The following is a 72,089-nucleotide window of genomic DNA, read 5'->3' on the forward strand; positions in this document are numbered from 1 at the left end:
TTTATTTAGTAAGTAGGGAAGAGTACTTAGTGTATGTGTTGAATTTTTCATGGTTGTAATAGAAATCTTGAAAAAGCAACTCAAAGTAAGATGAATCTATCTGTATTTATCATGTCTTAAGCAGTATAAATCCATGGTGAACATGATCTATAGTTTCTCAGCCATGGTGGGGCAAAACATCCTGGTAGAAGGGCATGAAAAAGTGAACTGCTCACCCAATGAATGCAAGGGAACAAATACAGAAAAGGGAGAGAGGACATAATAAGTATTTCATGTTACATAATAAGTGATCTCCTTTCTCTTATTAAGCTGCAGTATAAACAATCCTCCAAGTCTAAATAATCCCATCATATTATTACTCCATCCCTGGAATTCATCCACTATGAAGTTCTGAGTCCTGAGAAACCAGCCAATTTCCAAAAACCTATCAGATGAAAAAAATATAAACAAACAAAAATAACTGGCTTCCAAATTATGTTTACATAGCAAAATGGAAAGACCAAAGTGATGTTATGACACAGAACGTTCTACATTAAATAAACTTTGTGGGAGAAACAAGCAGACTGCACTGATTATAAACCTATAGGGTAAGTTGTCTTTAAATTGGTGATTATTTTGAACAAACAAGCGAAAGACCAAAGAGATGGTCACATCATGTATTCAGCAGAGTCACTAGCACTTCCTCTGCCTAAAGAAGCAGTTGTTCTTTCAGTCCCCATTTCAGTCAGACAGCATGTTCCCCAAGGCCAGGAACAAAGCCAGCCTGACACCTGAAGTGAAGATCATTAGCAACACCACAGCATCCATCCCAAGTTCTCCATATAGCACCTGTGAATGCTTCAGCAGTGGTGACATTATGTGCTTCCAAGGTGTACAGTGTGCATTCCAAGTGGACATGGGGATACACACCTGTCAAGGTTCTAAGGCCCTTGAGAAAAACTTATTTCCTCAAAGTAGGGCATAGTTATGATATGCACATGGCAGTGACTGGATCAAAGGAAGAGCTCCCCTGTCCTATGCGGGTGACATTTAGTATCAGATGAAACTTGTCTTTTGTGAATGCTGATTTGATCCTCCAGGCTTTGGAGATATTTAACATTTGAAAAGAAAAAAAATCCATTTCAACATGATTCCTATGTTTAAATGAACTTGCTATTATTACAAGACATCTCTTTAATTTTTTATTTTAATTAATTAATCAATGAAATCAATTTTGGGGTTTAAATGCACTTCCTATTAGAGGAATTATTACAAGATGGAATCTGTAGTACAAGAAACAGTCTTCCTTAGTGTTAGGAAAGGTGGAACAAAGTATTTCCATCAGCATCTGGTGACCCATTCTTGACACTAGCAGACATTGTGGCCTTTCACGTCTCAGTATTGTCATTTGTACATCTCCTGATCTCAACTCTTCAACTTATTCTCTTCTTTCTCAAACCTCTACTAGAATTTGTCATTTTCTCTCTGTCTCTGTCCTTCTTTCCCTCCCGCCACACCTATTCTTTATAACCACATGGCCATATTACAAACAAAACTTCAAAATTTCAAAGCTGTTATGTTTGTTCAAAAATTGGAATGCTGAATTCACTTTGTCCCACAATTTACTGAAATCTTTGGAATCAGGATGTCATGAGATTAGCTACTAGAGTAAGACTCCAGAAATTATTCTTTGGATTCCAAAGTCATAATGGAATAAGCATACATAATGTTTTTTAAAAGAGTTTATCTTGACGATTGACTATAAGAGCAACATAAGGAGGCAATGGTGTCATTTACTGTTATGTGCCTGTCAGAGCACTCCACAATGCTCTTGTTAATTTTTGAAACTTGTAAAGTTGGTTATGGAAATAGTAAGATTAATGAGGAAGATGACACATGAGAAATGTTGCCATGCTATATTTGTGAGAACAAACAAAACAATTCCAAACAAAAATCTTCACTTTAGAAATACAGCAAAATATCTAGGCAAAGGAGGAAGTTTTGTCAAGATCCATTTTGTTCTGCTTGTACACAATAAGGTAACACTAGAGATATTTGTGGCTTTATATCTCTAAAGTTTAAAGAGTTGAGATTCTAATATCTTGGATGCAGATGAATGTTCTCACATTATTTCATCTCTTGAAAGTAAGTCATTAACTGCTTCCATCTCAGGGCCAAGTCAAATCATAAATTCTGTTTAGTATAAATGTAAGTTAGATTATTGATTTTTATTCTAACATAATAGCATGGAAAGAGAATAGCATTCTATATTTTTAGCATATGTACCAAGGTAATAGACTTTATCTATTCTTGCCTTGCCTATGAGTTAGCCTTATGATTTACTTTGAATGCGGTAGATATGATTTGCTTGGCTTTCAAGGATAAATCTCACAGTTTCTATGTTTTCTCTTCATGACCATTGTTTTATGAATATGATAAAGACAAAAGACCATGGAGAAACAAGGACTCTGTAATCTCTACCATTCTGACTACGCCAGTTGTCTTCAATTTATCAGGATATAGAGTTTCTGGTAGTTTTGACACACTTAATATTGATATGATGTGGTGATATTGTGTTCCCCAATATATCGCACACCTTAATAAACTTATCTGGGATCAGAGAACAGAAGAGCCACTAGATATAGAGGCCAGAAAATGGTGGCACACACACCTTTAATCCTAACATTCCGAAGGCAGAGATCCATCTGGATCTCTGAGTTCAAAGCCACACTGGAAACAGACAGGCATGCTGACACATGCCTTTAATCCCAGGAAGTGATGGCAGGAAGCAGAAAGATATATAAGGTGTGAGGACCAGGAACTAGAACCTGTGAAGCTTTTAGACTTTTGAGAAGCATTTCAGCTGAGATCCATTCAGATGAGGACTCAGAGGCTTCCAGGTTGAGGAAACAAGATCAGCTGAGGAGTTGGCAGGGTGAGGCTGTAGCTGGTTCTGTTTTTCTGATCTTTCAAAATTCACCCTAAATACCTGTCTCTGGGTTTTTTTTTTTATTAATAAAATAAAATAATAAGATTTGTGCTATAATATGGGTTTAACACAGTAAGGGGGAGTAAAAATGATCTTCAAAATTAGTATAATTAATAAACAAAACATCTTAAAACTTGGGCAAGGTTGATAGGAGGTGTAAAAGGCAAGTTGAAGATGAAAATGTTTTTGCTTCCTGATTTTATGAGTCTCTTCTCTAGCAGTTAGAGAAGAAATAAGGTGCATACTGCTGAATGAAAGTTGGGACAGGATTTTGACAGAAAGGCTTTCATTAAAAAGTAAATGTACAATTACATGGAGCATGCATATTCATTTTCTTGCCATACCATAAATGTATATAGATAGTTATGTTCTAACTATATAAATATAGGGTGTTTTGACAGATGTGACACTTATATATACATATATATCTATTCCTATGAGTATTTTAAACACTGGCATGATATCTACCTATTGGTTGCATTTCATTATATTTTAGTCATACCTTACCCTAAGAACAAATGTGTCTCATTTTTAAAATAAGCAAACCAGTTTGCTTTCTTGTTAACCTCTGACAGTGCAAAGTAAAATTATTCATTCAGTATACACTCTATGATTATTTATGAGATGCTAAGTAGATGTGTGATGTGCTAATTATTAAGAAAATGTACATTTGGAACATTTCCAGGTGTCTCTTTAATTCCCTTTCCCCCCAGGTGTAGTTGTTCTCCCTCTGAAAGAACTTCAGTATACTGCATCTGCACTGGACTAAAAGAAATTAGAGGGTAAAACTTACGACCAAAGTGGCTGATCAGTTCTATAAATCCAGAATTCAGACAGAAGAACTGATGTACATTCAAGACCAACTTTATCACATGGTCAGATTTTTTCCTTAAAAACTAACAATTATCACAGATTTCAACTGAGAAAATACTTATTACAAATAAAGTAATAAGAATAAAAGAATGTCATAATTTTTAATGTCACATCACAGAAATGTCCAACATTATTTTAAGGAAGAAAGTAATTTACAACCTAGTGTGAACTGTGAATACCACCTAGTTTAAACTGAAAAAAGTTTGATAAAAATATTGGAAGAAATCAGAAGAGAAAGTTCAGCAAATGAAGAAAATGATACATCAAAATAGTAATCTGAGCACAGCAAATAATTTCCTATTTTTTTCTGTTTTTGATATATCTCAAAAAATTATATTAAAGGGATTAAATCATTCTACCAAACTTTTGCACAAAATCATGCGTTCTATTATTTTTGACACTAGCCACAGTGTACACATAGCAGCAAACATGGGCAATGCTCCTGATATGTGGCTCACCATGCATTATCCACTATGCTTTCTGAATCCAACCAGTGTAGTGCATTATTTCAACAGCCTGAGTTCATCTATACCCATCCCTGATTGCCAATCATTTTAAGACTTTGGTTAATTTTTTTTTCCAAAACAGTGTTCTAATTACGTCACTCTCTGTTTCCTTAAAATACTTGCATCCTTTGTCATTAGTTTCCATTGGCATTAGTCTCAGAATCAAGGCAAAACAGTTTAAAGGTGTTCCCTGAGAACTGATTTTGGTTTGGCTTGTGCACAGCTCCAAAACTACTTATTACATTGTCTTTTTCTCCTCCTGACAAGAATATTGAATTTTTTCATGTCCCACCAGACTGCTCAATATTCCAGTGTGCCGTGGTATGGTTGCATTTATTTCTATCAGCCTAGAATTTTCTTTTTTAAATTAGCGCCTATTCATATATCTAATCTCAGATAAATAATTCCTTTCCCAATGAATCTATTTTGATTGTCATGACTTTCTGAAATTTTTGTTAGCTACTCTTTCCAGGACTCTACAATTTCATTTGCAATTGTTTTTTTAGAGAAGACTCATTTTCTTTCAGAGCAAATTTGAAGAGTTGATGAAACCTGTCCTGTGGCTATTGATAGATATACCCACAGTGACATAACACCATGACATCTCTGCTGCCAACATTGTCTGCTGTTTACGTTAGCATAGACACATAGGTGCTATGCAGTCTATGAACTTGGAAAACCTTGTATGGATAAGCTTCTAACATTAACATATTATATAGACAGTTGTTACACATGAAATGATTTGTTTCTTCCAATGACCAAATACTTTGTAACCACACATTGTTTTGTGCTGTTAGTATAGTTTCCTTTTTGAGACTGTCATACCTGAAACCACACAGCATGTAGAATCTTTTCAGTTTGGTGTCCTTGTCTTAATATACATTTAAAATGTATATTAAATTCTTGTTTCCTCATGCCTTATATACCTTTCTCTGCCCTACCATATTACTTCATAGGATTAAAGGTGTGTGCGCTTCTCAAGCAAAGGCATTAGATCTCAAGTGCTGGGATTAAAGGTATGTGCCACCACTCCCTGGCTCTGTTTCTAATCTAGTGGCTAGCTCTTTCCTCTGATCCTAAGGCAAGTTTTTTTAGGGTACACAACACATCACCATATTTCTTTCCCCTTTTTTGTCTAAAATGAGAAAAGAAGGTTATATCTAATATAAAAAAACTATAAAATATGTACAGTAAGTATATATAATATATACAGTTAAGAATTACATTAACAATATCCAGTCTATAAACATTTGAGAAAATCACAGAAAACACTCCATTATCTATCCTATTTTGGTGAGTCCAAAATGTTGTACCTAATTCACTTTCTATCCTAACTTATATTATCAACTGAAAATTAACTTTTGATGTCTTTCGAATTTATACACTTTATACTACTTTAGTGAGTTTTTTTTGCTGAATTTGTTAACACAGAAAACTATAATTATAACTATCTATCTTTTTCTAGACTTCAAAGTTGCTGTTAGGCATGGTCATGGTTCACTGCAGGAAATCTTTTTCGTGGGTCATTTCTTCTGAATGATATGTCCTTTTTCATCGGATGTCTCATTTGTCCAGTGTTCTTCAAATTCTTTAGCCTTCATTCTCCTGAAAGAAAAATACAAAACCCTTCCCCAACTCCAACTTCTGGGAGTTTCCAAATCTAATCTTTATCAAATTTGATTTGTGGTTTCTCCTTAATTTTTTGTTCTCTTTTTATAGCTGTTCTATCATTCAGAATAGTATGTTTTTTTACAATAGCCACTAGGTTCTTTAATTGCCCTGGAAAGGGATTTCTTCTGTCATGGCAAGAAAGGAATGTACTGAATTTGTTTGGGGGCCTTTGAGAGGCCCCTCAGGGATTTTCCTGATGGCAAAGTCAAAGGATTATCTTGTCTGCCCCTTGTTGATCTACATTCCTTAGTCCAAGTGTTTGCCTTTGGCGTTCCTTCTGCATAATTCAGAAGGGAGGGGCATTCTTTTGCCATTAGTCCTTAAAAAAAAAAAAAACAAAAAACATTGTTTCTAGAAATGTCTTGTTTATAGTCCCTTTTATGGATGACTTTGTTTACCATAATTAAAGTCGCTGACATTATTTTTTGTCAGACCTCTGGAAATCACCTCTCCTATCCAAGTATCATCATTGTCATGAGATTCAATATTAATTGTATCTTGGATCCATTCCTCCAAGGGTGCTGATCTTGCCTTTATCAGCCTAATTATTATTTTGCATTGTGCATTAGCGTTTTGAAAAGCCAGAGATTCAGTTATTATCTGACTAGCTTCTGAATTTGGTATCATTCTATTTATACTAAAGACAGCCTTTGTAAGAGATCAGTGAAGATTTCTTTTAGGCCTTGTATAACTTTTGTAAATGACTTAATTTTTTTGCTTCTTCTTCAATTCTGTACCAAGCATTCACAGTTGCCATTCAGCATAAAGGAAGGGTGTGGTCATCATATAAATATTGCCTTTCTATGTTAGCATAATCTCCTTCTCCAAGAAGTTGATCTTAGGAGATTTCCATACCTCTAGCCCTACTTTGTTGTTCAATGGTCTTAGCCTCATCCTCCACCAGGTTCTCCATTGTAATTGGGGACCAGTTTCTAAGACAGTGATAACCAAATCTCTCTCTTCTTGAGGGATAATTCTATTATAAGTTAATCATGAGTTTAATGTCTGCTTCACAAATAGGGAATGCATACCATATGACATTATTGCTTCATTGAATCTCCTCAAATCCAACATTTCCACAAGAGTCCAGCCAACTCTTTCATAGCCTTGAGCATTTGGTATTTCCTGTATGGTTACTGGATAGATTAAGGCTGGTTGTTTGACAGCCTCAGGCTGTTTTTCTGTAACTGTATAATGCAGTCCTAAGATTGGTTCACCTTTAAATTCCTCTGTCTGGGTCTGAATTTCTCTATGATCTGTTTTAACACATTTTTCTAAAACTTTTATTTTGGCACTCACATTAACTAACTTTTAAAATAATAAAACAGAAATGATCAAATAAATAATATTTATAATTGACATTACATAAATCCCATCTACATTAATTATTCTCTCAATTAATTGTTCCATTTTCACACTGTCAACTGTACTATGAAACAGGGACCAAATTCCCTCCATTGTGAAAATGTTTCCCATTTTTTAATGTGGGAAACACATTCTCTTTTAAATAATTTCTCCCTTTAAAAATCCCAAATGTCTCATTAAATCTGCCAAAAATGACAATTCAGATGTGAGGCTGACTGTTTCTGTGTAGAACAGAAGAAACCTAAGCAGGTTTTAGGCAGCTCCCTAGTGTGGTAGTTGCCCAGGAATTAGACCCAGGAAGATCCCACAACCCACCAGGAGAGAAGAAGCCAAAGAACCAGTTATCTGCATGAGGGAACACAAGAAAGTGGCTAACTCTTAGGGGATTTTGGAGCCCAAAAAACCTACAGAGTTTGCTGCAGAGAGGGTGCAGAAAAAAACTTAGTAAGTAGGTTAGGGATTCTGGCCCATGTGTGGTGGAGATTCTGGCCATTTGTAGAGCAGTCCTGAGCTGGGGCCTGGAAGGTCACAGGCAAGCAGTTTTTTCATTAATTTGTGCCGCACAAGTTGAATGCCAGATGTTGTCTGAATCTTAGATGGTCTTTTAATAAAAAACACAGAACCAGGTATAGGGGAGGGGGAAGCAGAAAGATCAAAGAAGAGAATAGCCAGCCACTAGTTCTTACCTCTATGAAATCCTTAGTCTAAAAAGAATGAGTTCTGCTTCCTCATACCTTATATACCTTTCTCTACCCTGCCATATTACTTCATGGGATTAAAGGCATGTGTGCTTCCCAAGCAAAGGCATGAAATCTCAAGCGCTGGGATTAAAGGTATGTGCCACCACTGCCTGGCTCTGTTTCTATTATAGTGGCTGGCTCTGTCCTCTGATCCTCAGGCAAGTTTATTAGGGTACATAGTATATCACCACACATTCTTATGTTCTATAGCATCAGACCACTAACTATATTGAGACTGTCTCTGTTTACTTAAAATATGGCTAAATGTGAAGCCAAAAATGTATCATATATATTTTTTTTAATTTTGCATGTGCTATAGCCAGTAAAAATTGCAAAGAGATAAAGTTTGCCTTCAGACAGACCATATGCTCTTACTGATATTGCCTGAATGTAGCATATTATCCAATTTAGCAAGAACAAACTACTATTTAACATTGCACTTGTTTCAACAAAAGCCCTGGAGATTTGCTTCTCTAAGAGCATGCTGGATGACAATTAGGAGGTGAAAAAGTGTCTTTTATATTTATGATAACAAATGGTTTTGTTTGCATCTGTATTTCTAGCATCTTGAGAAATAGCCAGCCAGTAAAATTTGTACAAAACAATTTGCCTTTCAAATCATTGAATGAATGCTGTGTTCTATCTCTCATGTTTACAGATTCCATAGGATATTCAAAGACAACAACAACATGAGATTTCATTTTACCCTCACTAAGTGTTGCTGTAAGAAGGGGATTTACTGAATGCCTTACTTCAGCCTTTTTTTTTTCCCATGTTTTTAGAAGCACAGATGGTTATGTGAAATACATTCAAGATTTCTGTCTCCATACTTCTGGCATGATAACTGGAGAATCATAGAAATAAAGAGACTCAGTATCTGTTTAATTTATTTTATCAAATAGGTTGAATTTCTGATGACTTGGGGCAATGGGAAGACTTCTCTAATTTTTCTTCTGCATTTAGTTTTAGTTTCTAAGCAAAACATGAACATGAGAATTTGAAAGGAAAAGGGTTACCTAACATGAATTAGTTTTTATCAAGTTTAACACTAATCTGTAGTTTGTTAAAGAAACTTATAAGAAAGATGGTTCTAATTCCATTGTAATGAGAAGGAAAATTAAGCTGAGAGATATTAGGTGGTTGCTCATGATTAGGTAGTTATGAAAATAGTGGATTAAATAGAAAGAGCAAAGGTATTAAAGATCTCTTTCTCTCACCTTTATTTTGAATAGTATTAGTAAACACATTACCTAACTAGACATGGATATCCATAAACATAAGTAGATGAAATAAAAATTTTTTTTTTCAAATTAAAAATTTTGCAACATCCTCTTTGGCAATATTCTATGCTAGAGATAATTATTTAAAAATTGGCAAAATTATTCATAAGCATCACCAGAGGCTAGTATTCTGTTAAGAAGAACAAATAGGAAAATTAATAAAATGTATTTAAACAAAAATGTATTTAATTAAATGAATGGGAAGGATAAATCTAAAAAACAACCATACTTTTATAATAAACTAAACAGCAGGGAAGAGGTAGAAACTTAATTCAAAGAAAACTCCCTGGAATCTAGGATGGTGATCCTAGGGAAGAACTCTAGCAATGGAGATACAAAGCCTGAACAAGCCATCTTCTGTTACCAGGCAAGGCTTCTAGTGGAGGGATTGGGACATCACCCCAGCCATAAAATCTTAGACCTACAATTTGCAGTGCTTGCAAGATATGCTGGGGTAGTCATGGTGCAATACATATGGAAGTGGCCAAGAGATGACTGGTCCAACTTGAAACCTATGCCAGAGGAGAGAGCCCACTTCTGACACTGTCTGCTGGATTAGAAACCTGCTAAAGGATATCAGAGACCTAAGAGAACCAAACATGACTGGCAAAAATGGTCTATGAAATTATTTCTAAGGATATTCTGATTTACTTGTATAGTGAAGCCTAGTATAATCGTCATCAGAAAGCCTTCATCCAGCAAGTGATAGGAGCAGATGAAAGGCCCAGAGTCAAATAAAAGATGGAGTTTAGGGAGTCCTGCAGAACAAGAGGAAGAAGAATTGAAGAGCCAGAGAGCTCAAGGACACCATGAGTTCACGGCCCACAGAATCAACAAACCAGGGCTCACAGAGACTAAGTCAGCAATCAGGGAGCCTGTGTAAGTCTAACTAGGTCCTATTCATATACATTATGGTAGTGTAACTTGGTGCTATTGGGGACTTCGAAAGTGGAAGTGGGGGCTGTCTCTAATTCTTTTGCCTGCTTTGTGACCCTTTTCCTCCCACTGGGTTGCCTCATCCTTTTTGATATGAGGGTATGTCTTATTATAATTTCTTTAATAAGGGAAAGGGGAGAGAGTAGGTGGGAGAGGAATTGTGTGTGTGTGTATGTGGGGGGTGCCTGCAAGGAGAAGAGGAAGGGAAAACTGTGGTCAGGATGTAATATATGAGAGAAAAATAAATAAAAAAGGGAAAAAGAGGCAGAAATAAAACAGGAAGTTTTAGATGAAATAAGTGGGAAATAAGAAATCAAATGTCATGATGTTCTGTGTAAACTATGCACAATTATACATATAATTAATTGTGTATAGCAAATAATTCTGAATTGAATAATTATTAGAAAAATCAATGATCATAAGGTACATAATAAAGAATATATATGGAACTCAGCACAAAGAGATAAAAAATATATTTTTAGAATATAAACTTTAGAGCAATAGAAGACTAGAGAAAAATTTCATATTGATTTCTCAGATAATTTAGACATTAAAAATGGAAGGAAAGATGTAGAACCAAGATTTAAATTTGTAATTTAATGAATGAGGGAATGTATTGGTTTTAAGCTCAGAGTTTTAGTGATTAGCATGAATAATAAATACAAACTAATTCCAGCTTGCATTTCTTTTAGCACACACACACACACACACACACACACACACACACACACACACACACATATGTTATGGAATGGCCCAAAGGTAAGCTACATTCATTTTTGATATGTAATGTTATTTTAACCTGTGTAAAGTGTATTACATTTGTATCTGCTCCATTTGTTTAATGATGTAACGGTGTTACGTTTATTTGTGCTGCATTTGTTTAATTATGAAAAGATATGTTGTTGCTTCACCATGCCTGCCTAAGGCGCTTGATTTATCTAAGAAAAAGCTGAATGGTCAATAGCTCTCCTAGCCATGCATGAGAGAGATAGGTGGGACTGTAAGGTGGAGGGAACAAGAGGAAGAGAAGACAGAATGAGGAGAAGAAAAGAAGAAAGGAGAGAATGAGGGAGATAAAGGGAGACACCCAGGGCCAGCCAGGCAGCCACCATCCTGCAAGCAGACACAGAGTAAGACTGACAGAAAAAAAGAAAGTAAAAAGCCTCAGGGCAAATGTAGATGAAGAGAAACAGGGAAACAGTTAATTAAAGAAAAAAGGGTAGCCGCGGTGGTCGTGCACGCCTTTAACCCCAGCACTTGGGAGACAGAGCCAGGTGGATCTCTGAGAGTTTGAGGCCAGCCTGGGCTACCAAATGAGTTCCAGGAAAAGGTGCAAAGCTACACAGAGAAACCCTGTCTCGAAAAACCAAAATATATATAAAATTAAAATTAAAAAGGTAGCCAGAAATGAGCATGAACTAAAGCCAATAGTTAAAAACTAATAATAAGTTTCTCTGTCATGATTTGGGAGCTGGTTGGTGGCCTAAAAGAAAGTTTGATACACACACACACACACACACACACACACACACACACACACATACATTTGAATTTATATTTGAAATTTATATATATATATATATATTTGAAAATATTTTTCATACAGTAAATTCTGATCATGGATTCCATCCTACAGATTTTCCCAGATTCTCAGGTCCTACAATTACCCACATACCCAACTTTATGCTCTTATTTTCTCTCTCTTTAGAAATGACACAGGCAAACCAGAATAAAAAGGAAAAAATCATAAAAAACACACATACGAAAAAAAATCCCCAAAAATATATTATACAAGTAAAACAATAGTAAGGCCAAAAATGCCCCAACAAAACAATATGGAACAAAAAGACTATAGAATTACAATTGAGTTTATTTTGTGTCGGCTATCCACTTGTGGGCATGGGGATTACCTTCAAATGGTCAAAACCCTAAGAGTAGGTAGGTAGGTCATGGCCCTACAGGAAAATCAGGTTGCATTGTTTTGCTACTAAAGAAAGATAACAGATTGGCATGTAATGGCATTCTTCTGTAACCAAAGATCAATGATTTGCTCAGCTGTCATCAAAGAAACTTCCTCTTTCTGAGATGAGAATGACACAGAGACCCATATTTGGACAATATGCAGAAAATGAGATTTTTGAACACTTACCCCTAAATGTGATGTCTTCATTAAGTGTCTCCCCTTAGGGTTCATAAAACTATATAGGAGAACAGGCTAATATATTGTAAAAGCCAAAGGGAATAGATGACTTAAAGCTTACATAATTGTTATTGAAAATAGAAATTAGAAGAAAAATGTTAAAATTTACCACCCCCCCAAAAAAAGGTATAGTCTCTTCAGAAGGAAAATAAATTCACTGATAACAGACTTCTCATCCTCAATATTGCAGAAGAAAATGGTAATCCTTTAGAGAGCTGAAAAAGGAGACACATTAACTAACTAGCTTGTTTTGTCTTTCACTGGGAAAATTAAATTTCATTTTTTGAAGTATCTAGAAGAGATCCATTTAGAAATTCTGAATAATATAAATTCTGTTAAAATATATAATGGAATAATGAATTAATAGAAATTCAATAGAAATTAGGAGGAGATAAGAGAAAAATAAAAATAAACATAGCTGAATGGAGTAACAGCTTCTTTATGAGATTACTTTTTTCATTATTGGGCTCACAAAACTGGGAAGATACTCCTTAAAAAAGGAAGGACTTATGTTGGCTTACTGTTCAAGGGAAAACAGTTCACCTTGGCAGAATAGTTTGACTGCAGAATCCTGGCTGTTCACATACACAGCAATCAGGAAAGCATAAAGTATACAGAAAGTAGGTAATGGCTATAAATCTAAAAGCCTAATCCCTGACTCTTAGTGGCATACTTCCTTAAGTAAGACTTGATCTTGTAGACCTTCTACAACATTCTGGTTCTACCTGATGGGACCAAATGTATATACACAACAGATATGGGGAACATTTCACATCAAACTACAATTTTATAGTTAAAAAAGATAAAACCTCAGGGGGAAAAAACCATAGTAACTTCCCAATAAAGAAAAATAGGCTAAAATGTCTGTCTTGTATCAGGCAGAATCAGAAATTACAAATGACTAGATTCATGGGATGGCTTAATATTTAGTGTATTATCCTAAAATGTGATATTTCACTGAAGGATAACAATTTAAGCCAGATGTAGTAGTGTACAATTATAATCTAAGTTTTTGGGAGGTTGAGACAAGAGTATCCCAGTGAATTGGGGGACAGTAGGTGCTGCAGAGTATGTCAGTGTCTCAGAGAATAAAAAAGAAAATTTCACAAAGAAGTATAGATGTAAATTCAAATAATTAAAACTATGAAACAATATAAGACTAACTAGAAAGAGTTAAGGTGAAACAGAACCTGACAATGCCATTGTGTTTTAAGTTCAAATATACAAGCAACTATGTAGCAGAATAGTACCACTACAGTTAGAATAATAGACTGGAAAATCACTAATAAAAGCCAAAAATTGTCTGATTGGAGTTTTAAAATACAGATACAATGCCTATGAGGAGGCATTTTGAAAATTATACAGGAGGATTAAAATGAGAAGTTACAAACAATGGTCATTTTAAACCTTAATAAACTACAGAGTCAATACTAAAAGTGTAAGAGCTAAAATTTAGAAAAAAAAACTCAACAGAGAAAGTATATGTGAAATTTCCATGTTAACTAATAATAGTAGAGAAAGAATTGAGTGTTTGGACTTACATGCTATAAGTACTGCAACTTCATCAGAAGAAATAAAATTCAACCACATAATACATTACCATATATCAAGAAAAGAACGAAATGTTTGCTGCAGTATATTATCAACTTAAAAAGTACCCCCAAACACCTGTAGTACACATATACACAGTTGACAATTGTCAACTCAAATCTAGCAGTGTTACCCTGAATATAGGACCCATAATAACAATTTTACTACAGAATCTTAGAAACGAATAAACAAAAGTAAAGTGATAAAGTGAAATAGTTATAGTGGTAAAATTCATTCCCAGATCAAGCACTTCATTCTGTGTGTGCAGGTATGTTTTCATGTGTGCATATGTGTGTTTGTGAGTCAGTGTGCAGGTCTACATGTATCTGTATCTGTATTTGTATCTATGTGTCTATTGTGTAAATTCATGTGTGCTGGATGAAGTAGGGAAGAATTTCTGAGTGAATCTTCAGTATCCCTTGAGACCAGGACACATCCCATAATTAGTAATACAAACTAGTGTTCTGAAAAGTGAGAAAATCAATATGCTAAACTGCTTTCCGTATTTTCGTTTGAAAGCTTTGCATCAGAGACAGAGACTTGACCTTGTTCCACCCTTTGCTCTTCTTCCTTCTGCTCAGATTATTCTCAGCAGCCCAGTTCAACCAAGCCCTCTGCTCATGAAGTATTGACAGTCACACGAACCCAGTTTGCATCTGCTGAGCTCTGCTTGAAAAATTCTGAATTCATGCGAATACTGTGTACCAGCCTTTAAAAAACAGAGAGAGACTCTGATTTAACAGAAGGGCAAATGGAGATCCTAGCCTAATTTTTTTTCCACATTTCTGGAGAAAGTGAGTTAGTCTTTTTCTCTCACATCCAAAATCTCTTGTCTTTTTTCCCCCATTTTTACATTGATATTTGACTAATACTTCCTCACTTGATTTATGTATTCTGATGATACTATCGGTAGAAATATGATGGTGTGTTAGAAATTGCTCAGATTTTGCAATCCATCAAATCTTAAATCTGAGGTGAGGTGTTTGTACTTGCATGGTTGGTGAACCATTTATTTCACAGGAGACAGTATTTTCCTGTCATAGGGGTCCTACCTGAGTCTGAGTGGTCAGCCATCTAGATGTTTCTTGTCCCATGACCCCCTCTCAGTTTCTGTATTTCTGCTCCATTACTTCATATTTATTTCCATGGTGCTTCATGCCACAGCACTTCACAAACTATTCACAACCTGTTATGACTTTCATTTCCATTTCTAACATTCTATTACCTCATAATTTCTGCACTTCGTTGAGATTGTGTTGTCTTAGTAATACCTTTTCTTCTTTCCTTCCTTCCTTCCTTCCCTCCCTCCTTCCTTCCTTCCCTTCCTTCCTTCCTTCCTTCCTTCCTTCCTTCCTTCCTTCCTCCCTCCCTCCCTCCCTGCCTCCCTCTCTCCCTCCCTCCCTCCCTTTCTTCATTCTTCCTTCCTTCTTTTCTTTCTTTCTTTTTCTTTCTTTCTTTCTTTCTTTCTTTCTTTCTTTCTTTCTTTCTTTCTTTCTTTCTTTCTTTCTTTCTTTCTATTTTTCTCTCATATAGTACATATAACATTCCTCCCACAGTTTCCCCTCCATCCTCTCCTCCTCCCAGTTCCTCCTCCCAGTCCCTCCTCCCTCCTTACTCTCTCCCTCATATCCACTCCTTCTCCTTTTCAAAAAAAGAAAAAAAAAGAGCAAGTCTTTCAGCAATATCCACTTACATGACCTATCAAGATCAAATTACAATAAGACTAGGCACAACCCCTCATCTCAAAGCTGAATGAATCTACTTACCAGGAGGTAAAGGGTCCCAAGTGCAGGCAAAAGAGTCAGAGACACACCCCACTCCCATTGTTGGCAGTCACACAAGAACACCAAAATATACAACCATAAGGACTTAGCTCAGACCCATACAAGGTCTGTGCTTGAGCAGACATTGTTTGTAATGAAGTACATTCCTGTGTAATTTCAAAGCAACATATCCATTGAGGAGCTTTTAACGCTGCTTTTATTTTATTGAGGTCTGCCTAACAAATAACTATATAAAACTTGAAATGACAGACCATGCTTCTTTTGTGGTTGTATTACTTGACTATATGCTAGAACTTTGCACAAAATTGCACAGTTATTCAAAACCAAAAGGTGCTATCTGACTTACACTATCTGAATAAATGGAAATTCATTTGCATAAATGATATTTATCTTTCTTCATATTGGTATGAACTCATGGAAATTGATTCCAGTGGAAAAATCTGGTTCATTTGCACTCCAGATCTTAAAAATACTAACTGGAATATCTACATGCATAGATGTAACTGTCTTGTTAAATAAGAAACACAGAGCCAATTGCAGAGTTAATAGCCAAGAGGTCAGAGCAATAGCTGAGAGCTGAAAACCTTACCCTTCACTGCTGTTCTGTCTTTCTTCTCCACAAGAGCTACTTCTTATGTCCTGTCTTTTATATAGACTTTCTGTTCTGCCTTCTCATTGGTTGTAAACCCAGCCACATGACCTCCTCGTCACTGCCTATCTGTACAGACCTCTAGGTCTTCTAGGGATGGTATTGAGATTAAAGGCGTGTGTCAGCATGCTGGATGTATCCTTGAACACACAGAGATTCTGCCTAGCTCTGCCTCCCAAGTGCTGGGATTAAAGGCGTGCACCACCACCACCCAGCTTCTGCTATGGCTTGCTCTGACCCCAAGGCAACTTTATTAATATACAAATAAAATCACATTTCAGTACAAATAAAATATAACTATATTTCCCCTTTTCTATTCTAATAAAAAGAAAAAAAGGAAAAAAAGTTATAACTAATATAAGAAAAACAATATACAAAAGTACAATAACTATATACCATATATACAAGCAATAAATACCTAAACAATGTCTAGTCCATTTGCATTTGACAAATTCAGAGAAAATAATTCCATTATCTATCCTATTTTGGCAAGTCCAAAATGTACCTGATTCACTTTCTATCCTAACTTATATTACTAACAGAACTGTCTTATAATGTCTTTCAAATTTATACACTTACACCTCTTAACATTCCAATTAACATCCTGGTTGGCAGTTGTCATACACATCATTGGTGCTCAAAATAACTTTGCAGCATGTTGAAATTTATTTAGCTATACTGACCTGATCTCATAAGGTTTTATAATCTTTTCTGCATTTTGAGGAAGAGAGTTTATCATCTCTTTTTGTCTTCTTTATTTTTTTCTGTTATTGCAAAGTGAATTGTCCCCAAATTTAGTAACAAACCATCCACTCATGAAACTTGTTTGTTAAGATTCTGTTTCTCATTGACTAGAAATATTCATCAGTGGTTAAAGGCACTTGTTGCTCAGAGGACACATGGCAGCTGGCAATCCCATCTGTAACCCCAGTTCTAGGATATCATAGACCGTTCTCTGACCTCTGTAAATTCTACACATACATGGTGCACCTGCAAGTATGCAACCCACTCATATACATAATATAAAATAAGTAAGAAAAATTCTGTGTACCAAGAAGGTACAAGATAGAGAATTATATTCTAGTTCTCTAAAAATACATCAGAAGAAGCTTCAAATGTATAGTGACTAAGTCCATGTCTAGTCTACAGTTCGGAATTTCCGAATTATTATTGAACAATTTGTCTAGTAATGCACATTGCCTATTGTCTAAGAACTAAGCAAAATATGCCATACTGATTAGGTACATAAAGCCTCTTCATATAAGATTGTTTATAAAACTGACAAACATGAAGGGAGAGATAGAAGAAGGGATAGATGAAGAGATAGAGACAAAGTAAGACAGACACAGAGAAAGTAGCCTACATTTTTTTAGGTAGATCATCTCCCAAAGTGTCTACAACTTCCCCCAGAATGGTACCACCAACTGCAAATGAAGTTTTCAAAGCACAAGACTGCAGGAGACATTTTATATTCCAATCCTAAGGGACTCTAAATACTAACTTCCTGTTAAACAACCAGGCACTGGACCTAATCATCCTTCTTTCAAAAACCTATTCTTTTATTTCATTTTATATTTCACTGGAGCTTTTAGAATGTTTAATATTTAAGGACATCATTACAACAAAACAAACAAACGAACATATAAATAAATAAATATTGCTAAGTTTCTTTTACTTTCATTAAAAATAATTGGGAAACTTTCATTTTGTTTCTGTAGTAGTTTCTAACTGGAGATATGCCACCAGCAAATGGGAAAAATTATACAGCTGATCAGAGAAGCACAGAAAAGGAGAAATACTAGAAAAGAACAAGGACAACAACAACATGTGAACAACCCCATCCAGGGAATCCTACAGAAAGAAATCAGCTATTGACAACAAAATTGAAAGAGATTCTTGACTCTTTATGAATGGTAAACTACTCTCTGTCCTGTGGACAATCTTCTTCCACATTTTGATACTTTCACTTCCCAATGAAATGGAGAGCACAAGAAGAGGTTGAAACTTAAAATGTGATATTTGATATTATTAATAATCTTATTAAAGCCAAATTGATTTTTACGAAGTCTTAAGAATTCTCACCTGTTGAGTCTATGCATTTCTTGAAATAGTATACATAGATAAATCTGTAATGACCTGCAATGAACCACTTTGCATGTTGATGACTGTTCATCTCTATGTAGACTACCTTTGTGGTCTTGGATCACTCTACCCTGCTGCTTTGAAGTATACTTCACCTTTGCTTTATCAGTAGAGGTGTATATGTCCTCACAGTACTTTGCAAGATAGCCAACCATGTATTTGAGTCTTTAGGCATTTAATAAATGCCTCTCCTCAGACAATAACCTTGGCAACTCTGCATATGTTAATGTGTGGCTGTATGTTATGGGCATATGCAAGATATAGAGACAGTCTGTAAGTGCATAGGCGTACATAAAACATTGTGTATGAAACATCCAGAGAGAGTGCATACCAAGTAAAATTGAAAAATAATTTTCTTGGATTTCTTTTATATTGTTTCTAATTCATAGAAATTACTGTTTTAGCAAGATCATTATTTCCAAGAAATTATTTAAGAACTTCCATTCTTAAATATAATGTGTTGTTTATTGTCTGTGGTGGAGAAAATTTATTATAATACATATATTAAACCCCTGATAAATGATAGATAAATGATACTATTGACCATCAGTTGTCATAGATAAATGATAAATGCCATATTGTAGTTATTTTTGAAAGTTTTTATGTTAATTTTTACATATTGCTTGAAGATTTTTGTTGACATATTCTTTTGAATTAGTCAATAAAAACATTTTCTTTCAAAATTTCAAAGGGAATACTTTCATATATCTAACATTTTAACACAAATAATAAATAATCCAATAAAATTAAATAATAAGTAGCAGTTTCCAATTCTGTAGAGATTACATTTTACAAACATAAGAAAGGTTGCTTTTTTATCATATAAATATTGCATTATCTAATGTTAATTTCTTGTAAATAAAGCAAAATGGCCATCTTCTTTAAACTTATGTTTGACATAAATATGAATAAATTTATTTAAATATACAGACATACAGTAATAAAAATTACATTTCAGAATAGATTTAAAAAATACCTAAATATGAAAGAAGATATCTTCTTGTGCTTGATAACACATTATATGTGGTATAAATATTGGTATAAATATTTCAAAAATATTTAAGCCTGAAATGCTTTTATATAAAACAAATGGAGCTTTAAGAGATTTTCAGTTCACTGAATTTTTTTTCATCCTCTATGAACTACTGTAATTTGAAATATTTGGAAAGTTTGGTTGTATGACAGTGTTACCACATCAGTAACTTTACTGAAATAGATAGCAAATAACAAAAATATTCAGTAATTATTTACTTAATGTGAACAGAATGAAGTATTCATAGTCTCAAAGTATCTATGTATAATAGTCATTACCTGTTTTTAAAGAATTTGAGTCACAAAATTATCTTTCTCACCAATTGAATCCTGGAGCTCCACCTGGGGCCTGGCCATGGATTTCTGCATCTGCTTCCATCAGTCATTGGATGAAGTTCTACCATGACAGTTAGGGTGTTTGGCCATCTGGATCATCAGGGTATGTCAGTTCAGGCTTTCTCTCCACCATTGCCAGTAGTCTATTATGGAGGTATCTTTGTGGATTTCTTGGGACCTCTCTAGCACTTTGCTTCTTCCTATTCTCATGGGGTCTTCATTTATCATGGTCTCTTTTTCCTTGTTCTCCCTCTCTGTTCTTGATCCAGCTAGGATCTCCAGCTAGGATCTCCTGCTCCCCTAATCTCTATTTCCCTGGATCATTGCCCTTCATTACCACCCTCACATCCAGTTTGCTCATGTAGATCTCATCCATTTCTCTGTCATTGGGGATCCCTGTGTCTTTCTTAGGGTCCCGTTTTCTAGGCAGCCTACCTGGAGTTGTTAGTAGCAGTCTTGTCATCTTTGTTTTACATCTAGTATCCTACTATGAGTAAGTAGATACCATGTCTGTCTTTCTGAGTATGGGACACATCACTCAGGATGATTTTTTTTCTAGCATTGTTTGTAATAGCCAGAACCTGGAAACAACCTAGATGCCCTTCAACTGAAGAATGGATAAAGAAAATATGGTACATATACAGAATGGAGTACTACTCGGCAGAGAAAAACAATGACATCATGAGGTTTGCAGGCAAATGGATGGATCTAGAAAAAAATCATCCTGAGTGAGGTAACCCAGACTCAGAAGGACAAACATGGTATGTACTCACTCATAGGAGGATACTAGATGTAAAACAAAGATGACTAGCCTGCTACACAACTCCAGGGAAGCTACCTAGAAAATGGGACCCTAGGTCAGACATAGGAATCGCCCAATGACAGGGAAATAGATGAGATGTACATGAACAACCTGGACGACAGTGGGAGTAATGAAGGGCAAGGTTTGAGGGAAAGAAAGCTTAGGGGAGCAGGAGATCCCAGCTGGATCAAGAACAGAAAGGGAGAACAAGGAAAAACAGATTATCATAAATGATGACCACATGAGAACAGGAATAGACAGAGTGATGGAGAGGTTCCAAGAAATCCACAATAATACATCCTCTGTAGACTGCTGGCAATGGTTGAGAGAAAGCCTGATCTGACCTAGAAAGGTGATCAGATGGCCAAAGACCCTAACATTTGAGCTGGAACTCTCATCCAATAACTGATGGAAGTGGATGCAGAGATCCTCAGCCAGGCCTCAGGTGGAGCTCCAGAAGTCCAGTTGTCAAGAAATCGGAGGGACTGTAAGAGTGTGAATTATTGAGACCAAGGCTGGAGAGGCAAAGGGACAAATAGCCAAAGGAATGGAAGCACATGAATTATGAACCAAAGGCTGTGGAGCCCCCAGCTGGATCAGGCTCTCTGGATAAGTGAGACAATTGAATAGCTTGAACTGTTTGGGAGGCACCCAGGCTGTGGGACCAGGATCTGTCCTTAGTGCATGAGCTTGCCGTTTAGAAACTTGGACTTACACAGGGACACTTTGCTCATCCTGGAAGGAGGAGACTGGACCTGCCTATACTGAATCCACCAGGTTTAAATGAATCCCCAGGAGAGTCTTGGCCCTGGAGGAGATGGGAATGGAAGGGAAGGACTGGGAGGAAGGTGGGTGTGTGGGTGTGGGGGCAGGAGGGGAAGGACAGGGGAACCCATGGCTGATGTGTAAAATTAAAACACAAATATAATACAAAAAATTTTAACTTAAAAAATGTTGATTGGACAGTAGCCAGGCAGGAAGTATAGGCAGGACAAACAAAAAAGAGAATTTGAGAAATAGGAAAACAGAGGGAGACAGCTGCCAGCAGCCGCCATGACAAGAAAGATGTAAGGTACAGGTAAACCATGAGCCATGTGGCAAGTTATGCATTAATAAAAATGGGTTAATTTTTCCCTTATTTTTATTATTATATTTGTCTTTTAAATTTACACATCAAGGATGAGTTCCCATGTCCTCCCCCCTCCCGCCCCCACCATCATATTCTCCCCAGCCCCTCCCCTCCATTTCTATCTACTCCATGGACAAGACTCCCCTGAGGATTCAATTCAACCTGGTGGATTCAGTACAGGCAGGACCAGTCCCCTCCTTTCAGGCTGAGCAAAGTGTCCCTGTGTAAGCCCAAGTTTCCAAACAGCCAGCTCATGCACTAAGGACAGGTCCGGGTCCCACTGCCTGGGTGCCTCCCATACAGTTCAAGCTATTCAATTGTCTCACTTATCCAGAGAGCCTGATCCAGTTGTGGGCTCCACAGCTTTTGGTTCATAATTCAAATGTTTCCATTTATTTGTCTATTTGTCCCTGTGCTTTTTCCAATCTTGGTCTCAACAATTCACGCTCTTACAGTCCCTCCTCTTTTTTGCCAATTGGACTCCTGGAGCTCTAACTGAGGCCTGGCTGAGGATCTCTGCATCCACTTCCATTAGTTATTGGATGAGAGTTCTAGCATGACAGTTAGAGTGTTTGGACATCCAATCACCTGACTAAGTCAGTTTGTGCTTTCCTTCGACCATTGCCAGTAGTCTACAGTGGAGGGATCATAGTGGATTTCTGGGGACCTCTCTAGCAATTTGCTTATTCCTGTTCTCATTTGGTCTTCATTTATCATGGTGTGTTATTCCTTGTTCTCCCTTTCTGTTCTTGATCCAGCTGGGATCTCCTGCTCCCCTAAGCTTTCTTTCCCTCAAACCTTGCCCTTCATTATTCCCACTGTCGTCCAGGTTGTTCATGTAGATCTCATCCATTTCTCTGTCATTGGGCAATCCCTGTGTCTTTCCTAGGTCCCGTTTTCTAGGTAGCCTCCCTGGAGTTGTGTAGCAGTCTAGTCATCTTTGTTTTACATCTAGTATCCTCCTATGAGTGAGTACATACCATGTTTGTCCTTCTCAGTCTGGGTTATCTCACTCAGGATGATTTTTTCTAGATCCATCCATTTGCCTGCAAACCTTGTGATGTCATTGTTTTTCTCTGCTGAGGAATGCTCCATTGTGCATATGTACCATATTTTCTTTATCCATTCTTCAGTTGAAGGGCATCTAGGTTATTTCCAGTTTCTGGCTATTGCAAACAATGCTGATATGAACATAGCTGAGCAAATGCCCTTGTGGTATGCTTGAGCATTCTTTGGGTATATGCCCAAGAGTGCTACAGTTGGGTCTTAGGGGAGATTGATTCCCAATTTTCTAAGGAAACACCATATTTATTTCCAAAGTGGCTGTACAAGATTTCATTCCCACCAGCAGTGGAGGGCAGTTCCCCTTCCTCTGTATCGTCTCAAGCATAAGCTGTCTTCTGTGTTTTTGATCTTAGCCATTCTGATAGGTATAAGGTGGTATCTCAGAGTCATTTTGATTTCCATTTCCTGGATAATTAGGGATGTTGAGCAATTCCTTAAATGTCTTTCAGCCATTTGAACTTCCTCTGTTGAAAATTCTCCATTTAGTTCTATAGCCCATTTCTTAACTGGACTGTTAGGCATTTTGATGTCTAATTTTTTGAGTTCTTTATATATTCTGGATATCAGCCCTCTGTCAGATGTGGGGCTGGTCAAGACCTTTTCCCATTCTGTAGGCTGTCTCTTTGTCTTGTTGACCATGTCCTTTGCTCTACAAAAGCTTCTCAGTTTCAACAGGTCCCATTGATTGATTGTTTCTCTCAGTGTCTGTACTAGTGGATTTATATTTAGAAAGTGATCTCTGGTTCCAATGCATTCAAGACTACTTCCTACTTTCTCTTCTATCAGGTTCAGAATAACTGGGTTATGTTGAGGTCTTTGATCCACATGGACTTACGTTTGTGCATTGTGACAGATATGGATCTATTTGCAGCCTTCTACACATTGACATCCCATTATGCCAGCACCATTTGTTGAAGATGCTTTCTTTTTTTCCATTATACATTTTTGGCTTCTTTGTCAAAAATTATATGTTCGTAGGTATGCAGGTTAATGTCAGGGTCTTAATCCCATTCCAATGGTACACATGTCAGTTTTTTATGCCAGTACCAAGCTGTGTTTATTACTGTAGCTTTATAGTAGAGCTTGAGGTCGGGGATTGTGATACCTCCAGAGGTTGTTTTATTGTACAGGATTCTTTTGGCTATCCTGGGTTTTTTGTTTTTCCATATGATATTAAATATTATTCTTTCTAGTTCTGTGAAGAATTGTGTTGGAAATTTGATGTCGACTGCATTGAATCTGTAGATTGCTTTTGGTAAGATTGCCATTTTTACTATGTTAATATTGCCTATCCATTTGCATGGGAGGACTTTCCATTTTCTGACATCTTCTTGAATTTCTTCAGGGACTTAAATTTCTTGTCATATAGGTAGGTCCTTCACATGCTTAGTGAGCATAACCCCAAGGTATTTTATATCATTTTGTGGCTATTGTAAAGGGTGATGTATCTCTTATTTCCTTCTCAACCTGTTTGTCTATTGTATAAAGGAGGGCTATTGATATTTTTTTAGTTGATCTTGTATCCTGCTACGTTGCTGAAGGTTTTTTATAAGCTGTATCAGTTCCTTGGTTGAAATTTTGGGGTCACTCATGTATATTATCATGTCATCTGCAAATAGGGAAAGCTTGACTTCTTCCTTTCCAATTTGTATCCCCTTAATCTCTTTATGTTGTATTATTGCTCTGGCTAGAACTTCAAGTAATATATTGAATAAGTATGGGGAGACGGGACAGCTTTGCCTGGTTTCTGATTTTAGTGGTATTGCTTTGAGTTTCTCCCCATTTAATTTGATGTTGGCTGTTGGCTTGCTGTAGATTGCGTTTATTATGTTTAGGTATGTTCCCTGTATTTCTGATCGCTCCAAGACCTTTATCATGAAGGGCTGTTGGATTTTGTCAAATACCTTTTCTACATCTAGTGAGATGATCATGTGTTTTTGTTTTGTTTTGTTTTGTTTTGAGTTTGTTCATATGGTGTATTACATTGATGGACTTCCATATGTTGAACCACCCTTGCATCCCTGGGATGAAGCCTACCTGATCATAGTGGATAATTGTTTTGATGTGTTCTTGGAGTCTGCTTGCCAGTATTTTATTGAGTATTTTTGCATCCATGTTCATGAGGGAGATTGGTCTGTAGTTCTCTTTCTTTGTTGCATCTTTGTTTGATTTAGGAATCAGGGTAATTGCAGCCTCATAGAAGGAATTTGGTAATATTCCTTCTGCTTCTATTGTGTAGAACAATTTAAAGAGTATTGCTATTAAGTCTTCTTTGAAGATCTGGTAGAAGTCTGCACTGAAACCATTTGGTCCTCAGCTTTTTTGTTTATTTGTTTGGGAGACTTTAAATGACTGATTCTACTTCCTTAGGGGTTATTGGACTATTTAAATGGTTTATCTGGTCTTGATTTAACTTAGGTATGTGGTACCTATCTAGAAAATTATCCATTTCTTTTAGATTTTCCAGTTTTGTGGAGTAGTGTTTTTTGAAGTATGACCTGATGATTCTCTGGATTTCTTCATTGTCTGTTGTTATGTCCCCCTTTTCATTTATGATTTTGTGAATTTGGATGTTCCCTCTCTGTCTTTTGGTTAGTTTGGATAAGGGCTTGTCTATCTTGTTGATTTTCTCAAAGAACCAACTCTTTGTTTCAGTAATACTTTGTATTGTTCTCTTTATTTCTATTTTAGTGATTTCAGCTCTCAATTTGATAATTTCACTGCGTCTGTTCCTCCTGGGAGACTCTGTTTCTTCCTCTTTAAGTGTTTTCAGGTGTGCTGTTAAATCACTAGCATGAGATTTCTCCATCTTCTTTATGTGGGCATTTAGTGCTATGAATTTCCCTCTTAGCTTGTTTCCATAGTGTCCCATAAGTTTGGGTATGTGGTGTATTCATTTTCATTGATCTCTAGGAAGTCTTTAATTTCTTTCTTTATTTCTTCCTTAACCCATGTGTGCTTCAGTTGAGCATTATTCAGTTTCCATGAGATTGTAGGTTTTCTGTAGTTTTGTTGTTGTTGTTGTTGTTGTTGTTGTTGTTAAAGTCTAACTTTTAAACATGGTGGTCTGATAGTACACAGGAGGTTATTCCAATTGTTTTGTATCTGTTGAGATTTGCTTTTTGCAAAGTATGTGGTCGATTTTATAGAAGGTTCCATGGGGTGTTGAGAAGAAGGTATATTCTTTTTTGTTCAGGTGGAATGTTCTGCAGATATCGATTAAGTCCTTTTGAGTCATAACATCAGTTAAGACCATTATTTCTCTGTTAAGTTTCAATTTGGCTGATCTGTCCAGAGGTGAAAGTGGGGTGTTGAAGTCTCCCACTATTAATGTGTGTGGTTTTATATGTGATTTAAGCTTTATTAATATTTTAATAAATGTTATTAATGTTTCTCTCACACACGCGGGTACCATTGTGTATGGGGCATAAATGTTCAGAATTGAGACTTCATCTTGGTGGATCTTTCCTGCAATGAGTATGTAATGTCCTTCATGATCCCTTTTGATTGATTTTAGTTGAAGTCTACTTTGCTGGATATTAGGATGGCTACACTAGCTTGCTTCTTAAGACCATTTGATTGGAAAGTCTTTTCCCAGCCTTTTCTTCTTAGGAGGTGTCTATCTTTGAATTTGAGGTATGTGTCTTGTATATAGCAGAAAGATGGGTCATGTTTTCATGTCCATTCTGCTTGTCTGTTTCTTTTTATAGGTGAATTAAGTCCATTGATATTAAGGGATGTTAATGACCAGTGATTGTTCATTCCTGTTATTATTTTTATATTTTGATGGTAGTGTGTGTGTACTTCTCTTCTTTGGGGTTTACTGCTGTGGTGTTATCTATTGCCTGTGTTTTCATGGGTGTATCTGACTTCCTTAGGTTGGAATTTTCCTTCTAGTGCTTTCTGTAGGGCTGGGTTTGTGGGTAAGTATAGTTTAAATCTAGTTTTGTCTTGGAAGGGTCTTGTTAACTTCTATGATGATTGAAAGTTTTGCTGGGTATATTATTCTAGACTGGCATCCATGGTCTCTTAGTGTCTGCATTATATCTGTCCAGGTCCTCTGGCTTTCAAAGTCTCTATTGAGAAATCGGGTGTTATTCTGATCGGTTTGCCTTTATAAGTCACTTGACCTTTTTCCTTTGCTGTCCTTAATATTCTTTCTTTATTCTATTTTTTTTTAGTTGATCTTGTATCCTGCTATGTTGCTGAAGGTGTTTATAAGCTGTATTGATGCAGCCTGTTCTTTTCTAATGAGATACAAAAAGGTAATGAATCCTATGGTGAGTGGAGGAGAGGAGTATAGAGAGGGGAATGGAATATTCTTTGATAAAAGAATCTCTTTCAATAAGAGGGGAAAAATGCCATGACATAAAACATATTTTAATAAATTATGCTTGTGCACATTAGAAAATGTTTTATTTATAATACCTTGCAATTATTCTTTACATTTTCATAATTTAATTAAATCATTGATAAATTATAAGTTATAAGAGTCCTTTAATGATATGCGATACTTATTAATAATTACATTTATTTTCTCTGTGTTGTTCTTTTAGTGTAGACATGTGTAGCTACTCCATATTTTCCTTACATATTGCCTTAAATTTCAAGTTAGCTTAAAGTACTACTTGCTTTACATGAAATAGGGTCAAATTTAATTATAACCTTTAACAGCAGTTAGAACAGTACATCAGACTTCTCTCCAAATTATTTGAATAAAACAAAATTTCAGGCATACTTTTATGTGACCTTATAAGAATCTCTTTAACTTTTCAATCTCATTTTTAGCCATTAAAATAAGAGTTTAAGTAAGGAAGAATTGAAGTTAATTATAATATATTAATCATGAAATGCATGTGATACAATATAATATATAGGTATTTTTATATATGTATATGTATGTATCTTATAGGGCTTTGAGTGTGTGAATGAATGGGTCTCTGATCATCTGACTGGTCTTAGGAATCTTCTCTTCCATTTGGACTGCCTTGCCAGGCCTTGATGTGATGTTCTTCGCTTTATCTTATTCTGTTTTTTTTGTTGTGTTAATAATTATCCCTTAGACCATATATATATGCATATATACATCTTCTATATAACACACACATACACATACACACACACACACACACACACACAGACATAAATACCCGTACGTTAGATTGTATCCTCATGTCTTCTAACTAGAGGTAATAGATTTTGCATAAATTATACTTTTGTTTATAAAACCCTTTGTTGTAATAGTGTATTAAAAACAATATAAATATTTATACCTTTAAAAATAATGACATGACCTGGGCAGTGGTGGCACACACCTTTAATCCCAGCACTCGGGAGGCAGAGGTCGTTGGATCTTTGTAAGTTCAAGGCCAGCCTGAACTACAAAATGAGTTCCAGGAAAGGCGCAAAGCTACACAGAGAAACCCTGTCTCAAAAAAAATTAATAAAGATATGAAATATTGTATTGTTTGATGGTGCCTTAAAGACATTTTTTGCTTTCTAATATTCCTTACATTGTCAACACTGAATGTTTATAATTGAGAAAGAATGTATTATTAATTAAATAAAAGTCCATTTAAATATTCCCACTATGATTTCAAATCTGAGGACACAATAAGGAAAATTTGTTATTTTGATAATCATAAAATTATTATGAACACAATTTGTAAGAATGATCATGGAAGTGTATCTCTTCGCCCTTCATCACAATCATTTTAATTTTCTAGGACTACAAACTTTTTCACAGATGCTAGAATTCTGAAGTTAGTGCTCTTAGATATCAGAATTGAGCATAGTTGGAAATGAGCATCAAGAAGGATCTTTTATTGAAATTAATTAAAAACCCAGTTAATGAGCAGCTTTTAATACAAAACATGGAAAAATGACCATATCTTAAGCCTCTATTTCTGATTCATTTTATCACTGTGAAGCAGAAGTGACTAAAGAATTTCATACATGTCACCTCAAGTCTCTAAAACACAGTTACTATGCTCCTTGGGAGAAGCAAAGACAGAAAAGATTCAATAATTTTGCACAAATTGATTATGGTTTACTTTCTTAACTTATACCTTAAAATTATTTTCAACAAGAAGAGCATTCCTATTATATGATAAATTTATTTCATAAATGATTTTGTTCCAATGTTTTTCAATGAAGCAAATATCTGTTAACCAATATGAGAGGTAGAGAGTGCAAACTGCAAATGTAGCTTGTGCTTTTCTAACAATGAAATTTTAAGCAATAAGAGCACATATGTCCAATAGTTTCCATATAACACAAAGTTTTTGCCAAATCCAAGATTTTATAAATGTTATAAAGTTGGTATTTTGTCTTATTTGCTTTCTGGTTCTGTGACAAATACCTTAACCAAACCATGTCAGGGAGGAAATGTTGGTTTCATCTTTATTCTATGACACAGTATATCTTTGAGGGAATCCAGGTGGAAACCTGGAAGCAGGAACTATCAATTGTAAGTCTATATTATCTCTTAGAGATAGATCTTGCAAAGATCAGTCTGATTAAAGTAATTCTCCAATTGAGGTTCCTTTTCCTCAGAAGATTCTAATTATGTCAAATTGACAATAAAAATGGACCAGCACAGTTGACCCCTTACCAACATGATACATAAACTTATCACTGTTAAACTGTAATACTTCCTTTATTATTTGCTGCCAAGATCTCAGGCATTATATTATATCATAATATAAATATGGCTTTATAAGTTCACAGTCTTTAAAAACCCCAAGTCCTTAAAAAGTCAATATTTCCTTAATAATGCCACATATTTTGTCTGTGGAGTCCTATATAATCAAAAACAGGTTAAATATTTCTTATTTTAAAAGGTAAGGAGCAAGTCAAATTTAGAATGAAATCAAAGCAAACCCAAAATACTGAAGTAAATATCTAAATTCTGTACCTCAATATCCAGCATTTGGGACTCCCTCATGATCTTCTGGGATCCAGAGGGTTAGTGTGATTGAGTGAATGAAAATGGCCACTTTTGGCTCAAATGTTTGAATATTTGGGACCCAGTTGGTGAAACTATTTGAGAAAGAGGAAGAGGAAGTATGACTTCATTGGAAGGGGTGTGTCAAAGTGAGGTAGCAGGAGAAATGTAGGGGGAGGCTTCCAAAGCCTTCTACCTTTCCCCATATGCTTCCTTCTCTATGCATGTGATAAGTGACCAAGACCTGAGCTCTCATCTAATCCTCTGCTAAACAGTCCACTTCTCTGCCTTCCACAGCACCCACCACATCTTCTGATACACTCAAGCCAGCTCAACTCCACACCTCCCACTGTCCTTAATGGACAATATGTAATATTGCAATCTCCAAAATCTTTATGTCTTCACTGTACCTGAGTCTTCCTCTTTACCCATGACTATTCCTAGCCCCTTTTCATGTATTCTAACTTTGCCACATTATGCAAGTCTTACTTTGTCTACATTTCTCTCTACATTTTTGTTATCCAGCCTCCCCTAGAATAACTCAATTGTCTCTGAGCACTAATCAGATTTCACAACTCAAATTTCCAAATGCTTACACAATCCTTACCCAAAATAACTTAGTCAGGTACATCACAGTAACACTTCACTTTTCCTTATCCCTGTTTCTGTTCTAGTTTGCTTTCTCTAAATGTAATAAACACTATAGCCAAAAGTTGCTTAGATGGGGAAAGGATTCAGACTTATCCTTCCAGGCAATAGCTCACCACTGAAGTAAGTCAGGGCATGAATTCATGGCAGAAACTGGAGAAGAAATTGTCAGAGAATGCTGACTATTGCCTTCCTCACAGACTCCTGTCTAGCTAGCTTTGTTATAGAATCTAGTCGTAGCTGCATAGTGATGGTGCTGCCCAGAGTGGGTATTCCCATATCAACTAACAATAAAGATAATGTCCTGAAGACCTGAAAGCAGGCCAATCCTATTTGGAAAATTCCTCAGTCAAGGTTCCCTCTTCTCATGTGACTCTACACTGAGTCAAATGGGTGATGAAAGATAATTAACAAAGCATATCACCAGCCTAAAACAATGGAAAAGCTTTAAAATATTTACTGTGTTAATAATAAATCTTTGCAATCTGGTGTACATTTACAGATTCAGTGTACTGCACTTTGAAATAATCATAGTTTTTATTTAAATAAACCAATGTAAATCATAAGTACAAAGTTTCTTACCATAAACTAATTTAACAAACTTATATCCATTCACAATTATAAAAAATTAATTCTTCAAAAACACATCCAGAAAGGTATACTTTAATATGAACATATTATAGGTACAAGTGACAATTCTGACCACTTTCAAGAAGAAGGTAAATAAAATTCCTTTTTTTATTTCAGCTTTCCAAAAGTTGATCTTTACTTTGTGTATCTATCCATTAATACATATTCAAGACTTGGGTTTGTTTGTCTTAGACTTTAATTGCTTGGCATTGCCATTTGTGTGTGTGTGTGTGTGTGTGTGTGTGTGTGTGTGTGTGTGTGTGTGTGAAATTTCAGTAAGATTTATTTCAGCAAAGACAATCAGCAATGAAGGTAATTTCTAATTGGCTGTGTCAATATGGGATCCCTCCCTCAAAGTTGCTCATACCACTTGAAGTCCTTAGACACAACAAGGTTAAGTTGGTTCAGTTAGCAGTTCACATTTGTGGTAGAAACCACAGTTTATTCTCTTTGAAGTCTAAAATGCTTTCTGAAATATAATGTATTATGGTTCTGCCTGAGAAAACAGGGTGCTTGGTAGATGATGAACTGACAGTGATCTTTCTAAACCTATGACTGTGGAAAAGAGGTGGTTTCTCTGATCTTGATCATGACATTATGACATTGAGCCAGGATTCTCTAGTCTACCATATCTTCTTTTTCACTGGCAGTGAATTATTCATATCCTGTTTCTGAACATATCATTGTGAGGAAAAACTTTTGGTAGTTTGATCAGTTTAGGAGACTAAGTCAGTCACCAAACCAAGTGTGAGGAGTACCTATGTTCCCAGTTGTCACAGAAGATGAATTGATGTCAATGGTGAGAAACATAGCAAGATAGTAAATCAAAATCAAAGCCACAAGTGAATAAAATCATGAACAACAATAAGCGTGACTTTCTGTGATTAGATGGAATACTTTTGAAAGTAATTATGATCTTAATTTTAATTTCTATGAGCTAAATAAAGTTTTTGTTGTTAATTCCATCACCTTAGGTATTTCATTTTAAATGTACAAATATGATAAAGTGTTTGTATATAATTTTGTTGACATATTTGCAGAGAGATTTTCTTAAACTTGGTTCTTACATATTTGATTTTTCTAATCTAAATTTTTCTAAATACAAATTTCTAACAAAAGGTACATATTTTCTCACCCATTTTCAGCAAAAGAATATTATGTTAGTGTTTAAAACCACAAACACACATACATATATACATATATAATAGATATATACATAAACAAATTAATGACTTATAAAAGACCTTATACTGAAATATAGTACTTACTTTTGTGGCATGTATATGTATATGCATATATTTGTACCAAAAATATATTTTACATATATATGTAAAAAGAAAATTATATATGTATTATATAATTATATATAACCAATGTGCATACATTATAGGATGCATGCATAAAGGTTTTCAGTTTTCAAGTTAGTGGCAAAAATATTTTTCATGCCTACTGTTTTCTTTACCTTCCTAAGACATACTATTTTATTTTCTATTTAAATTATAATACTTCATTATTTAAAAGCAGAAGAACAATTAACCTGGGTGAAGAGCTTGGGTGTTCTTTATGAAGAGATGAAAAAGAAGTTTCAAAAGAATTCATTGTTCCTCTAGGAAAGAGAGAGTCCTGTAATCTGATAAAGTGCCCCTGGCTTTGCAAATCCCCAAATCTTCTTTCTTCTTAATATTGTTGAAAGTTTTGGATCCCTGTGCAAATTTTAATTTCAGTCTTTCTCTCCTCCCTTCTTTCTCTCCACTCTCATTCTCCATTTCTTCCACTAACTTCATTAGTGGATAAAAATTCTCCAAGTATTTGATTCATGGCCTAATATGTAGGGACATGTCTTGAAGAAATAGGTTTTTAAATATTAGCCCTGATTGCTGTATAACTAACACCAAAACCCAAAACAGTCAACCATAGAAGAAGAAAATATTTTTTTTTCATAAAGCATATATGTCTTCCAATACTCTGTTCATTGCCCAAGTTTCCAGTCTGATATAAACTAGGTAATATTCCACAGAATGAACTTCTACTTACGGACGTCTATCAAACAAACAAACAAACAACAATAAAAAATACAAAACAAAAATGTGGCCTACACAAGCATCAAATCTGATAACTGTTTCATCTGAACTTTTCTCACTAGCAGATTTAAACCATGTATATTCAAGAGTTTTATACACATAACAGTGTGTGAACCTTTATGTTTAAGTGGCATTATTGGCTCTAAATATCTTTTTGTTTAATAAGATTTATAGGAGAGCTCAAAGGATAGTAGAGAAGTAGCCATGAGTATGTGACAATCATATTAAACACAGTAAACCTGAAGGTGGAAGAATGAATGAGGACATTGGGTGTCCAGAAAATGAAAGTCACAGTTCTTTCCTTAATACCACTTATGCACTTGTGTGGGGTGATGAGGATTATCCACATGTGAGCACAATTGGCTACTGCCAAGATTTCATCTTTTGTGTGGAGATTATGCTGTGGTTACATTATTCTTTTCTTCATTCAAAGGCTCAGGGCTCATTTATGTGCTTGATTGAAAGGCTGCTAGCAAGAGCTTGTGCTTACACGCAGTGGAAGGAAGCTGGGTCTAGCTGAAAACAAAACAAACAAACCCAATAAAACTTAAAAATAAAAGAAAGGAAGAAAAGAAGAAAGAAACCAGAGTCTTACAGTGGGCACAAAAGCTTAGCTCTGCAAGAATGTTAAACCCTATTTCCTTTCTCAGCCGCTGAATTTAAAATGAGACTGGAAAAGTGTATGTTGAGAGGAGTGAAGCAATTTCAAGTGACAGAGTCAAAGGAGGTTGCTATGCCTCTCTATCTAAACAGGCCCCAAATCTCCTTCACAGATCTTTTTCACTTAGAAATAAATAATTCAGTTGAGTCCATCATCTAACTTTTGTAGAAAACGGCTTATGCAGATGGAGCATATTTTTTTCTTTTTCTTTTTCTGAAAGGCCTCCATCATAGTAATTGTAAGTTATGTTCGTTTGGCATTCCATAGATGTTTATTGAATGCTTCAGTGTATTAGGAGCTAGAGGAACAAAACATGATATTTTAAATGTATTTACATGCAATATAAATTGCAAATGTTACATATTATTAGATATACTCTCTTCAAGTATAAAAGTGGTAGTTTGATTTTAAATCTGTCTATATTTGTGTTTAACTTACAGGTAATAGATTAGCTATATTGCTTCATAAGCCATTCTATCACATAGAAAATATTGATACATTTACTTAAAGAAGATTATCTAAATCAAGGATGTAAAACAAAGCTCAATTGTCATTCTCTTTGCCTAGAATGCACGAGAGACATGGGTTCAAAACCAAGTACTATACAAATCAAGGTGGGGTAGCTAATGTCTGTAATTCTACTACTCTGAGGCTTGGCAGGTATAGGCAGAAGTTCAAGGTTCTCTGCAATACAATGATTCAAGGCTAGCCTTGCCTAGAAATCCTCCCTAACCTGACCCCCCCCCCCAACAAAACAAAACAACAAAAATTACAAAAACCAAGTAAGTTACAATTCATGGTTGAGGCTCCTATGAAGGGGCAGTTTGAGGCTGCAGCTTTACATGATTGGCATCTATTCTTTGGTTCATCCCTTCCTCATTCTAATTTGGATTCGACAGAACTCAATCAGCTATGAAAGGAATTAATCTCCATTTACCTTTTGATTAGATATTGACAACTGATGTAGACTTATGTTAAATTTGGAACAAATTGCTAAAATAACATAAATATTTATATTAAATAACTTGTGACAATGTTTTGAATTAATTCACATAACACATAGTCACTGACATTTTCCATACAGTGTTATAAATAATGGGGAGAGAGGTGTCTTAATCATGCATTTTGTAATTATATGTTATGATTGTTTGATTCTATACCTTACTGAATAGACCAATGGCATTGCTTTGATATAGACAGCTTATTTCCAGAAATAATAATAAAAAACATTGTCTGTGAATTAGATATGTATTTTCAAACCAAAAATCTGTTGCTACCCTGATGTGTTTTCTTCTGGAAGGCTTCTGCAGTCCTGGACTGCTGTTGCTTTGTGTTGATACACCAGGACCAGAATTAAGGTGTCAAAAGAGCACCCCTACTGCCTGGAGCCTGACTACAGCATTTAAATAACCCAGTTTCAACCCTGCTCCTAGACTGATTACATTTCGCTTATTCCTTCCCTGGATCTTCCTTGGACATCCTCATGTGACTAGGCATATCTCTTCCTCTTGGGTACTGTGGGTTACAACCTGGATTTCTGATAGCTGTGTTCTTGAATCTACTGTCTGTATCATATCACAGTAAAAGAAAGGCAGAGCCAGGTGGATCTCTGTGAGTTTGAGGCCAGCCTGGGCTACCAAGTGAGTTCCAGGAAAGGTTCAAAGCTACACAGGGAAACCCTGTCTTGAAAAACAGAACAAAACAAACAAACAAACAAACAAAAAACCTAAAACAGACGAGATCTCCATGAGTAAACTGGGGGTGAAAAGTGGCAATGGAGAGTAGAGGATGGGGGATAAGAACCTAAGGCAACAGTCAAGCTGGAAAGGGATGGAGTGGGAGAACAAGAAAAGAGATACCATGATAGAGAGAGATACCATGGTGATAGAGAGAAACAGGGTGCTAGGGAAGTTCCCAGGAATCCATAAGAATGACCCCACCTTAGACTACTAGCAAAAATGGAGAGGGTGCCTGAACTGGCCTACTATGGTAATCAGGGAAATCAGGTTGGTGAATACCTTGATTGTCATCATAGAACCTTCATCTAGTAACTGATGGAAGCAGATGCATAGATGAACAGCCAAGCACCAGGCTGAGACCAGGAGTCTAGTTGAAGAGAGGGAAGAGGGATTCTATGAGCAAGGGACATCAAGACCATGATGGGGAAATGTACAGAGACAACCAAACCAAACTATTGGGAGCTCATGAACTGTGGACTAAAAGCTGTGGAGCCTCCATGAGACTGGACTAGGCCCTCTACATAGGCAAGACAGTTGTGTAGCTTGTCCTGCTCAGGAGGCCCCCTGGCAATGGGATCAGGATCAGTCTGGTGCATGAGCAAGCTTTTTGGAGCCCAGTGCTTATGGTGGGACACCTAACACAGCTGTGGTGCAGGGGGAGGTGCTTGGACATACTTCAACTGCATATACCAGGCTCTGCTGACTCTCCACAGGAAGCATTGTCTTAGAGGAGGTGGGAATAGGGAGTGGGTTGAGGGTGAAGGCTGAGGGGGACAGGAGGAGGGAGGAGAGGGGGATCTGTGGTTAGTATATAGAATGAATAGAAAATATCTTAATAATAAAAAAAGGAAGAAAACAGACAAAAACTGGGATTGTTAGGGTAACCAATTCTGGGTATGTTGTCTATGAGGGTGAGTATCATGAATAGATGAGCTAATGATGTGAGAAAATGCTAAGAAAAATGAACCTGGTGATGTGAGAGGAAGTAGAGAATTGTAAGTTGAGAATAAGAGCTGTGGTCATGAGGTAGTGAAGGAAGAAAGGACAGAAATTTAGAGATACTCAGTTGCAGCAGTCCTGAGACAGGAACATTTTAATGTGATCTGATCTGTTTTATATATGAGTTTATTTATGAATTTTGTTCATGTGCTCTGTAGTATCAACTCCATTTATATAGACATGCTCTACTTCCTGCTTCTTATTCTGCTTGGTTTTTTTTTTTTTTTTTTTTTTTGGTTTTTTGTTTTGTTTTTTGAGACAGGGTTTTTCTGTGTAACCCTGACTGTCCTAGAACTCATTCTGTAGACCAGGCTAGCCTCAAATTTAGCCTCAAATTCAGAAATCCGTCTGTCTCTGCCTCCCAAGTGCTGGGATTAAAAGCATGCCCCACCACCACCAGGCCTTGTTCCCATTTCTTATCTCAGATGAATAGAAGAATAAACACACATTTTCATTTACTAAGATGAGGGAATAATGATGAGCATATATAATTTAAGTAAAGTGTTTGAACACATTTATTTGACTTGGAAAAAACTTTTAAAATGTCACTAATCATCAAACTGAAAACTTATGAGAGAGACATGGCTGCATTGATATGCTATTCCGCCTGATTACCACTTCTGTTTGCTTCCAAGGAAGTGAACTAAGATAGCAGAGAGATGTAAATGACTTTTCCCCCCTCTTTTGATTTTAACAAAACCAGCAGATGAATTTTATCCCAATCATCTTACAAAAGAAAATTAGATGCTGGCATCACTGCCTGTGGCAGTAACACCTTTACCTAATAAAATACCTTTTCACATGAGGATGAATAAAACTATATTTTACCAGCCTGAGTTTTTCCTTCTAAAGAGTCACAGACTTGAGTTCAACAGAGGATTCAGAGCTGGTCACAGCTGCACACTCCAAACTGATTTTAACTCATAATGAGAACAGTTCGATGTTACAGGAAAATCAGAACATGATTATTCACTAGAAAATGCTCAGACGATTATTGAAAATAAAATAAAATCCCTTTACCTAGAAAATGTAGAAGACATATGAAGAAGTCCGGAATCACAAACCTCTTGTAAGAAAAGCAGATTCATCCTTGAATATGAGCATTGAGTTGACAAGCTCAATGGTGACATATTTGACTAGGAAATGGTGACCAACTGGTTGATCAAATTTTAATAAACATTGTATATTGTGCTAGACCATTTTGATTCATTATGTTAGACCATTTTCACACATTATTTCTAATGAAAACAATCTGAAAATTAAATATTAATTATAGGCTATCAGATGTTCCATCCAACTTTAATGATTAATCCAGGTGAAATGAAAGCATGTTCACACAAAAACTTATCCATACATTCATTTACAAAGCTTAGTGTGAATGAAGAAACCCACGTTTCCATCAAAAGACAAATTAGAAAACAAAATACAAAGTATCTATTTGCCTGATGATATCAGAATACTACTCTGTTATCAAAACGAAGACACTAGACAATCAGAACCATTAGAAATACTCTATCCATTTTAAGATGTTTATTCTGAGTTAAAGAAGCAAGCAAACGACTTCATTCATGGGAAATACACATTAATTTGTGATGAATTATTGTAGGTAAACAGTAGTCTGTGGCACTGATAAAGGAGAATAATATTGAAAAAACACGTATTAATAACACTTAGAAGTGATAGAAATGGTCAAAGCTTTAATTTTTGTGAAGATCTTGCTGCCACATTGAGCCACTGAGTATCATCAAGTGGATGCAGTTATTATTAATTACATTCTTTTGCATTTGAATATATGCACACTATTTTACTGAGGCAATAATAAATAAGAGAGGATATATTCAAAACACAGAGGATCTGAGTGACTTGCTAAGTCATGCTAACCCTAAGCAACAGGGTTTAGAGTGGGGGCCGGTTTTTGTTTTTTGTTTGTTTGTTTGTTTGTTTGAATTTGTTTTTTCTACCCTCAAATCATTATCTTTTTCCACCCCTTCTTTGGCAGGGAAAACAATTTTGGAAGAAATTTTCTTCTTTGCACTTGCAGAATTATAACCATTTCGCATAGCATTTATTATGCTATTAACTTTCATATTCAGACGTCTTCCAGGTCCCTTACAGTGCTATAACTTTTAGGTAGGAGACATAAAAATAAGACATTTATTTGGAAAACTGATCTAACAGGAAGTCTTCAAATTTTATGTGTGAATTTTAAGAAGAAGCTGCTGGAGAGGCTCTATGGTATAAATAAGATATGTCTCGCTTCATACTGGGCTGCTAGAATTATGTCAAGCATGGATTGGATTTCTAGGACATCTCAGTAAGTATTTACAAGTTGAATGTCTGGTTTTCGTATCTGTGTGTGCTCATGGACCCTTCCCTAAGGCATATCTGTTATAATGAATAAATAAAATAAAATGAATGAAATAACATGTCTTTCCATGTTATAAACCTACAGAGACTAAGAACACACAAATTTTAGCAAGGATTTTAAATTTTGGGAAACTAAACAGCACACATATGGATGAATAATTACAGAATAGATATTCTGGAAGTTTCCTCAATCAGTGGGAAATGTTTAACTAAAATCATTATTCATAGTACAAGTGATTTTGAGACAATTCTTTCAGTCTTTCCTTCCAATTTGCATTTCTATTACATAATGGGAATAGCTACCTCATATGTTCATAGTTATATAGTGAACCAGTGCACAGGAAACTCTAATTTCCTAGTAAGGCTTGTTTGCAACTGTGAATGATAGTAAAAAGCTGAGAACCAGGATGAGCAAAGGAAAATAAGAGTGAGTGACAGGCAATATGAATTGGATTTAATTAAAAAGGAGTACCAACTATCAGATGAAAGATTCACCTTGCCATGACCTGTACATCTTAGTATCAAATTCTATCACAGTTTTATATGCCAGTCACAATCAAAGTACGGTAACTATAAAAAAAGAAAAACTTCTATTTTGTCTTAGCATCCTGTGAATGTCTTAGTTCCTGTGAATGTAATCTTTATCATATCCATGTAAATTAAGAAGAGGAGGATTAGACTTAGACAGCAAATTTACAAGAAAAGAGTGTCTATGAAGCTGTGACTTCACCTGTATGACTTAACATTTAAGTTGATTACCATTTAAATTACAGCTCATCTTCTCATTAGATGTGCATCACTGGGAATTTAGCACAGAACACTTAAACAAGTGAAGTTTTCTTTTCTCCCACATTCAGTGTGAACACTAATGGTACTCTCTGCATCCTGTGGACTTTATTAGGGACATTTGAGACCTATCCATGTTTTAAATATCTTTCTGATAAGTTTAATTTTTGTTTTGTTTTGGTTTGGAGACCGGGTTTCTTTGTGTAGCCCCATCTATACTGGAACTCACTTTGCTAGCCTCAGACTCTCAGAGAGCCATCTGCCTCTGATTCCTGAATGCTGGGATTAAAAGCATGTGCCACCACCACCCAACACTAATTAAAATTTTTATTTAACTTACTAGTTTGTAAATTTTATCAGTATTACCACTGATATAATTTGCACTTTAAACATTTTTGAAAGTTTAATAACATACTAGACTTACATATGAAAATCTAATCTGAATTATCCAAGGGCAAAAAAAAAAAAAGGTTGATCTGTATGTAAAAACAAAAAATATTTCATTCTGAAGGGCCTGTCATCCCATTATCCAAACCATCTAACTTCTTGATTTTAAAACAAATTATGCTGCTGTCTTGGATGTCTGTTAGTCAAATTCAAACATAACACTGGTGTTATGTTTCTGGTTAAACTAATCTTTAAGGTTAATGTTCACATGTATAATATTAGGGCCATATCATAATCATCCCATTTGTTTGTGAGTATCAATCTATCCGGAATATGGCCAAGTAGTAAGAATTGTTTGAAGAACTTTCATGAGATGTGTTCTTATTCTTCTGAATAGAATGAAATTTACTTACAACCAGCAACTTACCAAAATCAGCAAGAAGCTTAATATCTGTCATTTTTAGGTTTCTTTTACTTTTGCTCTGTTGTAATTGGAAACAAAATCTGTCATCATTCTTAGGCTGTCCTCATGTCCTATTTCCTGAGATCTCTATACCTTGTTCTTACTATGTCCCAGAGTGGTCAGTATGTCACAAAAAAGTCAATATGCAATGTGGAGGTAGTTTTGAGTCCAACCTGGGCTATATCCTAATTTCTAGTCAGTCTGAGGTACCTGGTGAGACCTGTCTCCCCGCAGCCCCCAAAGAATAGTATGTTACGTGTACCCAGGTAGGCATACGACACATCTGCAACACCAGCACTCTTCCACTAAGCTGACTTCAGTGGTCCTGCAGCCTTTGGGACACACACACTTACTTTCAGTGGACAGACTTCCCTGTCTGTTACACTAACTGAGCCTCCACTCTGCCCTTCTAGCGTATTTTAAGCCTTTACCTGTCCCTATCATTGAGCTCACAGACTGACAGAGAAAAGGACCAGGCATACCATCAGGCTTTTGTTCTAGTAGTTCATAAAGAATGTTTTCCACTGTGACAAAAAATAATAAAAATAATGTATTTCTGTTAATTGAAAGGAAAAAATTTTGGAATTTCATATTTATTTCTGAGTCTTTAAGGGGAATGTAAAGAGACTAGCATCTGGGAAAGACAATAGCTTTCCTGAGTCTGAGTAATGTCTTCCCCTTTCAAATGCCAAAGCTATGCCATTGTCCTCCTGACACAGGTTGTGTGCAGGGACTGTTTATCATCCAACTTTCTTCATTGCATTTCTGAACAATTTTTTTGGCTCCTTTCTCATTTTAAAATTACCTATTTCCTGGGACCTGTTGGTGACAGCTGAGATTTATAAACACAAACTAATATAGCAGTGTCCTTTTCTTCACATAATTAACACACAGTCATGGGCATTTTATTATCAATCTTTCTCACGAGATCATGCTTTCTGAAATTGGCAGTCAGCCTCATTTTAATCATGATTTTCTCCTGGGTGAAAAATGAGACATGGAAGTTTTTAGTAACTATCTGAATGAATAAATGAATAAAACCTTCCATTTCTTCTTTGACATTAATGATATATATTGATGGATCACTTTCCATCTTCTATGATAAAGAAATTTCACAAAATTTATAATCATCTATTCAGTGTCAGCAAAGCAATCAATAAATACCTGTACCACACTTGTGATGGTGTTTACTGTTTCTATTATCAGTAATATAGCGGAGCTTCTTCTTTACACAGTTGATGTCCAAAATCAAGAGCATGCACTTAGACAACAATAAATAGTCACAAAACAATGACAACCACACACACATATAATATATATGTATGTATGTACACACACACACACACACACATATATACACACAATAAGTAAGGCACTACAGTATGTAGCTTACTTCAGAGCCCTAAGGGCTTAGTATGAAGAAAAAGCTTCATGATTTAATTCAGTTTTCCAGAAAAAAAGTTTCAGAGAATGAATATTTACATAGGTACCACTGACAAATATATGCTGACATGCTAACATATATAAATATTCAAATAGCTACATGGATATTAATACTTTGAATTATTACATACTCCTTTCACAACATAAAACTGGCACATTATTTTCTCTACTTATGGTTGCATACTGTGTTGCTATGACTACACAGATTAACTATGAACCTTTCAATTATAAATTTCAACTTCTCAGGACTCAATTTCTGTTGTCCTCAACCTGTACATTTTATCTTTATGAATAAAATTATATGATGTGATGAAATATTTGCAAGTTCTATTTATTCTTATTTCCAACTAAGGCAGACTGATTAAAAGAAATCTCCCCCAAAGCATTCAAATTATCTGTTGTTATGTAAAAACTAAATAATCCATTTGAATACATACATTTTTCTTTATATGCTACAGATTGTTTTGTTTTTCTAATCATGTAGAAAGTAATAATATTATTTTACTCCTTAATTTTTAATGCAACTTCTACAAAAATCATTCCATTACTAGAGGGAAGCACAAATTGTTATTCTTTTAATGAACTTGTTATTGTGTTGGTGTCACTAAGGATAGTAGATGAGATATCTGTAGCCAGAAAAAGTGTTCCCAATATTAATATTGCCATCATCTTCCTCAGTGATTTTCAAGCCTGTGAGGACTGTAATGAGTTCCACTCTCTTGTAATATGAATTTTCTCTATTGTCCTTTTTGCAATATTGAATCATCTGTGTAGTCTTGGGAAGCTAAAATATAAGATTGCTATTGAAAAATAGTCAGTTTAATAATGAAATTAGGATTTATCTCCTTATTTAGCAGCCAAGTTAGAAGAACTTAAAAATTAAAGCAACATTTTACATATTGAGATGACTGGGTTTGATCACTTCACCATACTCAATTATTCTATATTCCCTGCATGCTGGATCTTACTCAAGTGTACAAAATGTCTTCTTAGTGTCAACCATATGTAAATTCACACCCTAATAGTTTGTTTTGGGTTATCAAGGCAATTATTTATTTATGCATAATAAGTATGTGTAAATGCATATTTATATTACTCCTTTTTCAGAGTTAATAGGCAACATGCATTTAATAGCAGAAATGATTAACTATGTCAAAAATCTATTGATGAAATCTTCAATGAACATACACAATGTGGGTGAATCTACCCTAAATCCCACTACAAATACATTGACATCATTAAGGTCACAGATGCCTGTCTTTGCAGAATTCACAATTTGTTGCAATATGTGTTTGTATGTCCCTGCCTCCTTATAGGCTCCTGCAATACTATGTATTTAGAAAAACCTTGTGTTCATCAGTAACTTAAATGAATGGATAGTGGAAAAATGCAACAATTCTCTTTAGCACAGAACATCTGAGAAAGATGTGGAGTATTTTACTCAAATTTGAGTTCAGAAATTGTGTGACATTACTCTTGAATGAAGGATCACAATATCATGAAGAATGAGAAAGTCACTCTCACAAGTTTGACTTTCTGCTAACAGGCACTTCTGTAAATTGTTTTCCTGTAAGATGTTTCTTCAGAGAGTCATGGCTGGTTTCATAGAATGCTCTGTAAGCATTGCTACACATTTTCGAATTTCTCTGCTCTCTTGAAATCCTTTTGAGCATATGAATAAGGATTAGAACAAACAAAGAAACAGATACTGGCTTAAAATTCATGCATCTGATGCTCATATATGAGTACCCCTTTTAAATATCCATCTGTTTACTTTTGACATCTCAAGGAAACATTAAATCAGATCATTGATGCATTTAAACATGGGACAATCTGGCTTCATTCATCTAGGATGCCATTAGGAAAATAATTTAATCAGTCTAAATGTGAAAATTAGCTAGCCTGTCTTTCTCTGATAGGACTAAAACAGTCTATTATTTTCTTATGATTTCACTTGATTTTGTCTGTACCATTGGCAAAGCATGATTATTATATTGATAGTTTTCAATGTAAAAATAATGAAATCTGTTACTGTTGGAAACAAAGTAAATTTTAGTGTCAAATGGGAGCCTGGGTCACAGATTATGAAAACATTATGTGGACACAGAGAAATCACCGTGTTGCATCTTTCCTACCCCAAAAACACAACAGGAAAAGATCCAGGGAACAACGTATTTTATGTACTGTTCTGCAGGCACTTCTTCAAATGTTTGCAAAGTTCAAACTATGAGTTAACATTGGTGTTTACAGCTGCTGAAACATTCTAACAGCTCAAAGTAACCAAGTACTGCATATAAACTTGACTGAATCTGGAAATCAGTGTAGATTTTTGGGTGAATGATTTTGAAGTGACAGAGTATGAGAATGTAGAAAACTGAGAAGAGGGATCTGTGGTTGATATGTAGAATGAGTGGAATTTTTTTTTTAATTGCCAAGCAATCTCACTCCCTAAATAAAGTGAAATCTTGAAAGTTGGCCCAGGACCAATTCAGGTCTTGTATTCCTTGGATCCAGAATCAGAGTACCCTTTTGCTCCCAGAATTATATATATATATATATACATATATATATATATATATATATATACATATATATATATATACAATTCCCAAAATGTAAAGTTTCTCACTATATCTCATTGCTATAACCACTGGCCTCTCTTCTAAATGAATGAGCTTCTGGAATTCCAGGGATGCCTTTATCACACTTAAATAAAGATTCCTAGATTATCCCATGGTGAATGTCCTTCTGCTTTTACAGGAAACTGATTGCTTCATTTCTGATTATATCTACCAAATTTATGATAAATTATATTTAACAAATTTGACTTAGTTATTTTTAATCAGAAAGCACAATTGTATTATATAATCAAAATATCATGCTACTATTACCACTCTCTATAACTTTTTTCATCATATAAACAAATTCTAGACATTAAACAACTCCCTACTTCTTCTTACCCCTGGATTCTGTCAAGTAGTCTTTTCTTATGAGTTTGACCACTCCAACTCCCTAGTTGTGAATGACTTCAAAAATGAATTGTCCTACCCAACCTGAAGGGTCAATCATATGCCAGAATTTCCTTCTTTTACTGTCAAGCGGCCTACAGGGACTTCTGGTGGCAGCTTAGCTTCTTGTCTAACAGGGGGTCTCCACCTGAATTGGGTGCCAGGACAAGGCGAGAAGGATGGGATATAGTATCTGGTGGATAGTCATGAGTCATCTCCAAAACTAACTGGGTAACCACTTTGCTTAAGGCCCCCTATTATTTCCCTTCTGTCTAGTGTTTCTCTACACATTTTTTAAAAGCAGTGTATTAAAACCTAATTACTAGCACAGAAATGCCTATTTCTGCATTGTGTAAGTTTTGTTTCAAAGTAGTCTGTAAATATCAGAAATATCATATTTTCTGCTATATTTAAGCTTTAATTAGCATATAATGACTTTCTTCATTGACTACATATTTTATGTTGTTTATTTATATGAATTGTACATTTTACTTTCAAACTGCTTTTATCTTTAGCTCTAATAAACATGTTTTTTTTTATGGATTGGCCCACAGAAATTTTGTTTTTAATCTGCTCTATCTACCTCTGATGTTTGCCCATGTGGTTAATGCATTGATTCTTAAAATTCTTAATACTAAGGGGATCTGAATTCTCTTATTTTATAACTTCTTCATATCTTCTATACAGGTCACTGGCTTCTGTTTCTTTATTACTATTTTATTTTGTCCTTAGTTCATTTGTGTAGAATAATTTAGATTTTTTTTCTCATTTATCTTTAAATCCTTTATTTGTTTTTGTTTTTGTTTTGTCTACTACAAATTGTCTTTGCTCTTCAGAAATTGTGAATTTTCTCTTTGTAAAGTATCAGCTAAAGTGTCAGCAAACACATCCTTATGTATTTATGATGCTGATAACTAGGCATAGATATTTGATTTGTACTATTCTTATTTATTTTGTGTTCCTTAAACCTCTCAACATTTAACATGAATGTTATAAAATGAAAATGGAGGAAATATTTAATATGAGAAACAGATATTAACCTTTTCAATTATTTGAAAGTCACTTCCACTTGAATGAGGGGTAGGGGGCCTTGCCACATAGCAGATGAGAACAAACATGAAGGTAGCCTGTTATATATGTCTTTGTGGTCAGAAGAAAAATTTACAGAAGAAGCCTTCTTTATTGAAGAACAGTGTCTTTTGACCTACTCAGATCACCTGAGCTGTATGCAAGATATGACTTTAATGACTCTTTACAAAGGTTCTGGGACAATGGGTGCCAAGCTAATACTATGTTGGGAAGTCAGGATGATTTAAATTCACTGGCATTTCCCCCCCAGTCCTTCTTCTGAAGTTTTAAACAATTTGTTAGACATAAGTCTTCACTAATTCAAGAGTTTCAAAATAATTATATGAAATGGATTCTCCTAATAACATTTTTGTCTAGGTGAGGATTAATGATTTCCATAGTTGTCTCTTCTATTGTCTCAGAAGCCTTCATCACAGTATAGTTTTTCTTTCTAGAGATAAAAAAACAATTTCAAAAGATGATTCATGGGTGTCCCTTTCTGTTCTAATATAAACATAGAAAGCAAAAACACATAAATTCTTGTCTTGACATTTACATTTTTTCTATCATCCACTTGAATTAGAAAGGTATCCCTTAGCCCATGTGACCTAAATGAAGACACATTTTTGTTTAGCTCACTATAAAATAAAAAAAAACCAAAAACAAACAATAAAAGCAAACAAACAAAAGTTTTGACTTCACTAGTCAATAAAGATCAAATACAAAACAATGGAAGCTTAAGAATTCTACCTTCGTGAAATTTGCTTACATCACCAAATACTTGTATGAAAACAAAATACTGACTCTTGCCAAACAGTGGGACTTAACTGCAAAATGAGCCTTTAAATCAATGGGGATGAAAGCAGCTTGTCTGTAAGCACTTTGTCCAGGAAGTCTCAGATCTAGTTGAGTTTCTGTGACTACTCACTCTACATAGTTACACTGAATTCAGGAAGGTAAAATGAACTCAAGTTGCCTTTTGTCAATTAACTGAGTAATCAGTCAATCATTACATGTGGTACCATTTGTAGAACAGACAATTCTAATTTTAATCTTGGATTATTAGCTTCATGTCTGAGATCTAAAATATAAATTTTGCAAAGGCTAATTTATGACATAAAAATTGGTGTTACAATTATTTTATATTAATTGACCAGCAATATGAAGGAATTCCAGTGATTAGTAAATTTTCTAAATTGTCCCTTGTATCATACATAATTTTAAAAAGGTTTGGCTTTACAGAACAAAAATTCTAGTAATAGTGACAAGTCAGCCCTAACCTAGAAATAGCATATCCCTTTTATATCCAGATAAATGATAGTAGATTTTGGTTGTTTTATTATCTATCCCAGGACACAGCTCAAATAGTTCTGAGTCCACAACTAAGCAAAAGTGTGTCAGTCCATAGTAAAGGATAAAAAATACCAATCCATTTCCCTCCTACTCAGAAGCTCCAATCATTTTCCTGAACAATATAAGTCTGATATCAAATCTAAAGATAAATCAACGTATTTGTGTCATCTAGAAGGGACTTAATGCCAGTATCACTTTTAGAGGGTATTTTAGAAGGGTGAAATAAAAACTGAATCTAACAGCTGGTAGATGAGGAATAATATTATTCTTTCCTAATATTTTTTTATAAACAGTATATTTTAAGATAAATTATTCTCTGACAAAAAATTATTTACATTGATAAAACAAGTTTGCAGATGTAGTTAGCCTATGCAGGCATATAATGCTTCTTCTTGATGGTACAGATTAGTAAACAAAAAGCCCAGAACTGGATGTGGGATACTGATCTTCCAATTGTTGGTTTGAGGGAAGGACATAGTCCCCCAACATAAAACATGCCACTGTTCTTAGATAACCAGTGTAACAAAATGTTAAGACCCTATTGCAGAAAACACTACATTCTTGGGTCTCAATATGGGAAATATTCAAGGTGATACTGAGCTCAAAGCTGTCATAATACTGGCAGGTGCTGTGATTCTTGATAATTACAGTAATGAATGACCTTACAAGGTGTGTCCATGGGTGTAACAATGGCATGTGTTTGATGAAAATATTCTATGTTTCTTTCTGTTTCTGGGATAAAAAATAACAAAAACAATATGACCAAACCTAATTTAAGGAAGGGAAGGGTGATTTTTCTTACATTTTCAGATGTTGCAGTACAGCACTGAGAAATACAGGGCAGGAACTCAAGTCTGGATCCAGAAGGAAAGATGGCTTGCTATTCCATGCACCATTATCTCTGATCATTGAATTCAAATGCTCCGAAGAGGTAAGCACAAACTTTGGACGGTGCTGTTCATGGCTCAGGTCTCACTGGTTCAAGCTTTTCTAGAATTATTATAGAGGACAGGAACATTTTCCAGTAGACAATGTCACTAGCACTCTTACACCAATTAACAATCAAGACAATCCCCCACAAACATACAGAACAATCTAACATAAGCACTGTCTTCAATGAAACTAATCTTTCATGTGGCTGTCAAGAATGTCAATTAATCAGTTAAAGATAACTAGGACAGGGTATCCCCAACCATTTTGTCACTGGATGTAAGGTGCACTCCACAGTATAGAACTTATACCTGATACTATAAACCTGGCCCAGATCTCATGACTGGAGAGATCATATACCATAATGGAGAATGTTCTACTACTATTATACAAAGTGAATATAGTATAAAATTGCCCTCCAAAAACATATCTATATGCCATAGATTAGTGGAACTTTATCTCTCATCAAAGCAGCTTTATTTTTTCTTTCTTTTGTGACCTGCAATTAATATAAAAGTCTATAGCTTGTTAGAGTTCAAATAATAAATAACTCTGGAATCATTAGTCTTCTTTTTAACATCCTCACTTCACATGTTCAATAAACAGTGGGGAAGATAGGGAAGAATGATTTAAAACCAACAGATATGGAGGACTACTATGAAAAGGGTCTTTTGTACATAGCAAGAAAATTGCACTCACTAATTTACAATGGCTGTCATTCACTGCACAAGACCTGGAGAGGTTGAAGCTTTCAAAACCCTAGCATAGATGTCAGAAGAGCTCATGAAGATCTGCTGAGGGCTTTGATAGTTGAAGGCTGCTTAGGTAGGAAAAGTCAATTTTCCTCAGGAAAGTGTCTTTTGTTAGGCAGGTCATGACCCAATGGATGCTTACCTTAGTTTGATTTAATTGTCAACTTTATACAGTGTAGGGCCATTTAAGAGGATAAGTTTAACTGAGGAATTGTATAAATCATACTGCCCTGTGAGTTACTCTCTCTCTCTAGAGAACTGTTTGTATTATTAATTGATGCAGAAATTCCCAAGCCACTATGATTGGTACCACCCCTATGAGGTAGTCGTGAGATATATATGGAAGCTAAACAAACCTGCAAGTGAGGATGGCAGTGAGTAATCCAGTAAGCAGCTTGCCTCCACGGTCCTCAAACATCTAGATACTGCCCTAAGTTCTTGGAATATTGAACTGTGACTTATAAGTATACTCATTTCCTTCTCGATTGATTTTTGGTAAGAGTGTTTTATCATAGCAACTGAAAAGAAAGTATAACATGCTTACACATTGAGACAGCTCTAACTGGGCTAAATAGACTATGAAAAGAAGACATGAAATTGAGAGAGGTCTGTGGCTATCAATGGGGAAGTTATGAGAGGTGGAGTGGGGATGAGTAGTTGAATCGATAAACACGCATTGTATACATGTGTGAATTCTCAAAGAATGTATGCCTATATATATAGTAAATAATAAATTTTATAAACATTTATAATGATGTATAGTAAGAATGCAGAAGAGACCAAAATATCTAGTCTCAATAATGGAACATAAATATGAATGAGTGTGATGCCTATGTTAAGAAAAGTGATAATCATCCACCCCAGAACTCCCATCTGGACCATAGGTGAGTGCCTGGGGTTGTAGTCAGAGAGGCAACCAACTCTGGGTCCCAACCCTGGGCACCAGCCATCCCGGGAGGACCTGCCCAACTTGGCACCAGTTTACGGTCATTGGGGGGCCCTGCAGGAAGGCTCCCCTTTTCCAAGACTGTAGGCAGAACCTGCAGTCTCCACACCCTGCCCCCACACCCACCTGCCAGAGACTCCAGCCACTTCCAGAGACTTAGAAACCAGCATCCAGCATTCCATCCTGCCCTGGAACTCCCATCTGGACCAGAGTTTCCATCCTATCCTGGAACTCCCATCTGGACAAGAGGAGCTCCCATCTGGACAAGATAAGGAGACCCCAGGGACTTCCTGAGACTCAAAGTCCAGCCCCCCAGCTCCTATCTGGCCAGCACTCTCAACTGGACCAGAGCTCCCATCCTGCCCAGAGCTTCCATCTGGACCAGAGAAAGGCTCCCTAAATCTGTCAGCTCTCTCTGGACCAAGTACACTGGTAAGACCAAGAAGAAACCCAAGAGGAGATGGGCAGACGTCAAGGCAGAAGTACATACAACAAAATAAAGAGCAATACAGCATCACCAGATGTAGTTAGAGTTTTCCTGCCTGGCCCACAGTCAGGACAAATCTCTCTTACCCACCAGTCCCACAGTCGCTCAGACCCAAACAAGTAAGCACACAGAAACTTACATTGTTTAGAAACTGTATGGCCATGGCAGGCTTCTTGTTATCTACTTCTTCTATCTTAAATTAACCCATTTCTATTAGTCTATACTTTGCCATATGGCTTATGGCTTACCAGTGTCTTTACATGGGGCTTTTCATGGCGGCAACTGGCGGTGTCTCTCCCCAGCTTTCTACTTCCCAGAATTCTCTTCTCTCTTGTCCCGCCTATACTTCCTGCCTGACCACTGGCCAATCAGAACTGTGCAATATCCACAGCAACCAGAACCTAGCCCTTCTCCAACAGCTAGACCTGAACATCACAGAATGTAAGAAGCAGAAGAAAACAACCTTATAAGAAACATCATGAAGAGGCTAGAGCCTTATATAGAAGAAATCAAAAATAAAGTAGAGGAACAGACAAACAAAAAATGGGAAGAACGCTATAAAAAAACTAGAGGAAAGGACAATTAAAGCAGAAGAAAACAATAAATCCTTGAATGAAAATCATGAAAAATCAAGGGAGACAGTCCAAGACCTAAAGAGAGAAATAGAAAAAAGTGAAGAAGACACTAGCAGAAGGAATGCTGGAAATAGAAATTCTGAGTAAACAAACAGGAACTTCAGAGGCAAGTATAACCAACAAAATGCAAGAGATGGAAGAAAGGATCTCTGATGTTGAAGATACACTAGAAGAAATAGATTCATCAGTCAAAGAAAACACTAAAACCAACAAAGTCATGACACAAAATGTCCAGGAAATTTGGGACACCATGAAAAGACCAAACCTACTAATAATAGGGATAGAGGAAGGAAAAGAATACCAAGTCAAAGGCACAGAAAATATATTTAACAAGATCATAGAAGAAAACTTTCCCAACTTAAAGAAGGAAATGACTATGAAGATACAAGAAGCCTATTGAACACCAAACAGACTAGACCCCCCAAAAAGTCCCCTTGCCACATAATAATTAAACAACTAAATGTACAGAATAAAGAAAGAATATTAAAGGTAGCAAAGGAAAAAGGCCAAGTGACTTATAAAGGCAAACCCATCAGAATAACACCCGATTTCTCAATGGAGACTTTGAAAGCCAGAAGGAACTGGACAGATATAATGCAAACACCAAGAGACCATGGGTGTCAGCCTACACTATTATACCCAGCAAAACTTTCAATCATCATAGAGAGAGTGAAGAAGACATTTCAAGACAAAACCAGATTTAAACAATACTTATCCACAAACCCAGCCCTACAGAAAGCACTAGAAGGAAAATTCCAACCTAAGGAAGTCAGATACACCCATGAAAACATAGACAATAGATATCACCACAGCAGTAAACCCCAAAAAAGAGAAGTACACACACACTTCCACCAAAAATAAAACTAATAACAGGAACAAACTATCACTGGTCATTAATATCCCTTAATATCAATGGACTTAATTCACCTATAAAAAGATACAGACTAACAGAATGGATAGAAAAACAGGACCCATCTTTCTGCTGCATACCAGAAACACACCTCAAATTCAAAGATAGATACCTCCTAAGAAGAAAAGGCTGGGAAAAAAATTTCCAATCAAATGGTCTTAAGAAACAAGCTGGTGTAACCATCCTAATATCCAGCAAAATAGACTTCAAACTAAAATCAGTCAAAAGAGATGATGAAGGACATTACATACTCCTCACAGGAAAGATCCACCAAGATGAAGTCTCAATTCTGAACATTTATGCCCCAAACACAAGGGCACCCACATATGTAAAAGAAACATTACTAAAGCTTAAATCACATATAAAACCTCACACATTAATAGTGGGAGACTTCAACACCCCACTTTCACCTCTGGACAGATCGGCCAAATTGAAACTTAACAGACAAATAATGGTCTTAACTGATGTTATGGCTCAAATGGACTTAATCGATATCTACATAACATTCCCCCAAAACAAAAAAGAATATACCTTCTTCTCCACACCCCATGAAACCTTCTTTAAAATCGACCACATACTTGACCACAAAGCAAATCTCAACAGGTACAAAACAATTGGAATAACCTCCTGTGTTCTATCAGACCACTATAGTTTAAAGTTAGATTTCAACAACAACAAAAAAAACCCTACAGGAATCCTACTATCCCATGGAAACTGAATAATGCTCAGCTGAATCACCAATGGGTTAAGGAAGAAAGAAAGAAAGAAATTAAAGACTTCCTTGAGTGTAGAGAGCTACGTACAGCTGCGCCTCAAAGGTAGCGCTGGCTTCTGCCTTCTGCCTTCCCAACAGTGAGTGCTCTCTGTGATAAACAACATCATATTTGGCTAAGGCAAAGATTCTGGCTTGCTTCTGTGCACCTGGACCTATTGGTAGTGCCCATGTGGCATATCAGGGTTGGCCACCCAGTGATTACTTAAGACTGTGAGCGGGTTTCCCCAGAGTCAGAAGATTGTTCAAGGTACCTGAATAAACTGATGAAAGAAGAGCCTGGTGTTGAGTCTTCCTTGCTGGTCGAGGCAGTCACAGCACTTGAGGTCAATGAAAATGAATACACCACATACTCAAACTTATGGGACACCATCAAAGCAGTGCTAAGGGAAATGCATAGCACTAAATGCCCACATAAAGAAGCTGGAGAAATCTAATGCTAGTCACTTGACAGCACAGCTGAAAGCTCTTGAACAGGAAGAATTAAAGTCTGCCAGGAGGAACAGATGCCAGGAAATTATCAAATTGAGAGCTGAAATCAATAAAATAGAAAAAAGAGAACAATACAAAGGATTAATGAAACAAAGAGTTGGTTCTTTGAGAAGATCAACAAGATAGACAAGCCCTTATCCAAACTAAGCAAAAGACAGACAGAGAGCATCCAAATTAACAAAATCAGAAATGAAAAGGGGGACATAACAACAGACAATGAGGAAATCCAGAGAATCATCAGGTCATACTTCAAAAACCTCTACTCCACAAAACTGGAAAATCTAAAAGAAATGGATAATTTTCTGGATAGGTACCACATACCTAAGTTAAATCAAGACCAGATAAACCATTTAAATTGTCCAATAACCCCTAAGGAAGTAGAATCAGTCATTAAAAGTCTCCCAACCAAAAAAAGACCAGAACCAGATGGTTTCACTGCAAAATTCTACCAGATCTTCAAAGAAGACTTAATACCAATGCTCTTTAAATTATTCCACACAATAGAAGCAGAAGGAATATTACCAAACTCCTTCTATGAGGCTATGATTACCCTGATTCCTAAACCAAACAAAGATGCAACAAAGAAAGAGAACTACAGACCCATCTCCCCCACTGATGCAAAAATACTCAATAAAATACTGGCAAACAGACTCTAAGAACACAGCAAAACAATTATCCACCATGATCAAGTAGGCTTCACCCCAGGGATGCAAGGGTGGTTCAACATAAGAAAGTCCACGAATGTAATACAACATATAAACAAACTCAAAGAAAAAAACCACATGATCATCTCACTAGATGCAGAAATGGCATTTGACAAAATCCAACACCCTTTCATGATAAAGGTCTTTGAGCGATCAGGAATACAGGGAACATACCTAAACATAATAAACACAATCTACAGCAAGCCAACAGCCAACATCAAATTAAATGGAGAGAAACTCAAAGCAATACCACTAAACTCAGGAGCAAGGCAAGGCTGTCCCCTCTCCCCATACTTATTCAATATAGTACTTGAAGTTCTAGCCAGAGCTATAAGACAACATAAGGAGATTAATGGGATACAAATTGGAAAGGAAGAAGTCAAGCTATCTCTATTTGCAGATTACATGTAGTATACATGAATGACCCCAAAAATTCAACCAAGGAACTGATATAGTGTAGAGAGCTGCTCACAGCCACACCCATAATATGGCCCCGGCTTCAGCCCCCACCTTCCCGATGGTGAGTGCTTTCGGGAGTAAACAACTCCATATTTGGCTTAGTCCTAGGATCTGGCTTGCTCCCGTGAACCTGGACCTATCTGCAGTGGCCAGGTGGCAGCCTGGGCTTGGCCACCCAGGGACTATTTAGGTCGTGGACAGGCTTTCCCCGGGGTCAGAAGATTGTTCAAGGTTCCTGTGTAAACTGCTGAAAGAAGAGCTCGGTGTTATGTCTTCCTTGCTGGTCGAGGTGGTCGTGACAATATAGCTTATAAAAACCTTCAGCAACATAGCAGGATACAAGATAAACTCCAAAAAAAAATTAGTAGCCCTCCTTTATACAATAGACAAACAGGCTGAGAAGGAAATCAGAGATACATCACCCTTTACAATAGCCACAAATGATAAAAAATAACTTGGGGTTATTCTAACTAAGCATGTGAAGGACCTATATGAAAAGAACTTTAAGTCCCTGAAAAAAGAAATTGAAGAAGATGTCAGAAAATGGAAAGATCTCCCATGCTCATAGATAGGAAGGACTAACATAGTAAAAATGGAGATTTTACCAAAAGCAATCTACAGATTCAACTCAATCCCCATCAAGTTACCAACACAATTCTTCACAGATCTGGAAAGAAAAATACTCAACTTCATATGGAAAAACAAAAAACCCAGGATAGCCAAAAGAAGCCTGTATAATAAAATAACCTCAGGAGGCATCAAAATCCCTGACTTCAAGCTCTACTATACAGCCATAGTAAAAAAAAAAAAAAAACAGCTTGGTACTTGCATAAAAACCAACATGTGTACCAATGGAATCAAATTGAAGACCTTGAAGACCCTGACATTAACTCACACACCTATGAGCATATAATTTTTGAGAAAGAAGCCAAAAATGTACAATGGAGAAAAGAAAGCATCTTCAACAAATGGTGCTGGCATAACTGGATGTCAATGTGTAGAAGGCTACAAATAGATCCATATCTGTCACCAAGCACATAACTTAAGTCCAAGTGGATCAAAGACCTCAACCTAAATCCAGTTACTCTGAACCTGATAAAAGAGAAAGTAGGGAGTAGTCTTGAACGCATTGGCACCAGAGATCACTTTCTAAATATAACACCAGTAGTACAGACACTGAGAGAAACAATCAATCAATGGGACCTGTTGAAACTGAGAAGCTTTGGTAGAGCAAAGGACATGGTCAACAAGACAAAGAGACAGCCTACACCAACCCCATATCTGACAGAGGGCTGATATCCAGAATACATAAAGAACTCAAAAAATTAGACATCAAAATGCCCAACAGTCTAATTAAGAATTGGGCTATAGAACTAAACAGAGAATTCTCAACAGAGGAAGTTCAAATGGCTGAAAGACATTTACGGAATTGCTCAACATCCCTAATTTTCCATGAAATGCAAATCAAAATGACTCTGAGATACCACCTTACACTTGTCAGAATGGCTAAGATCAAAAACACAGAACACAACTTCTGCTGGAGAGGATGCAGAGCAAGGGTAACTCTCCTCCACTGCTGGTGGGAACGCAAGCTTGTATAGCCACTTTGGAAATCAACATGGTGCTTCCTTAGAAGATTGGAAATCAATCTCCCCCAAGACCCAGCTGTAGCACTCTTGGGCATATACCCAAAGAATGCTCAATCATACCACAAGGGAATTTGCTCAACTATGTTCATATCAGCATTGTTTTTAATAGCCAGAACCTGGATACAACCTAGATGCCCTTCAACTGAAGAATGGATAAAGAAAATATGGTACATATACACAATGTATTACTACTCAGCAGAGAAAAACAATGACATCATGAGGTTTGCAGGCAAATGGATGGATCTAGAAAAAAATCATCCTGAGTGAGGTAACCCAGACTCAGAAGGACAAACATGGTATGTACTCACTCATAGGAGGATGCTAGATGTAAAACAAAGATGACTAGACTGCTACACAGCTCCTGGGGGGCTACCTAGAAAACGGGACCCTAGGAAAGACACAGGGATTGCCCAATGACAGAGAAATGGATGAGATCTACATGAACAACCTGGACAACAGTGGGAGTAATGAAGGGCAAGGTTTGAGGGAAAGAAAGCTTAGGGGAGCAGGAGATCCTAGCTGGATCAAGAACAGAGAGGGAGAACAAGGAAAAACAGACTATCATAAATGATGACCATATGAGAACAGGAATAGGCAGAGTGATGGAGAGGTCCCCAGAAATGCACAATGATACATCCTCTGTAGACTCCTGGCAATGGTCGGGAGAAAGCCTGATCTGACCTAGTCTGGTGATCAGATGGCCAAACACCCTAATGGTCTTGCTGTAACTCTCATCTAATAATTGATGGAAGTGGATGCAGAGATCCTCAGCCAGGCCCCAGGTGGAGCTCCAGGAGTCCAATTGTCAAGAAAAAGGAGGGCCTGTAAGAGCCTGAATTGTTGAGACCAAGATTGGAGAGGCACAGGGACCAACAGCCAAACAAATGGGAGCACATGATTTATGAACCAAGGGCTGTGGAACCCCCAGCTGGATCAGGCCCTCTGAATAAGTGAGACAATTGAATAGCGTGAACTGTTTGGGAGCCTCCCAGGCAGTGGGACCAGGACCTGTCCTTAGTGCATGAGTTGGCTGTTTGGAACCTTGGGCTTACACAGGAACACTTTGGTCTGCCTGGAAAGAGGGGACTGGACCTGCCTGTACTGAATCTACCAGGTTTAAATGAATCCCCAGGGGAGTCTTGGCCCTGGAGGAGATGGGAATGGAAGGGAAGGGCTGGGAGGAAGGTGGGTGTGTGGGTGCAGGGGCAGGAGGGGGAGGACAGGGGAACCCATGGCTGATGTGTAAAATTAAAACACAAATATAATTTTAAAAAATATTAAAAAAAGAAAAACAAAACAAAAATGAAGTGATAATCAGGTTTGACAAGATGGCTCATTAGGCAAAGGCAAGTGCCTCTATGCCTGAGTTTGATGTGCAGAATCACTGGTGGAAGGATCAAACTGCTTCCTGAAACTGGTCTGACCTCTATGAGCACACGTACACACACACACACACACACACACACACACACACACACACACTCACACACAGCTTAAAAATACAATACATAAATGGTAGATAAATCGATGATAGATATAGATAGATGTACATTAAATGAATAGTGATAATCAAAGTGTGATAAATTAATGACCAAGAACACTTGTCCAACATTGCCAAGCTCAGGGTTTGACCTCTAGAAAAATAAAATAGTGATAATTAAGTACTTCTAACAATAACAGGACTGCATAGAAGAAATTATTTAATTTTAAAAATTAGGCCATAGATGGCCTAACTTAAAGGATAGTCATGCAAAAGGCATAGAATCTACAAGATGATGTGCAAAATTTATAGTCTCTCTGCTAGAATAAATTCTGTTTTTTAAAGTATCATTATCTTGGTATATTGCTTTTATAATTAAAAATTTAAAATTACTGTCACAAACACTGAGAGAAAGAGCTACCCTTCTGAAAATCTAATCATAGCAGTGTAAATCTGTGTATTTTACAAGGCTATTTGTTACATTTTTATATTAATGAAAAATCGAGGACATCTTAAATGTCCAAAAGTACATGAATAGTTTGACAAATTAATGCATATTTAAAAGGAGGGATATGATGTTTACTATAATAGCATGAATATAATAGATTAATTGTATTAGGAAGGAATGTTAAGTATGAAAAAAAGCAGATGTACAATGTAGAATACATCATTAAATGTGCATTCAGTGAAGAATTGCTGAAGTATTTAACATAAGGATTAGCAAATTTGAATAAGAAAGCACAAATCATACCAGACACTGCTATCCCCAGATAGAGAGAATTATTGAGGCTCTGGTGACATTGGCCAATGAGAAGATGTCCAGGACAGGTCAAGTAAAAAATGTCCCATGTAGTGTTTTATTAGTAGTAGAAGCAAAGGGGAGCGGAGAGGAAAGGCATAGTGATTACATATGAGAAATTGGGAGTTTGAACTTTTAATAATCATCAACATCTTCAAAATATGTGGCAACTTACTCTTTGTGATTGCTATGGAGTTATTAAATAAGAAGGACATAGCAGAAATAAAGTGTAAAATTATTATTAAAAAATGAGATCATCCAGGTGAGATAGTGCAAACTTGTAAACCCAACATTTGATACAGGAGGGTCATTATGAGTTTAAGGCCAGCCTGAAGGTTACAGAATGAAATTTTTTCACAAAAGTAAAAGGAAATGTAAGCTCTGATATTTTTTAAATCACAATAATAATTTAGTTAAAAGGTAATGAATACACATTTTAAACTCACTTTAGTGATCAAAATTTAACAAATTAGCACATAGATTATATTTGATTACCACCTTTCTTGATTTATAACTTAGAAATGTATAGTGTATGCAATTTCTTGAGTAGTATTTGAATTACATTATTTTTTTCAAATTGTGAAATTATGGAGAAGAAAGAACATATCCAATAGAGGTGATTATAAAGATTTACAGGACAAGATTATAAGCAGTATGTTGTGAAAGACTTGAAATATTAACGTACTTTTACAAGCTGAATGCTAATTTCAGAAAGAGTTCAATATTTGAGTACTAATAGAATTATTAGATTTTTTAAAATAATTTCACCCAAACTATATTCCAAACTCCAAGCAAAGCTAGTCTTACATTCTGGTTCTTCTTAGGCACGTATGGATTGAGGTTGGATCTAGTTCCCCAAGGAAAGAAATCCACAAGGAAATTCAACCCAGTGTGCAATATGACTCATTCATTTGTTTTGTACGTATTACTGAGCTCCAGATATATTAAGTGCAATGTGGGAAGCTCTGAAGGATACAAATGAAAGGACAGATACAAATAAAGACAGTGAGTTTATCCCCTTATTAAAGTTGCATCTATCAATCCATAAAGTTCATTGCAAAGACAGCAAATTATAGGAACTGTCTAAATTTGAATGACAATGTATCCTTTCAAGACAGCTCCAACCTGAACATTTTGAAAGAATAAATGGTGACTCAGAAGTAAACTTTAACTCATAACAGTACAAAGAAAAATTAAATGAAGAAAATAAGAGTCTAAATGATGCACCATAATTGCATAGTGTATGAACAGGGAGATTTTGCTGGCTAAATTTATTTATTTTCTTGACCTTAGCCATGTTGACTGAAACCTCACTATAGTTTTAATTTTCATTTAACTCATTGCTAAGGATATTCAGCATGATTTAGACATTTCTTAGACAATTTTTCTTCTTTTGAGAACTCCTTTTTCAGAACTATATATCCCATTATTTATTTGGTCATTTGTTTTTGGGATTATTTATTTGCTGCATCATTTGTATATTCTATGTAGTAATCCTTTCCCAGATATATACCAGAGAAGATTTTCCTTCCCTTAATGGGCATCCTTTACACTCAACTAACATTGTTCATTTGAGAATGTTTAAGTTTGTTTTTTATTTGTTTGTTTTTTCTTTTTGTCAATTTTTGGCCTTAATTCCTGAGTAGGTAGAGGCCTGTTCAGCAAGTTCTTCAAGGTCTTTTCTGTATCTATATTGAGTAGTCACTGCCTGTGTTTTCTTCTAGTAGTTTCCACATTTGAGGTTTCATACTGAATGTTGTTTACTTTGTTGTTGTTGTTGTTTTGATTATTATAATTTTGGAGTTTATTTTTGTGCAGGATGATAGATATGTATCTAATCCCATTCTCCAACACATGGATATCTGTTTTCCTAGTACCATTTGGTGAAGATTCTATCTTTTCTAGGATGTGTAGTTTGGCAACTTTATTAAGTAGGAGATTGTTGTAAATTGTCTGGAGTGGGATGGTCTTTATCTGCCAATGAATGAACATGGAGCACTTTTCATTTCTGGTGCCCTCTTTTTTTTTTAACTTTCTTTTTAATTTATTCTTTGTGTCTTTCACATCATGAGTCTCAATCTAATTCATTTCCCTTCCCTTCGATTCTGTCCTTATTAGTGCAACACCCTCCCCAAACAAAATTTAAGAGAAAAAAAGAAGAAAGATGAGGAAAAATAAATCTAATAAGCTGGGCAGTGGTGGTGCATGCCTTTAATCCCAGTACTTGGGAGGCAGAGCCAGGTGGATCTCTGTGAGTTCAAGGACAGCCTGGGCTACCAATTGAGTTCCATTAAAGGCACAAAGCTACACAGAGAAACTCTGTCTCAAAAAAAACCAATAAATAAATAGATGATAGATGGTAGAACATAGATAGATAGATAGATAGATAGATAGATAGATAGATAGATAGATAGATAGATAGATAGATAGATAGATAGATAGATAGATAGATAGATAAAATAAAAATAAAAAAATAAATCTAATCATGGAAGCTGTAGTATGACAGAGTGAGTCATGCAGTAAACCCTTTTATCCACATATCTTTACTTGCGATTTTTCATTACAAAGAGTCATTGGTCTGGTTTGAGGCCTCTGGTTTCTTCAACATTATCCATGCTGGCCCTTCATGGAATTCCTCTTGATTATTTTGCTGTTTCCCTCTGTTGTGGTAATCCTGCAGCTTTGCGTCTACAGGACGGATCCATTCATGTTCTCCAGCAGATCACAGATGGGATGGCTAATGGGGTGGGCCAACCAATAAACCTGGTTCTGGGCCTGGGTAGTTGCTGGGTTGGTCAGCCCTCCAGCTCTGCCTTGTCCTCAACACCGGGGTGAATTCTCCTGCATTGCCTTGTCAAGTTCACTACTCAGTGGTGAGCCAGGGACAGTTCTCCTTCTTTCATGTCCCCAGGGTTGGTTCTTCCAGAACTGCACCTTCAGGTCCAGCTCTACTGTTGCCCAGGTATGGCATAGGAGCCAGTCTCCCAAGCGATGCAGCTGATGAAAGGCAAGGACAGCTCTCATACTCTTAAGACCTCAGGGCCAGTTCTCCTACTTCCCTTGGTCATTGATGAATGGGGATTGAGGGGACATCTTTCCCTACCCGCCCATGTATTATAGATGAGTAATGAGGACAGCTCTTCTATGCTCACAATATCAGAGCTGGGTCACCCACACCTCTCACAATGGGGTTGGCTGTATTGTGCTGTCCATGTAAGGTCATATCACCCTGAACAAGCCCAGTCTCGTTTAGTGTCATCTTTAAATCCTTCTTCTGAGAATAAAAGTTTTCAAGTAAAGGGCCATTCTGTTCCTTAGTTAGGTTTCATTTTTAGTTTATGCAATATATGTTTTTAGGATATCATGAAGGATAGTCTTTCCATAATCTCTTTTCAGCATTTTTTTGTTACTTGTAAGTAGAAGGGGTATTTTTGTGAGTTAATTTTGTATCCTCCCACTTTGTTGAACATGTTGATTATTCCTTGAAGTTTTATTGTAGAATTTTTAGGATTGTCTATGTATAAAAACATGATCTCAAACATGAATAATTTGACTTCCCCTTTATTTATTTATTTCTCCTGCCTTGTTTTCTTGGTAGTGGCTCAGATAATACATTGAAGAGCAGTACATTGAAATGAGACTGTCATGAGCTAGCTTCAAGTTTTCCTCATTTAAGATGCTGGTAAAGTTTTCTCCATTTAAAAGACTCTTGGTATATTTTATTAGCACTAGTTTGCAGATTATTCCTTCCAATCCTGTTCCTGTTCACTCTAGGACCTTACCATTAAGTAAGTAAACTTACTATTGAGTTTTTCAAAGGCCTTTTCTGCATCATGTGATTTTCACTGTTATGCCAATTTATATTATTTATTACATTTATTGTCCTAGGCATGTTGAATCATCCCTGCATGTCTGGAAAAAAAGGTAAATTGTTCACAGTTCATTATCTCTTTGATACATGTCTACACTCAGTTTTCAAGTAATTTATTGAAAAAATGTTTGCATCTATTATCAGGGATATTGACCTATAGTTCTTTTTTTTATTATATTCTTACATGGTGTGTTGTTAGAATAGTAGTGATTTCATAGAATAAATTTGAAAGCTTTCCTTCGATTTCTATTTTTGGAATAATTTGAGCACTGTTAGTTGTAGTTTGTCTTTGAGAGTACGGCAGGATTTTGTAGTGAATACATCTGAACTTAGGCTTCTTTTAGTGGGAAAGTTTTTTTTAATTACCATTTCAGTCTCCTTATTTGTCATAAGTTGGTTTAAGTTCTTGATCTCTTCCTGGTTTAGCTTTTATTGTGCAGCTGTATCTAGAAATTCATCTATTACAAATATGCATATACATACGCTTTACAGATCTATTCATTTTTTCTTTCTACTTTAAGACAAGGTATCTTAGAATTTGCAATACTCAACAAAAATGATTGTGTGTATCTTTCCTCAACATATTCTCTCTGGGTACTTTAATGCAAGATAACCAGAAAGAAAAAGTACCTAATATACAAGGACCAAGGGTACCAAACATTAAGGAGCAGAGGAGCAGACCTGTTGAGATGAATTCAAGAAGGAACAAAAAAGACAGAAGCATTTTTTGCTCCATTTAAGTTTTACCTAACTTTATAGAAGAAGCAAAAAATTACAATATGTAATATTCAGATACATGTGACATAATGAAATGATTTCTGCATTTTAGTATATATTCATTTATAGCAAAATATATTTTTTCCAATAGTGTGTTTGAAAATTATTTTATAACATAATAACTTTCTAGTAAGCTATTTCCCTGGTACAACCTTCTGTAATATCAGTTATTTCTGCAAGTTGTGGTGGGTGAGACAACATCCATCTTGTAAGCAGAGGACAGTAGAAGATAAAATGTCCTATGAGACAGGATCAAATGAGTTCATAAAATTTAAAATAAGTTGAAGCAGTGCTTAGGATTTCATGCATCAGCTTAGGAAAGATTTATGACCTGAAGGAAGAACTCAGAACTCCTGCCCACTGGAAACCCAGTGAGTTTCTGTGCAGTGAATTAGGTTTCCCTGAGAAAGAAATGGTTTCACACCTATGTCTTTGAACTGATGAATTTGGAGGTATAGTATCTTTTTTCCAAATTGTAGCACTAATATTAGTGTTATCATATACAAGTAAATTGCCAGAAGGCTCTGGGGTTGATGTCTCACAGAAATCATTTACACAACCCTCCAAGACAAAACCTGTTTTACATTAAATCTTTCTTGTTCTCTTGGAAAATTTTTCTTTCTTTGCTTGGTATTATATTCTGAAAGGCAAAGCTACTAAGTGCATAACACAAACAAATGCTTTATACAGGTGATAAAATGTGTCACAATGAAACAAAAATACATGTTCTATATAAAGGGGACACTGACTACTATATGTATAAAAATTTTAAAGATACTAAGTCATGTCTACATTTGTTAAACCTGAGTTATTTTCATTGGTGAGAGGATCAAGATTCAAATTTAGTTTGTATCATCATATCCACATTTGCATATCAATACATATATCACAGACTTGTGATTGAATATGTGTGTACACAATACACATACTATGATATAGTGGAGTTTGTTTTAAGATATGCAAACTAGAAGTGATATAAACTTAAACTTTCATGTCTCTGCAGTTTACATTCAGGTGAAAGACAAGTTTTAAAAATATATATTAAAATTTAATAACACAAAACATGAGGGTGTTAGGTGAGTTATTGAAAAAATGGCTATCTGGGTATAGGGTGGATAGGTTTTACTACACTAGATTGCATTTCCAAGAATTAGTTATTTGGCTTTCATTTATATAAAATTTCCTGTCACTGGGAAGCATTTGAAGACAGAAGTAAATAAAGGTAAGCAACAATCTTAGAACTGATGAAGCTAGAGCTTTGCAGGTAAAGGAAGACCATGCAAAGTCCCTGAAGTTGGAATCAACTCAACATATTTAAAGCGATATGAAATACAATCTTGTAAAAGAAAGCAAGGAAGGCAGAGTCAGAGGTCAAAGTAAAAGATCATGCAAAGCCTTTTAAGTGAATGAAGGGTCAAAGGCTTAAATCTAAAGATGTTAAGATGAAGAATGAGGTGACAGGGCCAAGGGGAAGAGACTGTTCTGTGACTAGATGTTTGGATGAGTCACTGTTTTTCTTGCTGTATTGAAAAAGATAGATTCCAGGTTGTTTGAGAGAAAGAAGATATAGCAAAATGGTAGTGAATAGCAGATGATGGAGGCTCATGACAAAGCAATGATGGAAAGCAGAGGAGAACTGGTCAGTTTCTAAATATACTCACAGGTAGAGTCAACAATTTTATGACCCCAGATGCTCTCTGAGATCATAAAATAAATTGAAGATGATGTTATGAACTTTAGTCAGGGCAATTGCAGATTGGAATACATATTTACTAAGAGAGGGAAGACAGGTGGTAAAATTATGGTTTAAAATGAGGAATCAATACTTTGTTGGCAAATTTGAAGTAGAAACAGGTAGTTAAATAGTTAAAAGAGAGGGGTTCCAGAGTAACCATCTAATAACTGCTTTCTTCACCTATTATCACAATCCTTATTTGCATTATCTAATGGAAGCATGGCTTTTACTTTCTCAAAATTCTGTATGATTTCTTAAAACATTCAAATTTTAAATTTCAAGAAGCAAGACTCTCTGACATTCTCTTCAGTTGAAAGGTATACTCCCGTCTCCTCAATAATAGCTTTCACACAGCACCTGCCAGGACTCAACTTGGCTGCCTTGTATTTTCTTCTGAAGCCAAGAAAGTTGGTTCATTTCAGAAGAAGTCAGAGCTTTCTTGGGAAGGACATTTATTTCTCTGTGAATGTCCCACAATCAACATACCCATGCATTGTTTCAACTAGTCTTCAATTAAAATTTTAAATTGTGGCTTCTCATTTTGCTTCTGTAGCTCCTCAGTGCATCTAATTGAAAAGATGAAAAGTACAACATGTATTATCAGAACAGTCTATTTTAAACAGTCACTTGAATACTTTTAAGAGAAATGCTAACTGAACACTACAAGATATAATTTTCTTTAAAAATCTTTAAGAAATATGGTTCTTAAATCACCTTAAAATCTATTTAATTTGATTTCAACTTTTTATCATACTAACGTCAATTTTTGCATTTGTACATAAATTTACAGGAAATGTATTTACATGGGTCTAGAAAGACATAGAAAATATCATTGTAGGATAATAGTTTATTTGAAAATTAAAGATTTTGAAATTATTGTAGAAGTGGCTCAACAGGTAAGACCCCCCCCCCTTGCTGTGTAAGCCTGAGGACCTAAATTCAAATTGTTAAATCCCATCACCCATTACCTTGCTCCTTTTGTAGGATTCCTAACAGTGGTAGCAGGGGCTGTCTCTGATTCTTTTAATAGCTTTTGGGACCCCACTCCTCACGACGGGTCACCTTGTCCAGCCTTAATTCAGGAGGAGGTGCTTAGTCTTATAGCACCTTGTTATGTCATGTTTTGTTGATACTCATGGAAGAAACATTGAAAGAATGGATGGGGGGGTTAGAATAGATGGGGTTTGGGAGAGGGACTGGGAGGAGAGGAGGAAGTGGAAAGTACAGTTGGGATATAAAATAAATAATAAAATTGAATTAAAAATAAAGAATAATATAAAGCATATTACATTGAAAAAGTTAAGAAAATAAAATGAGCTCCATTAAAACATAAAAAGAGTAGGCAAGTATGGTCACATTCACCTGTATTTCCACCACTGTGAGATGGAGTTCCAGGAGCACTGCAGGCCATGAGCCTGTCTCCAAGTTCATTGTGAAATTATTTCTCAGTGGAATATGGTGGGTAGTGATAGAGCAAGATACTCAGTCTTGTCTCCACATGTGTGCACAAGTGACGTTCCTACAAATGTATGTGCACATACACCACACAAACATACACGACATTCGCAAACATGCATACTCACTCACATAGTCAGATATATACATACAATAAAAAATTTAATAATTTTATACTAAAATATAATCAGATACTATGATATCCATTTTGGATTGAATTGTATTTTCAGTCTGAAACTGAATTAAAATTAAATAACACTTATTTGCATTTATTATTAATTATCTATTAATTACTTTAATAATTGTTATTAATTATTTTGTATCTCAATAAGGCTTCATTAATTTTGTTACTATCAATAAATTTTCTATTAAATCATCTTATTGTTAATTTCTTTCTACACACTTTAATCATGTTCAAGTTACTCAACATATAGCCTTAAACTCACAATTTTGTTTATGAAGTCAGATAAGAGCTTTTTCAATTAATTGTGTGACGATTGGCACTAATTTCTATCATTTAAGTCAGTTCAATACAGTTTGATCCAAGGTCTTGACAAAGGCCAAAACTTCTGTAATAAGCACCATAGCTAACTTATAGTTATCCAGCAAGACTTTTGCCAATTTCAAGACCTTGGACAGAAACTCACCTCTGACTTACTTATGGCCCACACTGGGTAACTTTTCAAATGGGAGGTGCAGCACTGGGCTCTAGCCAACTGAAGGGCTCTGGAGCAAGTCTGGGGTTCAGTCCAGTCTGTTGCTTTTATATATTACCTTGTTGTGGTAAAAGGCTAAGCCTGTAGTGACCCACATTCTCCTGTTTGGCTAATACTATTCTCCTCACAGGACTGTTAACTGGACTTGTGAGTCTTAGAAAAACATATGATTCTCAGAAGGCTCTGAGTTTCCACTCTTACTGACACTATTGGTTACTACAACTACACAACTACGGTTGCATAAAATTCACAATTTTTAAGTGCAACCACATGACAGAATACCTCTCTGTTGTCTATATCATTATATCACATACCACACAAGGGTGCTATTTTCCTTGGTCTGATGATACATCAGTCTTCAAAGCTATTCAAAGATGTATAGAATTGACTCATATCCGTAGCAGTAGAATCCTAACTTTTTTCATTGTTTCCATGGTGCCTTTCTGAATTGGGTTAGTTATTATAGAACCTTACTGTTTATTTGTGATCACTCCTTGGATACATATCTGACAGCAGTGCAGAACTGGGTTTAGAGCAAAGATAAGTGTCTCATGGAATGTTCTCCATTATTAAGGCCAGGAAGACTAGATGTTTTGCTAACTAATTTACTTTCCAGTATATTATTTGTAAAATCCAGTTCACACATTTAAAATATGCTAAAATTTACCTGAATAAAACATATATTTAGCTTTATTATCAATAAACAAGCCTGTTGGGACATGATCAAAAGAATGACCCATGGTGAACAATTCCTTGGGAATCTTTGAGAGAGGATCCAGGAAAAATGGCAGAGGGCCCTTTACCTCAGGTATGTTTTTGTTCCCTGAATTATTTTGGACTTGATTACATTCCCCCTGTGTTGAACATTTACATTCAATTTATGAGACATGTTTCTTCTTGTTGGATACCAGAACACAGTTATAGAACCTGATCTGGTCAGTGTACCCTAAATGTGAATGTGGACATTTGCATTGCATTCATGCTTTTCAAGATACAATCTGTAGTATGTGCCAGGCAATCGTGTTTATGTTGGTTTCTCCTGAGAAAGTTCTGAGAAAGGACTGCTCTGTTAATATTTAGTGTGTGCATACTAATGTCTATTTACAAGTTATTCTAGACTCAATCTTCCTCATATAATATTTGTGTATAAAAGTACACTAAAACCGAAATAAGTTTGTCTACAGCATTAGACTGCAGTCTGCCCCATTCTTTTAGGTCCTCAGATCACAGTTCCAGCAGACAAGATCTGCACAAATGGTTGAAAGTTGACAGAAGCTAAACTCTTTCTGCAATGTGTCATTTCTGTAGATACAGATGAAATTATTTACCACAGTATATGTCTCCCTTCACAACGGCTGAAAAATTAATTGTAAACTAAAGACAAGACAATACATGAAGCCCCAAAGGGAAAGATGAAATGTAATATTCTACCAAGTTTGTATAGAGCGGGGATATCAAATACTTCATAAGACTATTTTTTAAATGTCATTTGAAAAACTAGAGTTAAATCCAAGAAAGTAAAGTGAAACTAAAATATCTAAATCAAAACATAGAACAGCAAGTGATTATGGAGTTAATCACAGGACATTGAATGGAAATAGTATCAAATCATAGCAAACCAGGATTCCACTTAGAATCCTAAGTATGGCATTCACTCACCCTTGATCATATGGTCTTTCTCTCATTTATTTTTAGGCAAAATCAATTGTTATCATATACCAATAACTTAAGTTGAGAATTTATTTGATCACAAATATTCAAGACAACCCATTTTCTTTATAAGCTTTAAACTGATTTGTAAATCAAGCCTAACTCTCATGTAAGAATTTAATGAATATTTGTGTGTTGTTAGAATAAGTTGTATGGATAAACAATAACACATTTCTGGTTTTGTTTTTCATTTTAATGATGCACAGTGAAGGATGGATGATCTGGTTTCTGCCTTTAACAAACTTGCAGGATAGCTTTTTTTTGTTTCTTTATGTACTGTTAGCTGATAAAGGCAAACCAATGGCTCTCAGTAGCTGCTCTGAGGTGTAAACAAAATTCATTAAGTGTTAAATTTATTTAAAATTCCCTTTATGGAGGCACATGAGATGATGAAGTGTGTAAGAATACATGTTGTGAAAGCATGTAAGCTTGAGTTTAGATCCCCATCACCTGTCAGGGTCTGGGGAGGAACCTAATGTGTAAATCAGAACTTGAAGCTCTTTGATTCTCATGTATAACTCATTCAAAGTAGTTTCATTTCAAATATTATGAACAAATGACTTCTACAATTTTCCACCACTTATATCTCTGTGACAGTGACATTTTTCTTACAATAGTCCATGATCCTTTCCATCATAATATGACTAGAGGGTTAGTTTATGAGGGCTTTAAGGTTGATCAACTTAGCCAGTGACTGATGAGTATAAGTGGCATTGTGACATTTTCAAAAGAAACAAATCTGAGTGCCAGAATTATGAAGAATATCCTTTGCTTGAATTTTGAGACTGTGCTGAAGAATTTGAAAATAACTTATGTAGAGGGAGACAATCACTTCCAGGAGGAGAGGTGATTGGAGGTGAGAGTACTGAGTAGATATTCTTCAGTATAAGACTCAATAACAAGGTGCTCAATAGAGGCTGATATATCAGTTCAGTCTTATGGAGACCACCCTTTCCCATACTAACTGCAGCCATCAGCAAGCAAGGAACATGTCAGGGGGTTAAAAGGAAGGAGAAGGAAGCCAAAATGTGAGATGTGTATGCAAAGAATGAATTTAACATAGTCATGGAAGAATTAAGTATCATGAATTCATTTCTTATCCCTCCAGTACATATGCTCGTAATAACACCTTGAGTGAGATTAATTTTTACACCTCTGCTGAGATTCACTAATCCTGTACTGCTCTGGCCTGTTAAACCTAAGTCTCTTAGTAAAGGGATTTGGGCTCACTTGCTAAATGCAAACCATTTGCATTACGTCCAGTGTAAATAAATGGGGTTTCTTTAGTGCACCTGTCAAAAGAATGAAGAGGATTTGAAATTTGTGTGTGTGTGTGTGTGTGTGTGTGTGTGAGAGAGAGAGAGGGGGGGGGGGAGGGGAGAGAGAGAGAGAGAGAAACAGAGTGACAGTGAGAGTAAGAGGTGACCTCTCCATCTGATGCTTCCATGCAATCACTGCATTTGCCCAGAATTTCCCACTATGAGACAAAAAATGGATCCATTTTGATCTCTAACATCTCTTGAACATGCTTAGGAAAAATGATATTTATTCACAGAGGACTTACCCATCAGTGTGGTGCTCAAATGGTTTGTTTCAGATGAAAAATGAGTGTGAAGTCAAATTATATTGAGCTCTGGAGCAATTTGTTTGCTTTATCTTCTGTTCTTTCCCAGAACTGCAGAAAATTTTTATTTAAAACTCTATTACCTCTCATATTCATATAAAACCTATGACATCTTATTATATAAAGTAGTTGTATGTAGTAAAAACAATCTTTGTCTACTGTCTGGTTTTCCCAAGGAATTCTACAAATGTTTCATTATTTGTGTCCTCCTCCTTTATAATGCATGTCATAATATGGTTCTGAGCACAAGGTCTGATAAACAAAATAAATGCCTGAAAGGTTCTATTCTTGTATTAAGAAGACAGACATTACTGTACTAGTTATATTGGATTGACTGAGTCCAATAGCATTTAACCTTTTTCTTGTGAACTATTTCAAAATCTTTCTGGAATGATACAGAATATAAAATACAAACTAAGGAAAGTCATCATGCTTTATGGAACCATGTTACCATAGGAAACCAAAAGCTAGGCATTTCAATCATCTCTCAAATCTTTATTACTAATAATCTGAGATTTCTACTCACACTCAGCATTCACTTATACAGTGGTGTGAGTAAAGTTCCAATTAAGTAATTATTACTAATAAAAGCTATGCCAACTGACGATATGTTGTATTTGACTCCCATTAAACTTGTGCACTTAGGGAAAAATGAAAAATAACCTGGCTGTGACAGTACACACCAGAAAAGCCAGGATCGCCAAGGTTGAAGTAAGGGGCACATGAGACCAGAACTACTTTAGTTACACAGTGGGTTTCATACAGGGCAGTGGTTTTGTTAGTTTGTTTGGTTGGTTAGTTTTTTTTTAGGGAGACCTTGTCAAAAAACAAAAAGAAAAAAATGTAAACTATAGAAACTTGTTATTACAATATAAGCAAAGGTATTAGAACTAACTTCAATTTATATTGTACTATGCTCAAACTTTCTCTAGTTAATTCATCAAAATGCAGATATGTTTTCAAAACAGTGACTATTTTTTAAATTCACATTAAGTTTGCAGAGACATTTAATCCATATGCTACTTACTGTAACTCATCATTTTGTAGGCGAGAACAGGTCTAAGTTCAGGACTATTTTTTGACTAAGACTCTTTGAGTGTTTTTAATTAACATTTAAAACTTTTTTTTAAGGCAGGAAGTTATGTTTGACAAAGTTAAGGCCAAACACCAAAAGGTTAGTGTTTTGTCTAGAACTCAGCATACATGAATTTTAAATGAATTTTAGACTTGCCTAAAATAAGCCGTCTCACCCTTTGAGAAAATTGATGGAGAATAAGAATGTTTAGCTTATGAGTGAGTATTTAATAATAGCTAGAGTTCAGGGAAATGTTGATAGAACAAAAATGATTTATTAGAGAAAATAAATTCTATATGCTAATAACTGGGCCATGCAGACCTGAATAATTTTATTTAGTGGCACTAAGGAATTCTAAAATCTTAGACCATGAGTTTTCTTAGTAGTTTATTTTAATTAAAACCTACTTGAGAAGATGCTTGGCTGAAAAAAAAGTAAGGCAATAACTAGTTGGATAAAAA

This window comes from Onychomys torridus, chromosome 5 (genome assembly GCF_903995425.1).
Source record: "Onychomys torridus chromosome 5, mOncTor1.1, whole genome shotgun sequence".
NCBI lineage: Eukaryota > Metazoa > Chordata > Mammalia > Rodentia > Cricetidae > Onychomys > Onychomys torridus.